This window comes from Emys orbicularis, chromosome 14, assembly GCF_028017835.1.
Source record: "Emys orbicularis isolate rEmyOrb1 chromosome 14, rEmyOrb1.hap1, whole genome shotgun sequence".
Taxonomy (NCBI): Eukaryota; Metazoa; Chordata; order Testudines; family Emydidae; genus Emys; species Emys orbicularis.
This window is the reverse complement of record NC_088696.1, coordinates 5,152,602-5,224,296: the sequence shown is the minus strand read 5'-3', so window position 1 is coordinate 5,224,296 and position 71,695 is coordinate 5,152,602. Positions and strand designations below refer to the sequence as shown.

General features: G+C 49.5%; 1 protein-coding gene across 1 annotated transcript; it reads left to right on the top strand.

The window, feature by feature from the left end:
* The first annotated feature begins 44,929 nt into the window (after positions 1-44,929).
* On the top strand, positions 44,930-58,057 carry ZNF469 (zinc finger protein 469). Its single transcript, XM_065416313.1, has one exon. It carries the CDS (start codon positions 44,930-44,932, stop codon positions 58,055-58,057), a length of 13,128 nt encoding a protein of 4,375 aa, XP_065272385.1.
* The last annotated feature ends 13,638 nt before the right edge of the window (positions 58,058-71,695 follow it).

Below are 71,695 nucleotides of genomic sequence, written 5' to 3'. Positions count from 1 at the left end.
GACTCCACCTAGCCGTGCCGGTTGTGTGCTGTGGGTTTGGCCATCTGTTGAGTTGATGAAATCACTTTAGAGGAGTTCCCCAAGGAACATGATATATTTAGGGAGTGAGCCAGCTAGAAATAGAAAGTTGTCTATGCACAGGGAAAGAGGATAAACCGGGCCTGCCTTTTAGCACCGACTGATCCACCCAGTTGGTCACTAGTCTCCTGATTTACCCTGCTCAAAGTGAGTGACATCTGCCCCCACACGGAGGAGCCAGTGTAATGGTGACAGACCCTGGTCGTCGACGGGCGGGATCAAACCAGGGACCTCTGGAGCTTAGTGCATGAGCCTCCAGTCTACTGCATGAACTACAAGCCAACTGGCTGTTAGCTAAGGCTGTAGAGCAGACTCATTAATCTCTCTCTCTCTCTCTCAGTGATCTGGGTGCCACTAGATGGGACAGAACACCACACCCAGGAGGTGTGTGGGTTACACCAGCACTAGGTCTAGGCAGCGCTGAGCCCCCATGAGGCAAATTTCATCCAGCGTCCTCAGGGTTTGGGCACACGGCCGTTCGGAGGTGTGGCACTAAGGTGGATACTGAGGGGATTCCAAATGCTTCTCCCCCTCCCCCTCATTGTGAGAAATGTAACCACTGGTGAGCTGTGCCATTGCAAGTCTGCTCGGCAGGGAGCATGGCAGGGTTTGTGAGGACCGTGTCAGGCATGAGCACTACCTGCATGATGCAGAATCCACCTCTGAACGGGCTCCTTCCCTACCACTAATCAGCAGGTATGTAGGAGGCCAGGCTGGTGGAGCCATCGCTTTGCAGATCCGCAGGCTGTTCCCCCACAAAGCTGGGGTGCAATGCAAAGGCTGCTCGGCCCTGTCATAGCAACCCGGAGCAGCTCCATTGCATCGGAGTGGCAGAATTCAACCTAGGTGTTGGTGTGTGCGGGGCCAGGATTAGGCCTGAGGTTCAGCATGTATCTGGGCTGTTTCAGGGGCTGTCTGCCTCCAGATTCAGGAACAAGAAGACCCAGCTGCGATCCTGTTAGATTCACGGCCGGTAGGTTTCCCTTGCAACATAAGAGATGGAAGTGCAGTGAAAACTCTAAATGAAAGCTTAGAATCTGCAGGAGTTGATGGGTAAGTCTGGCATAAAGCTGCTTCCTCTCTGCAGGTGAGTGGGCAAGTCGATTTCTCAAGCTCCGTATTTAGCAAAGAAGTAAAATGTGAGTGGAAGAAAAATCTCAGTCTTTGCAATCTGTGTCCTTAAAGCATAGACTAGATCTGCGGGAAGGAGACTGGAAGAAAAAGCTGTCGGATGCACCATCTACTGGATTTTGAGGGTATGGGCGAGGATTCAGGTCCGCTGAGACCTATGCAGACAAATACATGCTCAAAGGATAAACCAGGGCTTAAATCCTGCTCCTGTTGAAATCAGCAGGAGTTTTGCCATTGACTTGGGAGCATGATCAGTCACTAAGTCTGTTAGAAGAATTACACTGCCTGGGAATCTCCTGGCAGCGGAAGAAGCAGACATCCACAATGAACGCCGTGATGGGGAAGGAGGTGTGTCTGTTTATGGAGCACAAGGGGCTAGTGCCGTTCTGCTGTGGCATGAGGTACCATAACACCGCTGAATGGTGTAAGATCATTGGCACGGTGTGGCTTCTCTGCTCGCAGCTAGGGAGTCTGTCACCAAGTGCAATAAATCCTATGAACACAGAGGGAAGAAATCGCTCTGGAGTCTAATGCCATCCAGCCTATATTTAAAGAGACTCAAAAGCGGGTTTTCTAAATGACTTCTTTGCTCACTGCTGTTTAGCGAAATCCCTTGGATCCTTGGAAATGAACTGTCTTCTTACCCAACGGCATCTGGAGGGGCTCAGAAAATTTACCCCCATACTCCAGAGATAAATCCATGACAACCTTGTTATTATTCTTTCTTTATATTGCAGTAGCGGCCAGGATCGAGGTGTTGTATAAATACATAGAAAGATGCCCTGCAGAACTTCTAAGCTATTAAATTCTCTCTCACTACATAAAGGTGTTTTTTTTTAACCAAACCCCTTTAGCCTGGAAGTACTCCAGATACCAAACTCCCATTCAGATCCCAAAACCTCGGCGAATCAGTGCTGAGCTGAAAAATATTTAAGCCACAGTTCACCCTGGAAGGTGAGGGTGTAAATGGCCATAGCTTCGTTGCCGATTTTCCCCGGCTGAGGATGTGGCAGAAAGAGCCTTTCAAAGCACAGGGATCTCTGAAAAGCACCAGTTTTTTGCCGATACAGGTGTTCAGAAAGGCAATTTGTTCAGTTTGTCCAGCAGATGTTATTGGGCAGCTGCCACGCTTTCACCCCCTGAGATATTGATTACAAAGATGTTGAAAGCACGGGAGCAGACGTCGCTGGAGCAATATATATAATGTGGGTTTAAGGAATCTTGAGATAAATGCTACTTTTTATACTAAAAGGAGGACGTCTTGGAAGGCTCGGAGGGGAAGCTGAATCGCAACCTGTGTTTGAGTGGAAACGTGTCTAGGATGCAGAATGTTTTCCATAACCCAGGCTGGTTTGTGTGGGCTCACCTGGGCAGGAAGTTCTGGGGTAAAGTGATACCCCACAAAGCACAGGGATCCTTCTCCGACACCCCCTTTCCTAAATCTGATAGCTGCAGGCGATTGTTAATGAGATAAACATCCACTTTGCAGCAGCTCTTGTGTGCAGGCAACATGTGTGAAAATGATCAGTTGTGACATTTCGGCGGAAAGTGCAGGAAGCCTAATGGGCCGAATCCTGCTCGCAGTGCAAACCCAGAGTCACTGCACACTCTTCACAAGAGTTGCTCTTTGCCCCAGTGTCACTGGGAGCCGAATTTGCCCCTTTATGCTCTTCTTTAGCTTCCACTGAAACTTCGTGGTGTTTTGACACTTCCAGCTTTGTTCCCAGTGAGAATCACCAAACGCAGAGGTGCACACAGAACTAGTGCTCTGGAACAGCTACTAATGGTATGAACCAGGATCTAATGAGAGACCCCACTGTCAATCCTCTGAACTACCCAGGCCCCTAATCATTTCTTACTATACGTTCAGGACCTGATTTTCAAACACTAAGCTCCATTTCTCCAGGTGCAAGTAACTGACGCTGCAGTTTTGTGCCTCCATACACCAGCGTATACTCACCTATATATCTGCGGGCCTAATCCAGTGCACACTGAGTCCATAAGACTCCCAGTGACTCCAGTGAACATGGGATCAGGCACCAACCAGCAAATCATGGATTTAAACATCTAAGTGTCCTAATTTGTGGGTGCAAAAAGGCACCCATATATATTTTGCTCCTAATCTTGTATCCCCCAAAATAGAGGGTAGGTAAGGCCAGGCTGAAAACTTGGTTCTCAATAGCACCCTTTGGAACAACCCCAAGACAATGGGAGTTCAGGACATTTAGCCCGTTGTAGGGCTGGAAAATGTAGCAACACATTTTGCTTTTTATGGGAAATAATCTAAATCCCAGCCCTTGTTACTTCCCATCTCCCAGCAGTCTGAGGCATTGTGACATTTCTGAGTAAGTCCATCCACTGGAGTCAGAGATATGCCCAGGGGTAAACTTTGTGTATCATGTAACTGTTGGTGTCTCAGCAAGTAGACATGTCCTCATGGCTAATACTTGCAGTGACTGGCTCTACTGGGTCACTTGCCTCTCAAAGATGGTTGTGCCAAGTTTAAACATCATTGGATTTCCAGGTGAGGTAACAACCACATTGTTCTGTGAATTCATTGTCAGACTATGCAGGATTTAATGTGATCCTAAATTCATGCTGATTCAACAGTGCTAAACAGCTGGCCGATATAAACAGTTTCTGGTGTCCATCAGATTCGGGATTGTCTGAGATGCTTTCTTCTGGGAGGGAAAACAATCCAGCATCTGTGTTCATGCCCATTGCAAGTAGATGCTTTCCTTTTTCACAGCTCTGCCAATGCTACTGAATAATGATTTGCAGCGCCTCTGCTGTGGAATGGTTGGGTCTCCCCTAACCAGACATCACTGCTCATGCTGTGATTAGAGCTGGATGAAACCTCTGAATGAATGTTCTTCATTGAAAAACAGCCTTTCCCCCCAAAAAACAGAAATCTTCATGAGAAAATTTCACATTTTGGAAATTCTTTGTTTTTCTGACAAAACCTGAAAACACACAAAAAAGAACTTTTCCAGAGGTTTTGGGTTTTTTTTCTATCTTCCGCTGTCTCCTCCTTTTCAGCGGCAAAAGGGAAATGGGGGAGAAAAGGAGAGGAAAAGGCCCTGAAGGACAAACATTTTGAAAACTTTCCATAAAAACTTTGTGAATAAACCTAAACTTGATCCTTGTTTGAATCCTGTGGAATTAAAATTAGCAGCCTGAAGTCTTTGCAATTTCGGCATCAGCTCCAGCAGTGATTTGTGTGGCAAGGACAAATGTCCTCTTGGAACTTGTCAGAGACCACCAACCCCCGATTCCTTTTCAGGTCATCTCGGGTCGTCTCGTCATCTGAGATTCTAATAATTGGATGCATGTGCTTCTTCGGTGGAGTGGAAATCTTGGCAAGCCTGTGAGAAGTTAGTACTCCCCCAAGCATCAGTGTTCTTAGGGTGACGTCTGCACAAGGACCAACAGCCTTCTGGGATACTGAGTATGGAAGGTGCTGCAGAAAACCTCGTTCTGTTCTCTTGCGTCCTTACGGCCTTTCTGGACTAGGCAAAGCAGTTACATTTATTGTGAATGTGCTGTAGCTATGTCCTGACTAGGGAGGCATTGTAAGGGCTGGAGGCTGGCATAGGGGGCCGGTGATGCGTTACAGAGCATTTCACCTCTGAGTCACTGGTTCATAGTCAGCCTCCATAAGCATCAAGAATGACTGGGGGTGGGGGGTTGTTAAGTAGCCTGGGTTGTAGGTCTCTGTGGACAAATGTTCATCTTACCTTGCCTCTGGCGCTAATTGGCCTCCTTGCTGTCGGTCTTAGCAGAGATTTGAATGGCTTGTGGAGGCTGTCTCATGCTTAGATGAATGCCCTCCAGAAAGGGGCTGGAATATATTTGTATGGGGCCTGGGGAATCTTGTGCTGCTGCCCAGCATTGTGTCTGCGCTAAGGATAGAGGAGGTCAGTCTCCAGGGACATCAGTCCAACGCCGGAGGAGCTGAAGCTGTATAGAGACTGCTGCTTTCAGTGCTGGAGTTACCAGGCTCAATTCCCAGTGCTGGCCAACCTCAAGGCTGTCACATTGCACACAGTGTGGTGGCTGTTCTTGAGGAGAACGGGTTGGCTTCCAGATCCCTTTTGTTGGTGGGAGGCTGGCATTGTTTCCCTTCTTGATGCTGCCAGAGGCTGAACCTGGCCAGCTGACTAGCACGGAACTCCCTTCACGGAGATCGAGGAGCCCCTGCCAGTGCCAGCTTTTGCCCATCACGCAGGCCTGAGGCATTGCCACGAAGCCAACACGTGAGGGCAAGACACGGTCCATGCTGAAACGGCCGGCACTCTGCCCACCATGCTACTGTCCAGGGGATGCCCTTCCAAAGGGGACCAATTCATCACTAAAAGACAGTTCTTTGGTACACACACACACCATCCCCGGGGCAAATCTTTTGTTCCAAAGAGGAGGAGACTTCCAAGACCAGAGAGTTTCCATAACCACGCAGGCAGACGGCAGTCTCCAGTTGGAAGTAAATGAGGGCGATTGAATGTCGGCAGCCGTTACAGGCATTACAGCAGTATCCTTAGCTCGGAACTGATCTTACTCAATCGATTTATTTAGAAGCTCCTGTCCCTGCCTGAAGAAAAAGAACTTCCCAGTCCTCTCTTGGCTAGAGGAGATATTCTGGGAATATTTTAAGATGAGTAATGTTCTACTTGACCAGGGACAGTGATCTTTAACCCGGCACCTACATCCCAGCTGGGGTTCATTGTCCTGAGCAGTGCCGGAGCAGAGAGACATCACTGCATCCGAAATACTTTTCCCCCTCGCACAGCAGCAGCGAAAGGAAAATATTTTCATGATGCCTTTCTTCAGCCCCCTGAAATATCCCATTTTAATTTTTTTGGAACCGATGACAGAAAAGTACATAGGAGTGGGAAGGGGGTTTTTATCCCGTGGCATTTCTCTGGAGAAACGACCTCCTAACCAGACAGAGGCTGGGCTTGTCTCGTGGATGAATATTGGCATTATTCAATCACATTTACTCACGGAGGGGGCCTATTTTAAAAAAAAAATACAGGCATCCACTGAGTTTCCCTCACCTTGGGTTCATGGGGCCGAGTTGTCTTGTAACCTGCCATTGTTGGGAGACAGTGATCTTATGAAAGGCCTGGTCTATGCTTGGCCTGGCTGGGAGCTGGCAGCCCTCACGGTTTATGAAGTGTGTGTTCTTTCTGCGGTTGCCGTTGCTGCGAGAGATGTTTTCCTAGACACATCAGCCATCCATGCTTTCTGTCACTGAAGAATGAGGCGAGAAAGGTGAGCGGAATCCTTCCCCCAAAGAGTTTAGGAGGCCGGCCTAATTACTGCCTGTTGCGTTTGCTGGTGGAGGCATTGGCTGCCTTTCTGGTAACGACTGGGATTCGTGCGCTGGGAATCAGCTAAGGGGCAGGTGGGAGCCCTGGAGCGCTCTTCATGTGCCTTCCCTACTCCCCTGTGGCTTATTACAGGTCCGTCCCACTGTATCGTGATGGGCCAAAGTCATGGCAGTTGGGCATTTTCAGGGTTAATTTGCCATTAGCAAGTACAAAAGATACTCCCACTCCCACTCCCACTGACTTAATTCATCTCCATATATCTGCAGACAAAGGACGGGGGGGGGGGGGGGGGGGGGGGAGAGAGACTGTAAATGTCCAGCAGCCGTTACTAGGTGAGGTTCGTTTTCGTTCACCTCTTTGAAAGTGCTGGGCTATCACTTACTAATGCAGCCAGCGTTATGTTATGCATATACCTTAAATACACTGGCTTGCTGCCAGCCACCTCCGCGTTAGCCACACGATGTTCCGGTCTCGAACTTGACGATGGAGAGAGCAGTTTTCCCCTCCATAGTGTGTTTACCCCACTGTTTCTCCGGGGGGAGGGGGGGCGCCCCACCCCTTTGCGCAAACTAAAGCATTTGAGCCCGAACAGCACCCACCATAAAATCGAAGAGTCTCCAGAGTGTCCGTGGGAACAGGGAACAATTCACCAGGGTGGAGACTTTCCACAGCACGATTTCTGTCTTGGGGTCTTGTGACTGTGATGTGCCGGGTAAATTGTAGGCTTCCTGGAACGACGTTTTCTGTTCAGAGGCAGTGTTGTCTAGTGGATAGAGCATGGGACTGGCACTCAGATACCTGCCTTTGCCACTGACCTGCTGGGTGATCTTGGCCTGGTCCCTTCCTCTCTCCGTGACTTGTTTATTCCTGTCTTGTCTGCTGGGGAGGGATTGTCTCTTACTATGCGCATGTACACGCTTAGCTCAGTGAGGTACCGATCTCAGGGGCTCTAGATAACACCATACCATTAGTAGTGGAAGTACACAGTACAATAGTAACAGTCATTTACAGCAGGCATCGCTCTAACTAGAGATGGGCAAAAGGTTCTGCTGAGAAAAGCAAGAGGGGGCTGGCAGGCCCTCCCCTCCCCCCCCCCCCCCCCGAACAGTTTGTCTCATGGGATTTCTGGAACCGCCATACCTGCTCCTGGTTAGGCCAGAAATGCCGTGAGATCCACCTTCCCTGAGAGATTTAGGCACCAACTGTTGAAGGTGGGACAAGAAGCTGCAGGAGCCGCCTGTGAAAATGAAACGGGGTCGTTCTGAATCTGTAACGAGGTTTGTGTTGGGGGTCTGGCAAACGGGGGAAAGTTTGGGGCTGTCCTTATATGCTTCCAAGCGGGTTCCCTCGTTCCTTGTTTCTAACCTGCATGGTGCTGTCTCGATGCTTTTTCATTTGATCTGTTGTAATGAAGTGGATCAGGTGTTGAGGCTCAGCTAGCCCCTCCGGGATAGAATCAGAACTGCCCGCCAGTGTCTCATAGGCCTTGTACTGTTAACAGCTCATTCTTTAGTCAGGCAATTAAGGTCCAGGCTTTTGGGGTGGGTTTTAGCCTCAGTGTCACCGTGAAGTTCTGAGTGACCGTGCCCGGCAGTCCATTGACAATCACGAAGTCCTAGGTAGCCTCAGATGTGTTATAATGGAGTCAAACTTTGGTAATTTGGTAACTCGGCCTATTTATCACGTTTCTCCTGCGGAAAAGAAGTGTTTCTTGAGATACTCAGGAGAAACAAGGGCCCTGCTAGTGAGAACCCGCCATCTGGGACGTTTTCTTTAGGTTCTGCCTCCTGGCATGATGCCACAGCAGCTGTTATCAGCAGAAGTCTCCTTGTTTACACGCCATAACGTTGCTGGCAGGGTGTTCTCAGAGTGCCACCCTCCTCTCTGCGACTGACTCCACCACGCATTCTGCCACACCCTGGATTTGCAGCCCTTCCCAGACAGACGGAGGGCGGGGGGAATGTGCTGACTCAGGGGTCAGAGGTGATGGCTGGGAACAGTTCTGTGCTGGCCTAAAGCCAATTAGTACATGCTTTCGCTTAGTCGCTGTTTGAAGTTTTATGCATGTGCATGATCACGATTAGTGCCTTTAAACAAATTTAAATAAATAGTTCTCGGTGCTGAGCCGAGCCGTGTGCTTCACTCGGGGAGGTGTTGCTTCCCTTGTATATGGCTCTGGAGCTCCTGCACTGCTCTGTTCCTGCCTGGTAATCCCATTACCACAGAGAGATTGACTGACTGATTGGCAGAGCTTGGACAAAAGCAGGAAAGGGAGAGATGTTGGCTGAAACCCTTCCTGGCAGCGAGATCTAGTCGTTTCACTGGGACCGCGGGGGGACGCACCATTAGATGGCATGTTTAAAACTAATGTGGATAAAACACCAGTGAGTGCATGATAAGGAAACAATCCTACATCGACCGGGAGGGACTGGGTAAACCTCAGCCAGCCCATGAAGCACAGAGGGGGTTTTAAAAAAGCCGAGGTGAGTTAGAAACCCAACTTCCATTGAATTTCCCTGGGACGCCTAACCTCCTACAGTGCCGAGATTTTAACCATGTGATGCATTTCCATGTCAAACAGATGGAGAGCTTCACGTTTCACAGCTTTCTTAGGGCTGGGAGGAGGTGAAGGACCTGCTGCTACATACGAGGTTGGCCTAGCAGGGGTTCTTACGCTCAGGGAGATGGCCCAGAATTCCAAAGCATGGAGGAAATCCCATCATTATATGCTACACTTGGACAGAGCAATGGGCGGTTTGAAGAGTTGCCTTCCCACCCCACCACAGTCCGCTCTTGTCTTGCAGCATTGGCAGGAAACACCAGGGAGGAACTGCTTTGTGCTAGAGTGAAATGGAACGGTTGCCCAGTTGGCGTCAGTCAAGGTCAGTCCCAAGTCTGCACCATGAGGGAGTTTCCTCAGCCTAAATGAGCAAGTAGAGCTTAAAAACAAGGGCACAGATGACAGGTGCAAGGCAAGCTACCATTGCTGAGTGTTCACAGGGCCTGATTTGCTAGACAGATACTTGGAATCAGGGACGATGGTGATATAGGAGGCCTATGGGGTCATCTTGAGGTGCCCAGGCCAGTGCAAGATTGTTCCCTACTGCATATTGCTTAGTGTTTAGTCTGGTTTCAGATACTCAAGTGGTGGGGCTGGTACCATCAGGAAAGTCTGAGCTGCAGAGATTCCCATCCTGGGAATTAGCGATGGGTAAGGATTTTGGTTAAGCAGCTGGTCCATCCGCAGCCATGACAGGATTGTTTGCAACAGGACATTTTCTCTAGTGCTTTGTCCCACCTAATAGTAAACCCCTTCCTCTGCCATACACCCGTGGACGTGAGAATGAGTCTTTCCTACCCTTTCTCTCCTCTGTATTTCTGGGTAAGAGGTTCTCTGCCCTGACACTGTCCGGTCCCATTCAAGAAGATCCCCAAAGACCAGGGAAGCTTTTCTGCTGAAGCCGAATCTCCATAGGGAAGCCCAGAGTGAGGACTGGAAGCCACTGGCCAGTGTTTATATCCCCAGAGCTGTATGGAGTGGGCCTCAGAGCAGTTTTTTAAGAGAGGCTTCACCCTGAAATAAAATATATAGCCTTTGAGTTAGAAAGAGGAGAGACCTGCAAAGGCTTCTGGGAGGACACAGGGCTATACAAGCAGGCTCTGGGGATGGTTAGTGGATGCAGAGCTCCAGGACACAGACCGAAAAGCTGCCAAATCTCCAGTTTAGCAGAGAAACCTGAGGGCAGGCCAAACCCTGTCTCAGAGCTGCAGGGAGCCCTGCCTGACGGATCAGAGCAGGGAGCTGAAATTTAACAAATGCGAGGCCTGAGGTCTGCACTAGAACCTTTAGTGAGGCTGTGGCTGATGGCTTAGCACACTGAGTTCTTCCATTTCTGACCACAGCACTTCAGCGGCAAGTTTTCCGGACGGCGTGTTTCCATTGCATCATGACGCGCACGCGGGGTTAGGTTTGGATCCAAGTTAAATTCAGGCTATTTGTGGGAGGTTTAACTTTGCAGGAGGAGGGGATGGGGTCATGACAGAGGGAATGGGTGGCAGCCCTAAGAGAAACATGAGTAGTCCATACACAGCAGCCATTACCTAGGCACCACTTTGCAACACAACAAATCAGTGTGTTGACGCCCCCGGCAGAGAGCCAATTGGTGGCACGGCCCAAGGATCCAGCTCTGTCTGACGAGCAAACTGCCGTGGAACAGAAGCAAGCAGGGATGATAAAAGTCTGTGCCTTAACGAGATGTTATGGAGCCGGTCCTTGCTGCTAAGGGTTATTTCTTAACTCTCCCGCCTATGAAATGCCGTGAGAGGATGCTGTCTGTGTTATTTACCAAGGGAAATTTTTCTTCAAACAAAGGAGCCAATTCTTAGCCGGACTGCAGAAAGCCAAACCTGGTTGTTCTTTGAGTTGCCAGTGAGAAGCCCTGGGCCATAAGGAGGAGGTACTGCCTACTGCACTGCATCAGACGGAATTCCCTTTGTTCCAGGGCACGTTCGCCTCTTCGGATGATGAGGTTGCTGCAGATACAGGCTTCCCTTTTGACCCAGTGCTTCACACATACAATATCCCAACCGAATATTGTCCAAAATGATCACTAGCTCTTCCTGGTCTCCAGTACGCCTAGAAATTCTGCAAACCTGCCATGCCATTCTTGCACCTAGTTACCCCAAAGTTCAAGGCCACGCAACTGGCTGCATCTCATTCCCTTTGGAGTTGGAGATGGCATTGTAGGAAACGGGAGGCCTTGCTGTTGACAAGCGGCATTGACAGAACAATAGGGAAACATTTCAATACGTATATAAACTGGGGAAATAGGGAATGGGGTCCTATTTAAAAAAAACCTAATAGAGAACATCATTTTAAAGAAGGCGTAAATACACAGTAAATTAAGTGTCCAGACAGAAGCAGCTTTAAAAACCTCTCTCTGTAAGCTGTGAAAGTTGGCAAGAGTCCCCGTTTTCCAGCAATGACGTGTGTGGGTTGTTGTTTTTTGGGGGAGGAGGAAGGTTGTGAGTGTGTTGTTGTTTTTTTTATCAGAATGTCTGTGTTCCAGTTACAGGTCACTGAGAGTCTAGGCCATCTGGGAGAGCAGTGGGTCTCTCTCTTTTCTATCTCCTCTCCTCCAGCCATATGCTGGAGTCGTCCTGGCTCCTGCAGCAGGGGAAAGAGTTTTTATCTAAATACAGTGGGCTAGAAAAGAGACTAATACCTGCTTCGCCTGTTACTCTCTGCCCGACTCCAGGAGCAAAAAGCTGCTTTTCCCCCCCATAAACTCTGATAAATACTTTTGTGCCATTTTCTCAAATTACAATGTGTGCAATGACAGTTTCTTCTCCAGTGTTATCCTTGCACTAGAAACATCTAGGACTTTGCACGGGAACAGTGTAGGAATATGTACAGTGTATTTGAGTGTGTCCGTGTGTGTGTGTGTGTGTGTCCCAATCCACAGAAGATGTGAGACTCTCAAAGCTCCCAGTCACACAGCCTGGTTCTTTCGCTCAAGCTGTAGAGACGCATGCTCGCAGCTCTGCCGGTTCCTGGGTGTGTTGGCCAAGTTAGGAGCTGTCACACATAGATACAGTCGTTGAAGGTGGTGGAGTTATGCTGGTGTATGTTTCTAAGAGAAGAGTTGTACCCCATAATCTATATTGAACATACACAGGCTTATTGGTATCTATCACAGATCAAGGCTCCATTGTGCCGCGAGTTGTACAAATACATAGTAAGAGACAGTCCCTACCGCAAATTGTTTACAGTCTAAGCAGACAAGACAGATGGGGGGGGGAGAGGGGAGGGGCGCGTAGAAAACAGAGGGTAAGTGTCTTGCCCCGGGGGCACATAGGATATTAGTAGCAAAGCCTGGAATAGGAGTCGTGTCTTTAATTAAAGTCCAGCATGCTCTCCACTACTGTGTTTCTCGACCTTTTTGATAACAGGGACCAGATTGCTGCCTTCTTAAACTGTAGCGGGGAGATTTACAAGGACCAGTCGTTGAGAAACACTGCACTAGACCATACTGCCTCCCCACACTGTCTAATCTATTTTAATCTACCCTCTCGCAAAGGCACTCTTCCCCAAAGTATCTGGGCACTAGCAGTTAAACAGATACATGAATACAGTGACACTTGAATCTACTCAGCTTCCAAAGTAACTTACTTTCTTTCCCCTTTTAGGCCACTTTGAGCTATGCAGTTGGAATCACGGTGGCTCTTGAATGGAAGGGTTGAGATCTACCAATCTCCATCAGGCCTGACCCCTCTTTGGGTCTTGACAGGGATTCAGAGCGTACCCAGCGAAACCTGAATTAATGAGTCCTTGGTATAATGCAGTCAGTAGGGACCAAGGAACCCTTTTAAAATGCAGACTGCAGACCCGACAGCCAGCTGCTATGGATTACCACGTGCTTCCTCCTCCATTCATGGGCCACTGACATGGTACGGAGCTCTGCATTGCTGCTGTCTGGCCATACTAAGGACTAGTCTACTCTAGAAGCGCTACAGCAGTGCCGCATTGATGCTGTCGCGTTGCTAGTGCAGCTACTCTAAGCTGACAGGAGAGAGTTCTCCTGTCAACTTAATTACTCCAGCCCCTGTGAGCGGCGGGAGCTGGTGGCAGGAGAAGCTGTCCACCCCGGCACTTAGGTGAGTGTAACGGCACTCAGGGGAGTGACTTATTCACACCCCTAAGCGACATAAATTGTACCGACATAAGTGGTAGTGTGTACAAGGTGCACAAGGTAGTGTTTACAAGGTGCTCTCCCAGGCTCCTCAGGAAGTTTTAATTGTTTGTTTATTGGGAAGTGGCTTGGATCAGGAGTGTTAGGCGCAATCTGAAGCTTGTATGCACAGCACACAGCATCCCATAATCTCGCAGGCCCTACATGCCGATAGGCATAACAATAGCTAGCTCTTATGTCATGCTGTTCATCCATAGAGCGCGAAGCACTTTACAAAGGAGGTCAATATCATTATCCCTGGTTTACTGGTGGGGAAACTGAGGCACTGAGCGGCTGAAGTGACTTGCCTAGGATCACCCAGCAGGCCAGTGGCAGAGCTGGGATTAGAACACAGCTCTCCTGAGGTCCAGTCTAGGGCGCCTAATCCTCTGGGTCACGCTGCAGTCACTCACAGAGAAGGTGCGGCAAGGTACATCTAGCCACGTATCAGCCAGAGGCCAGACAAAGCTGCTTGTTCCAATAAGAAGTGGTGCACCTGAGTAATTAAAAACTGTCCTCCAATGTGACCTTTGTCCCCTACTCCACATCCTTGGCAGCGTTCTTCCAATTCCCCCCTTCTTCCTATCTTAGTCTGTGTTGTACAGTAACAGGCAGCAAAACGGTAGCTCTTTAAAAAGGCCCAGTGTAATCTAGAGATTAAAGCCGTGGATGAGGGGGTCAGGACTCTCGGGGTACATCTACACTGCAAAGAAAAGCCTGCGGCACGGAGCCTCAGAGCCCAGATCCATTGGAAAACTAGCAGTGTAGACGTTCCCTCTCGGACTGGAGCCTGGGCTCTGAAACCTGGCAAGGGGGGAGGGTCTATGTCTACACTGCTATTTTTAGCCCCACAGCCCAAGACCCATGAGCATGAGTCAGTTGACCCAGGCTCTGAGACTTGATACCGCGGGCTTTTCTTTGCAGTGTAGACGTACCCTTGGATTCAATTCCTGGCTCTTCCACTAACTTGCTGTGTAATTTGGTGCAAGCCCCTGTTACTCCTGGGTAACGTGGGGTAATAGGATCTATCTCACGGGGAAGAGGCACGGTTCCTAATTAGCATTTGTGCAACACATGGAGATCATCTGACAGCAGGTGCTGGGAAAGTGTAACCCCAGGGACTTTCACTCCTGGAGCTTTAAAATGGGCATTTTTAAGATTGAATCTGAGCAGCTTTCTCCAGCCTAGAGAGAACTGTTACAACTAAGGTACAAACCCTGAAGGGAAAGTCTTTTTGTAATGGAAACCCTACTGGACCCTTAATTATCGTGAGCCCTTCAGCTCAGCTTAGCACATACTCTGTCAGACTTTTGCACTTCTAATGTACCGAGCACCGTAGATATCTTCCTACTTTATATTCTGTGTTACGGGAGTAGGAGATCAGAAGGGAAAAATGATTTCCCCCAAAATAGCTCTTGCTGTCAGTGCCTGGGATAGCAATTCCCTTTAGATTGACAGAACTGAGAGCCCATTTGATCTGAACAGCTAGAAATTAAGGAAGAGGCTACCTCCTGAGAGAAGGAAAGGCACAAGATCCCGTTTGCAAGGGTATTTACACAGGTCATTGGCCCTCTCCCTTAGGAAGCACCTAGTGGCTCCCGTACAATCTTCTCCTTGCATTTCATCCCTTTATAACATTAAGTCTAAAGAGAGGACTCCATATTTAGACAGCTTTGGCTCCCTCTTCAGGAAGTCTGAATAAACAGCATCACACTCCATCTCTGCATTTATTTGTACCACCATCTGGATTTGGTGTTGGAACTTAATGAGTAGAAGGGAGCGGTTGTGAGGGAAACGTCAAGTGTATGTTTGCATAGTTGAAATCTGAATGGTATGTTCTGCAGGGGCCACTGGTTAGTTTTATCTCAGTCGTTCTACTATTATACTTAATCAGGAAGGATTTTTATTTTTTTTTAAATCTACTTTTCTTTTACATAGAACCAAATTATAATCACGTTTAATTGAAAAAAAACCTGATAATATTCTGAACCAAATTTCTGGGAGATTAATTAACAGTGCAATAAATCCCCAAAGGAAATGCTCATTAATCTTGCCTTTCAGAAGCAAATTTCAGCAGAGAGCTGATTTAAAACATTGCTAATAATTAGAGGAAAGTTGACAGCTGAACCCCCCACCGCACCCCAAATCTGGCAAAAGTCTTCTCCTATCAGATCCTGACTTAAACTAGTTCACGCTAAAATAAGTGTCTTTGTCGCTGGTGGTGGAAATCTTATGATCAGAGAGGGAGAAGATGCAAGGAGTCTTTGGCACGAACTGTGCAACTGGATCTGGAACAAGACAGGGGATCTCAGGCTTGTTTATTCCTGGGTGGCTCATCACTGGGGTCTGTGAGGGCCTAGGACAGCTCCCCTTTGGAGCAGGACTTTGGAACAAGCAAAGGAGAAACAACTGTCCCCCCAGATCAGGAGCCCTGCCTGGGCATGCTGGGGAAGGGCATTATAGGTGCGTGCTCGCAGCATGGTGCAGACTTCCAGCCCAGTCGGGTGCATTCCCTGTTGCTGCTAGTTCTGTACCAGGATACAGAATCTTACGGTGTTAATTAAAGATCCCTGCTGACCTAAGGCCCGATGGGAGTTATAAGTACTCATTGAGACCCACTGCTGCATTGCAAAGCACTGGTATTTCCACCCAACCCATGTCCATTCATCCTCTGGGCCTATGTTGCTCTAGACAGCCTCATCAGACAATCTGCAGAAAATCAGCTGCTTCCCTTTTTCGGGGCATCTGTCGATAGCGCATCCGTTACATGTGTCACTGGAGCAACCAGGACAGCTCTTTGTGTGTGGCTTGGGAAAGGGGCTTTGCTCTGCACTAGTCCATTGCCTGGTGATTGCAATGCAGCAGCTCTGCTTCCCAAGCTGATCCGGCCCCTGTGTCAGTCCAGAATCTTTGCATCCGTCATCTCCGCTTTCATGCTGGTCCAGCCGTCTCCCAGCATCAGAGTATCACAGGCTGGTTTGATTTAATGGACATTTTGCCGTTTAAACAACGATATTGGAACTGGAAATCGACAATTTTGCTGTCATCACAGCAGTCTGATCTATCTACCTACCTAGACTAAGACAGAGATATCCCTATCTCATAGAGCTGGAAGGTCATCGAGTCCAGCCCCCTGACTTCACTAGCAGGACCAAGTACTGATTTTGCCCCAGATCCCCAAGTGTCCCCCTCAAGGATTGAACTCACAACCCTGGGTTTAGTAGGCCAATGCTCAAACCACTGAGCTATCCCTCCCCTACCAATCCAGCCAGCTATCATTGTAGTACCTGGGCACCTTCCACTTAAAATCAATTTCAATAGCAAAATGTCTAGTGGACTTCATGGATCTCTGACACTTCTCCCTGTCTGGGGTCAAAATGCTGCTTGGGGGTGGGGTTTTTGCTTCTGCTTTGTCATTGCATTAATTGCTTCTATTTTGTTGTTGTTGGTAGAGGTTTCCGGGTAGAAGGGGCTGTCAGTGGAGGATGACACGCATTTTAACTGAGCTGCAGGGACCATCTGGACTGAGCATCCAAAGCACAGACTGATTTCTCTTACAGACTGGTTTATTGTGACCTAAGGAGGCTGGGATGAGCAAACTGCCCCCTGGTGCAGAAGGGCCACAGCCAGGGAGACCCATGTTTGCATCTTTTCTAACATGTCTCCAGCCTACATTGAAATGAAACTCCATTCAAAGCTTTGGACTGTCTGAATCGCAATGAGCCAATTAACTTCAGTGGGAGATACTGGCGTATCTATCCAAGGGCACAATTTGACCAAATTACTATGGAAAGAGTCTGATCTTTGTTACTCCAGCTCTTGATTTCAATGGACTTACTCTGGGTTTACATTTGGCGGGGGGGGGGGGGGGGGGGAGTGAGAGAAGAATTTGTCCCTTGGCATTTGTGTGTGGTTGGCACACTGTGGGCTAAACCATGCTACCTATTACGCTGGCGTAAATCAAGAATAACTCAACTGATTTCAATAGAGTTGCTTTGGGTTTATGCACCATAGTCTAAGTGAGAACAGTGTTTGCTCATGGGTCTTCATTTTTGTTTCCTATAGTGTGGTGTTTTAACCCAAACACACACTGCAATGTGTCCCCCAGATATCAACTACTAGGATGGACATGAGTGAAAAACATGGACAAATCATTTTACTGCCATTTTCCTTTGCTCTGATTTAGCATCTTTCCCTGGTCAGTAGGACCCTGCTCTTCATAGCCCAGTAGTGATCTCCTGCCTCTCCGTCTGATAGCAAACAAGCGCTTTGTCTTTGTGGCTGCGCAGGTGACCTGCATTAGGTTTCTCTGCTGGGGGCATCTGGGTTTTATCTCCTCTCTGCGTGGTGGTGATGTGGGATTTATTACTGTGGAAATGAGGCCAGGGCATTAGTGAGCCTGAAAGTAGACAAACATGCACAGTGGTGACATTGTCAGGGCAGCTTCAGGTTGAGCCAGGAGGGGGGGACGTGCCATGGGAAGTATGCTAGAGCCAAACGGTTTCATCAACAGGGAGAGGAGGAAATGCTGTCTGCGGGTGACGGGCAAAGGAAGGGAGAGCTGGGGGCAAAAATGGCGTGATCCTACCCGCCGACATCCAGTGCAGAGCAAAGCACAAAGACTAGAAGCAGCTCTGTGTTGGTTTTCATTGCTAATCAGTGAGGCTCCTGGAGCTGCTGTCTGTCACTGTGATTGTTGTAGAACGTTACCGATCCAGGTTTGCGATCAGCGTGAGAATCTCCCAGCAAGGTTCGGTTATTGTCCCTAGCAGCACCGCTGCTCTCCAAACTCCTCCAAAGCCAGCTCTGCCAGCCCCAACGCTGGCTTAGCCGGTCAGGCAGCATAAGGGTGATCTGACAGAGGCACAGAGCCAGCTACAAGACTTTCATGCCACTCTCCCCACCCCTGCTTCTGGTGTAGCAGGGAAAGGAGCCATGGCTGGGAGTCCATATGGCAGGCGGATCCTTGTCTCCGTTTCAGGCCTCCGTGCTGGGAGGACAGGCTCTGCACAAAGCAGCAGCAGGATCGGGGGAGGGCAAACGTGAGCACTAAACCATTGTGTGCTCCCAGCACAGCCCAGCCCAGAATAGGGTCTGTAGTAACTGGCTAAGCTACCCTCAGTCTCACGAACCAATTCTCCATTTCCTTTACTTCCTAAAGGCAAGATGATATTTCTGTGCTGGCCTGTGCTGGGGTGATGCAGGGCTTCACTGCCCCAGCAGGGTCATGGGGCAAAATGCTTTCTAAAGATGCCTATTGTACGCTGGAGATGCACCCACGGCCATCCGTTAGGACGGTGTAGCCTGCTTCTCTCTCATCTCCTGGCTAGTAAAAGCAGGGAGCTGGGCATGGCTGCCAAACAGGGCTTAAATTCAGCTGGAGCTGTCTGGAGCAGAGCGCTGGTAAATATTTTCAAATCCGCAGGAGTCCGTCTATCCCCAGCACTACCCACGAGGCTGAAGTCCCGACAGGGCCGGCTCCAGGGTTTTGGCCGCCCCAAGCAGCCAAAAAAAAAAAAAAAAAAAAGCCGCGATCGCAATCGCAATCTGCAGCGGCAATTCGGCGGGAGGTCCTTCGCTCCCAGGCGGAGTGAGGGACCGTCCGCCGAATAGCTGGACGTGCCGCCCCTCTCCGGAGCGGCCGCCCCAAGCACCTGCTTGACAAGCTGGTGCCTGGAGCCGGCCCTGAGTCCCGAGCCCCAAGGACTCCGGGAAATAGTGAGAATTTAAGCCCTTCTGCCAAGGCTTCTGACATTGCAGGGGGAGCCTGGGAAGTGGGGTAGGGGACATAGACTTAGTGAGGGCAAGGGACTGGTAAGGCCTGCAGTTGCGAAGCAGTGAGGAGATGGGCTAGTTAGCCAGGAAGGCAGCACTGGAGGGCAGAATCAAGGTCCAGTAGCCTTCCTGGCCAAAACCAAACCAGTTCTCTCTTGCAAGCCCAGTAACTCCAAGCGGTATTTTCCATAGTGCTCTTCTGTAGGCTGCGAACCTGCATGATGTTTCAGGTTTGCAATGCTTAATAGCATGACTAGAGAGAGGCCTGAAAAAAGGATTCAAGAGCTCTGGGAAATGTCCAGTAAGAGCAATGTTTTAATCTCTTCTTCTTATCATTATTTATTTATATTGCTGTAGTGTCATGCCCCATGGGTCTCAAACCCAGGTCTGCAGGGTGTATGGGACCAGCCACACTCCAACCCACCACCTGGGACCAATGAAGGCCACTCCCAGCGTGAGGCTCCACCCCTGATGTCTGATTGGCAGAGCCCCAGAGCAGCTGATAGGCCGACTGGTCCTACTTACGCCAGCAGCAGGCGCAGAAAGCTGACTGAACAACTGGGCCCTAGCCTGCTCTGAGCTGTGTGCCTCCTGCTCCAGGCATCTGACTTGTGGTTCTGGGCCACCAGTGTGTTTCCTGCCTCTGACCTCCTGCTATCCTGACCCAGCCTGACTCCTGCCTCATGACTGTGGGCTCTGGCGCTGACTGCTAGGTCTTGCTGCCCATGACCCAGCCATGATGCTAGGAGACCCAGTCATGGACCATAACCCCATTGTGCTTGGTGCTGTACAAACACAAAGAGCAAAGACAGTCCCTGCGTGGGACAGAGCTCACAATCCAAGACAAAGACAACCACTGGACATAGCCCGATGGCAGAGTACAAGGAAATGATGATCTGGCATGACAGGCTGTGGTCTCAGCAGGCCGCCCCCCAAGAGGCTCTGCAGATATTAGAGGTACCTAGGGGTGAACGTGCCTCCCTCCATTTTGAAATACCCCACATTTGACAATGGGTTGTGTTAACTGAGGCTTGGGTACCCCATTTTAAATGTGACAGTGCAATGGAGCTTTCACTTGGGGGGTCCGCATTCACTGCCTCCTACCTCTAGAACCAGGGGCGGCTCCAGGCACCAAGCGCGTGCCCGGGGCGCCAAGCCGCGGGGGGCGCCCTGCCGGTCGCCGTGAGGGCGGCAGTCAGGCTGCCTTCGGCGGCATGCCTGCGGGAGGTCCGCCGGTCGCGCGGCTTCGGCGGCAATTCAGTGGCGGGTACGCCGAAGGCGCGGGACCGGCGGACTTCCCGCAGGCATGCCGCTGAATCCGCGTTACCAGCGGACCGCCCGCAGGCATGCCACCGAAGGCTGCCTCACTGCCGTGCTTGGGGCGGCAAAATACATAGAGCCGCCCCTGTCTAGAACGATGCACCATCCAACAGAAATCAGCCGGGTCAATCTGCAAAGGTGTTCCCTACTCCCGAAGGCAAGGGGGGGCGGGTCCAGTTTGTTAAGGGAAGCTTGAGAAATGTGCTTGCTCGTTGCAAGCATCCTGTACATCCATGTCCCTACATGACCAGAACTTAAACTAGGACCAGAGAGGGAGGGAGGCAGCCTGGGACGGACCCAGACTCAGGCAGACAGAAGGAAGGAAATGTGATATTGGTCTGGGAAGCATTCCACTGGCTTTTTTTAGGCCAGGAGATAATCGGAGGGGCGCATGTGTCAAAACGAGACCGTGTCTCGGGAAAGCGGGACAGCAGCTGATATGGCGGCAACAACAACAACAACGAAATAACCCAGTGCCGTATTGAGCCCCTTGGCTATTTCAGCTACGGCCCCCTTCCCCCGCCTCCCTGTAGAGCGGAGCTGGGTTTGCTGTCATTAATAATACGGCAACACAAACAAATGACTTCACTTGGCATCGCTATCAAACTGTGGCTGCATCTCCTCCGTCGCCTCGACATCAGAAAATGTAACAGCCTGGGTGAGTGAGGAGTTCGCTGCTGACCCCTGACCCTGCAGTGACTCACTTGAGAGCTGTATTTAGGTCAGCTAGCGTGTGTTGTTTTCCCACCATGATATTAAAGGGAAAGGGAAGCTGCCTATGAAATCAAAGGGCTGAGTGCAGCTCCAGCCCTTACGTTAAAGGATCAACGGTTCCATCCTGCCCTGAAGTTTCATCCATTCACCCGGGATGTCCTTGCGATGATACTTAGGGGGTATATTACCACAATCTGCCCTTCAGGCTTGGATCATAATTAATTATTATTTGTATTAGCATAGTGCCTGTGAGCCCTGGTCGTGAACCCGGACCCTGTTGTGCCAGGTGCTGGACAAACACAGTCCCTGCCCTGCATCGCTTACAAGCTAAGTAGAGGAAGAGAGACAACAAAATGAATACAGCTAGACACAGCGGAGGAAACCACTAGAAGAGCTAATGTGATCTTGGGATGCATGAACGGGGGACTGGCGAGTAGCAGAGAGGTTATTTTACCTCTGTATTGGGCACTGGTGCGACCGCTGCTGGAACACTGCATCCATTTCCTACAATTCATGAAGGATGTTGATACATTGGAGAGGGTTCCGAGAAAAGTCATGAGGATAATAAAAGGATTGGAAAACCTGCCTTATCATGATAGACTCAAGGAGCTCGATCTATTTAGTTTAACACAGAGAAGGTGAAGGGGTGACTTGATTCCAGTGTATAAGTCTGTACAAGGGGGATAATATTGAATAACGGGCTCTTTAGTCTAGCAGAGGAAGGTCTAACACAGGGGTCAGCAACGTTCAGCACGCGGCTCGCCAGGGTAAGCACCCTAGCGGGCCAGGCCAGTTTATTTACCTGCTGACGCGGCAGGTTCGGCCGATCGTGGCCCCCACTGGCTGCGGTTCACTGTCCCGGGCCAATGGGGGCGGCGGGAAGCGGCGCGGGCGAGGGATGTGCTGGCCGCGGCTTCCCGCCGCCCCCATTGGCCCGGGACGGCGAACCGCGGCCAGTGGGGGCCGCGATCAGCCGAACCTGCCGCGTCAGCAGGTAAATAAACTGGCCCGGCCCGCTAGGGTGCTTACCCTGGCGAGCCGCATGGCAAACGTTGCCGACCCCTGGACTAACATGATCCGGTGGCTGGAAGTTGAAGGTAGACAAATTTAGACTGGAAATAAGGTGTAAATTTTTAACAATGAAAGTAATTAAGCATGGGAAGTATTTACCAAAGGTTGTGGTGGATTCTCCATCGCTGGCAATTTAATCAAGATGGGATGTTTTTCTAAAAGCTCGGCTCCAGGTATTATTTTGGGGCAGTTCTGTGGCCTGTGTTATACAGGAGGTCAGACTAGATGATCATGGTGGTCCCTTCTGGCCTGGGAATTTATGAAACAATGAGTCAGTATTGGTCAGTGTGACAAGCAGTGGTCTCAGCACGCCAGTTGCCTAACTGTTGTCAAATTGTTGTTTTTTGCCCACAGAGCCTAACTCAAACCCCATTGAAGGCAATGGGCTTCTTTCCCACTTATTTCAGTGGGGTTGGATCAGGCCCAGAGGTCACATAATGTTAAGAGGAAGCAACACCATAGTAATGATCTACAGAGACGTACATACATACACAGTCACTGTCTTCATAGAATCATAGGAGTGAGAGATGGGAAAGACCCATGTGGCTATCCAGTCTATCTCCCTGCTGGGGCACCATTGTTTCCCAGTGCACCTGGGACAGTGACAGACCCTGGTTGTCGGCGGGCGGGATTGAACCTGGGACCTCTGGAGCTAAATGCATGAGCCTCTACACATGAGCTAAAAGCACTTAACTAAGGCTGTAGAGCAGACTCATTAATCTCTCTCTAAGTGGTCTCGGTGCCACTAGATAGGACAGAGCACCACACCCAGGAGGTGTGTGGGTTACACACACACACCCGTTACACTTTCACTTCTACCACTGTCACACCCGGTCTATAAATAAAAATCCCAAGCAGCAGGGCATCCATCCCCTCATTTGGGAGACTTTTCCACACATTCCTACATCGCCCTATCAGGAATGAGTTCCTGATGTTCCTCATAAATATTCCCTTTCTTAATTTCATACCACGCCTCCTAATTTTCTCTCCTCCTTGTGCCATACCAAATAATTGCTCACCCTCATGGTGTCATGGTCCCTTCAAACATCTGTAGACAGGTGGCATGACCCACCTCCCCAAACCCAGCCAAATCCAACCATATGATTTCATAGAATCATAGACCCATAGGGTTAGAATAACCAAAGAATTATTTGCATGTATTTGCTTCCATGTCCAGAGTTTTGCAAGTGCAAAGAAACTAGAAGCCACTTTAGAAACTTTGGCCTGTTCCATTTAACTCCATTATGATAAAAAAAAAAAACTTCTCAGATGACACAGACCTGGATAGATTAGGAGACCTCACAGCATCAGCAATATTTAATGCCTCTCCAAAGCCCCAGTTCCCCAAAGCATTTTAGCATGTGCTTACGTCCATCTCGCTGCAGCAAAATGCTTAAGAATGTGTTTAAGTCTCATTGAAGTTATGGGACTCATAAAGCCATGAACCAAAAAAGCAAGTAGTCAATGGGACTTAAGCAGAGATGTTTACCGGAGGGTCAGTGGAAGAATCGTGTTCTGCAAGTGTCAGGCATGGAACCTGCTTCCAAGTATAAATTCTGGGAGTTATTTTTAAGACATTCATAGAAATACATAAAATGCCTTTGTTCCTGCCAAACAATAGCATCCTTGTGTGATGCAGCAACCCGGTGAAAACTCTAGCAGGGTGGAGGGGGTTAGAATTCCTGGCTTTGCCCTGTAATATGAAGTAGGCAGTTCTTGGTTTGCCTTCGGCACTTGGAAAAATACTTCTCTTGCTGGAGTGTGAGTGAGAGAGAGAGTTTAAAATGGTGGCTCCTGGAAACAGAGGACGCTGCTTATTATCCTCTACTATTGACACTGAGGGTCGCTCAGCAGCAAACGTGTCTAATTAGCCTGAATGAAGATCTGGTTCCACACTGCTTTCTAATTGCAGGTCACAGCAGCTGCTGCTGGTTGAGCTCGCTGCACCCACAGCCAGTAGAGGCAGGTCAGGCGGGCTGTGAGGGGCACACACGATCTACCTCAAAAGCTGGAGTGTTTCATTGCTAATCGAATTGCCTCAGAGCTGCCTGCAGGCATGTATGGCTTTAAACGGCAGGGCCCTAAAACTGGCTTCGGGTATGGAAATATGAGACATTATCTGTAATATTCATGGCTCCACATAATGAGCCAATCTTTGTCTTTCAGTCAGGGAAACCTAGACAGCTTAGCTGAGGGAGTGGAGTCTAGTAGTTAGAGCAGGAGACTGGGCGCCAGGACTCCTGGGTTTTAGCCTCAGCTCTGGGGAGAAGGGCACCTGGGATCTGGGGATTGTGGGCAAGTCATGTCACATCTCTGTACATTGCTTCACCCACGTATCGATGGGGATATTGATGCATCCCAAACAGGCGGGAAGGTTAGGAAGCCTATGTCATTATTGTGTGTAGAGCACTTTGAGACCCTCACAAGAAATGGGGTCAGACCATCCTCATAGTTATCACCAAAGCAGACTTGCCATCAGGAAGCCAGGAGATGAAGCTTCCTCTTTAATCCTATAATCATTGGAGATTGTAATTAAGGAGTTAATTTTTTTTTTTTTTTACAGTGCTGCAGTGGAAAACGTACATCCCGGTTCTATACTGAGCTGCTTGTATATCGCTCTTGCGAACGGCGCTGACTCAGTGGCAAGTCTGCTGCTTTGCGAACCCCAGGGGTTCCTCTGTCCCTCTCTGCCTGTTCTTTGTCCTTTGTAAACCATCGTTTTCATTAGGAAGCCTGCTCACTGCCTTCTTGCCCCGTGTTCCTTTTATCTCCGTTCTGTTAAATGATCTCAAATATGCGATATGATAAAGACAAACAAACACCCGTTCAATTTAGTTCGCCCTAATGCCAGACTCTACTTTTACCAAAGTAATTAAGATTAATGCAGTTGATAATTTGGGAAGCATTCTTAAATGTACCCTTCTGGCAGCATCTAACATATAATTTTACCTTAGAAGATTTATCGGAACACTCAGGTAACAGATAGTTCCTTAGCAAACAGGAGCATTTAGAAGCAAAATGAAAGATTAATATTTCTTAAATAAGTGTCAAAATAAGTCATTCTTTATTACAATCCCACAAAGATGCTGCTGTCAATCCCAGGCCCTCTGATTCATGTAGGAGATTAAAACCACTGCAGGCTGGGGAGGAGGGGGTTAGATGCCATTTTTGTACAATTTTAATTATTTAATGCAGTTGAAAAGGTGCCAGATCAACAGCCCTGAAAGTGAAGTCTTCTGTTTATGCACTATGAAATGGACCGCAACCAGATCCTGGACCTGAACAACCCCAAACTTCAGGAGTGTTTGAAATCTGAATTCAGAATCAAATCCAGCCTCTCTCTTTATAATGGGACATCCCTGGATATGTCACTTCCCCAGCTCTGGGATGGGCCTAAATTCTGCAGCATGTCCCATCTCTGATCCACCGGACACAGGAAGAAGCAGCACAAGTTTCCCACATTCTCTCCTGCTGATGGGCATTAGCTCCTGGTCAGTCAGTTTCCATGGCTCATTCCATCCATTCATCTAGGTCCCTTTTTGGCCCCCATCACTAGAATATCTGAGCACCTCCCGCGAGTAAAAACCAGCAGCACTATTCCTCTCTCCCTTCCCTGCTGACAAGAAGCAGGCTTGGTCCTTTCATTTTGTTTTTCTATTGGGGCAAATATGCAAGAACACCCGTCAGGGCACTGCCCGCAGGAAAGCCTGGGTGTGGAGGTGGGTTTCATTCCCAGGATCTGCAGCAAAGAGCACTGGCCGTGATGATGGCTGTTGTGATATTGGCTTGTGTCCCACTAGCAAGTGAGACCCTCCCCCAAAATTGTCTTCCCTCCATTACTGCGTTGTTCCTATTCTGTGCAGTCCAGTCTGCCTCCTTTCATGAGCACCACATCTCTTCTAAATGTGATATTCATCCACATGAATGTGTACTGGGGACTAAACAAAATGTAGTGCCTCTGGAACGAGGAGATGCAATTGATGGCCACGTGCAGAACTCCATACTCCAAGCCATGGACCGAGTCGTCCATCCCCAGTGTGACTGCCATTGACTTCAAGGGAATTGGTATGAAGTTGACCTCTTCCACCTTGGCCAGTTAAAGTTAGTTCTCATTTGTTTTGTGCCAGTCCATCCCAATGGTTCCTGGCCCGGCATATGCCCACTCAGCAGATTTCAAATGTATTTCTGATTGCTACCACGGGCAAGAAAGAATCTAAAAACCTCCCTCATCTTACGTATCAGCCAGATGGGCTATTTGACTCTGAGCTGTCCCAAAAGTAAATTATGGAAATTGTAGGATTTGCCTTCCCAAGTCACCTTGAGCAGTGCAATCATTTTAAAGTGGACATCTGGATGGGTAACTTTTAGAGTTGGTGGGAGCCACATTCCATATCTTCCTCCCGTGTCCAACCTAACCGACAACCTCCCTCTCATTCCGTGAAAATCATGGCTTGTCCTAGAAAGTACAGCTAAAGCCACAATCTGGGCTCATTCTACCAGGCAGGTACCTCTCTCACGAAGATCGCACGAGCTGGACTGAGGAGCAAAGCTCAGAATGTTTGGATGATTATCCAAATAGGACTGATCACCCAAAAGTGCAAATTTGGATTCCAAACATGTTATAAGCTAGGACCATCACTAGCAAGAAGTGACCAACCGTCACTAGCAAGAATCCCCTGGGAACAGCCCTTCTGCTCCCAGGAGTGGTCGGAAGCAGCCCAAGCAAAAAACCAAACAAACCATGAAACGCCTGTTTCAGACCTCCTCAAATGGTTCTGTTCACACTTTAGGAGTGAGGCTCGGCTCCGTTGGTGTTGTGTACAGCCAGTGAGCCACCCATCCCTAGTGCCGGTCCAAAGCAGCCATGTTATTTCTATCCCTTCCCAGCGAGAGACGGGGTCCAATTATAAGGCCTTTATCATTTATTTTCTCCTTCCCAGATGATTCCCACAATGTACAATTGCTTACTAGTTCCCAGCCAGAGCTCAGCACTGCCTGGCTTAGAGAACCTGTCTTGCTTTCTCAACGCAATCCGTTTTGGGTACATTACCAGACTGGGGTGCATGTCCCGCCCCCACCGGTGGTAATTTGGAAACTGTGGTAGTCACAGTCTATATCTACCTGGGGCTCTGAAGTGTTTCTCCCCCGTCCATTGCACAGGGAGGCAGCGGTAGTGGGAGAGGGTAGTTTTGAAATATACTACCCAGGAGAAGCCCTTTGCTTCTCTGCCTGGAGGCAGGAGAAAGGAATTATCAAAGCTCTAACGCTATGCTTGTTTTTGTTGGGCCCAGACTGGGCTTTCTCTGAACTCCACTTTCCAAAGGGTGACGCAGAGGCCAGATGCTCCCATTCTGCTTTTTATTTATTTGACCAGGAAATGGGTTAATGTCAGAAAGGGATTAAGAAATGTTTCTGGTTTGACCATGCGATTATTAAAATTCTGGGGAAAACAAATGCCTGTTAACTCTTTGCAGGAGAAATTTAGAGCTAGAGAAGTTCCTCGGTCTCTCGGGAATGATTTTATAAAACCACCTTGCCTTTTGAATGGCGGCTTTCTTCCCAACTAATTCCAAGGGGCTTTGCAAGCTAGTGTACACTGGAATTGCTTCATCCACCACTGAAATGCAGCCAGTTCTGGGGTGGTATGTGGTGGCTGTTTAACAGCACGCAACAATGCTACTTTCCCATGCAAGACAAGAAATGAAGAATAAGCCTGTACTGAATTGAAATTAAAAAGGAATGTCAGTAGCTAAACTGGAATTACCCAAATGGGGATTTAGCCAGGACACCACAGTTAACACCTCCACTCCTTTGAAACATACCATTGGATATTTACTGGGGATCATGGTTTCCTGTCTCATCTAAAGACAGCATCTGTAGCAGTGCAGTGCCTGTTGGCACTGAACCAGGTATTGACTTTGTACTGTCTTTGGAAGTAGACTGCTACCTGTTGAATCACTAACTTCCTTCAGCAGCCTGGGTTCTTCTTTATGGTCAAGACTTCCATCCAAATACTGGCCAGACCTGCTTAGCTTCTGAGGTCTGGTAAGATCACAGCATGAGAGAGTCTGGCTGCAAGATGACAACAGTATCTCCTCCACCATGCAAGGAGGATGGGACTGGATGATCCAGAAGAGGCCTCTTCCAACCCAATTTTTTCTATGGGTCTCTGAATGACAGGAGCCCAGCTGGTGGAGGTCTTGTAATTCAGGGGTCTACCCAGCCTTCAAGTGGTGGTTGTAGTCTAATTTCTGTCCACAGTTAACAGTGGAACTCAGTACTGACCGTACAGATGGGCCAGTCCCCTGTTGTTGGAGTTCCCACTGTTTTCAGTATAAAGAATTTAGAAATAAAGGCCTGAGGGGTTGTTCTGAGGACTAAAGTTCTTCATTGCCCTGTGGGAGATTTGAATTCCATGATCAGCCCTGTTGTCCAGCCCCCACGGCAGCGGTGGTGGCTAGAATGTCACTGCAGAAGGGCCCCATGAAGGAAAACACACCTGGGAGAGAAGGAGAAATGCTTGAGATGTGGGGCTCAAAAAGGATCTTGCTAATGCCATGCAGTAGATGTAAAGAGTGTCTGCACAGCTGGGCTCTGATCTCCCCACGAAGTACGCGTGTGTGTTTGTGTCAGCTCCAGCTGCGCATGTCCACCAAGAGCTGAACCACCTGCCCTGTGACACACTAAACTCACCAGCTAATGGAGGGCTGGCCTGGCTCAGGGAAATGCTTGAGCTCCAGCCGCTGGAGGACATGGGCCTGGTCAGAGCTGGATTGAAAACTGCTGGGTTGAAAATCCTCTTTGAAATCAGCATATTGCAGGAGTCGATCAGGAATATGGATCACCCATGGCGGGGGGAGGGGGCGAGGCTAGAAACAAGACGTAGTTGGTGTTTTATTTGAAAAAATAGCAAAACACAAGAAGGGAAACCTTCTCCCTTGTGTTGATCAAAGTCAACATGCAGCTTTTGGAGTTAAAGTTCTCCCCATCACACTACATTGTCTTTGTATCTCTCTTTTTCTCTTTCCATCCCCGTAGGCACCCCTATAGCTGTCTATCCCCATACACACCCCTCTGTACCTCCATCTATCCCCATACACACCACTCTTCTGTCTACCTTTTCATCCCCATATACACCACCCCTCTGTCCGTCTATCAAGCGCCACCTACCAAAATAACAGTAACAATTTCTATCACTTTTTTCCTTCCCCGCCTGTAGGAGAAACTGCTTGATTGATTTTCACAGGTTTGGTTTTTTGCTCGTGTGACTGGAGGTGGGGTGTTGGTTGTTTGCAGAAGTTTCCGAGGGGAAACTCAGCTGAAGAAGTGAGTTTAGTGGACTTCAGCTGGCACACAGGGTGGGTGCATGGCTGGCGGGACAATGCTGGATGGATTCTAGTCTGGGGCGCAAACTAAGCTTCTTTCTCCCCAATCCAGCAGCAGCAGGGAGTTCTGGGAAGGCAGCAAATTTAGCGCCCTGAGATGGGGCTTCTCCTGACCCTCTCTGGAGTGGCGTCAATGGACTCAGGAGGAAGTCACACATCCTGCCCTCCTTGTCTCCGAGGTGAAACTAACATGGGGCCTACAAGAGGGGGAAAGGGAAACTGAGGCTGCAGGCAGCTCTGATCTGGAGCTGGAATGTGGCTGGCTTTGGTTAACCCAGGTTGCTGAGAAGGCAGAATAACCCAGGGCAAGGTACTGGGCTGGGGGGGGCTCTTTTGGGGCTCTTCCTAACCCCAGGAAGGAGATGATTGTGGAGAGTTTCTTAGCTTTTATGGGACCTCTGAAGTCGGGACCCATTCGTCGCACACTGTAAGATCTTGAATCCTGGAAAGGGAACTCTGGAGCCCACAGGTCAGCCTGCCCTACACCCATGTGTTGCTGTGCCACAGAAATGAGCAAACGGGTCTGTAAGAAGTTTCCTTCAGGGGCCAGGGGCTCCTTAGCACACCTACAGCAGATTGGCTGCTGCCATGGGAAAGATATGGTTTGGGCTGCTCTCCTCCCATCTAATTTTTAAGCCTTTATTCCATCTTGAACCTCACTTTTTCCTACTGAGTCTCCCTCTGGCTCATCTATTTCCAACCTCTTGGCAGCGATGCACCGGTTTTTAATCCCTCGGGCCCTGAGACGATCACATTAGTCTCATAAAGAAAGAGAAGCTGTATTTTGATCTCAGTACCAGGAGTGAAAACCTGGAGCAGCTCAACAGAGTTACTCCAGATTTACGCCAATGCAGCTGAGATCAGAATCTGGCCTGTGGGATTTCTGCAACACTGCCATCAACAGCATGGAAGCAGAGAATGAGAAACAGGACTCCTGGGTCCTATTCCTGCTTCTACCACTGAGATGTGGAGCAAGCCCCTTTGCTTACCTGTGCCTCAGTTTCCCCACCTTTGGAACGGGGATCATGCTCCATGCCTATGGTGCCTCCGAGAGTGTTGCAGGGATGAATTAGTTAACACTTGCCCAGTGCTTTGAGAATATGCTTTGTCAGTGCTGAGTACTGTTGTTGTTTGGCAAAGGTCCAGCTAAAGCCACAAAACTGACAAGCCGAGTGGAAGGGCTTTTAAGTTTTTGCAGCTGGTGACTTGCTGGCAGCTCCTGGGAAAGTCCAGTGTCTCTGGCCCACTACCCGGAGCTTGCACTTGAAACCGGCTCACTTGAGTCATTCAAAGGCGGTGGTGCAGGCTGTCTGTACATTAGTCCCGTGGGAGCCCCACTCTCTGCACGTCCAGCAGCACGGCGTACCTCGCCGCGGACGGAGAGCACTCCCTACACGTCAAAGCCCGGCTCAGACGCCTGGAGGCTGTGATCCACCATGCCGGCCGCCAAGCCAAACACACATTCTTGACATATTTTTCACTTTCTTTTCAGCCAAGAAATTCACATTTCATGGGAGGTTAAACTGAGCCCCGGCAGTAGCTGAGCGACGGCAAGTTTCCAAGGTATGGCCAGCTGACAAGGGGGGATTTGGGGCTAGCTCTGCAATCCAGACATTCTGCTCTTTATCCTCCGACAGGAGGCAGTGATGCCTCTCCTCCCCGCTCCCTCCGTGTGCTGGTTCCATGATGCCCCAGCAAACAGACCCCCCCCCCAGCACACTGCCTGCCCTCCCCTGCTGTTGATCTTTGGTGCCACTTTAAGTGGAGTCGTACGGGCTCAGGAGTTTCACACTAAGCTGCAGCCTAGCAAGAAGAGACGGAAACTTTGCACAGTCCTGGCTTTGAGAAAGGGCCAGTTGACAAGAGGAAGTGATTTTTCACAGCCCCAGCCAAAGACTTGGCTTCAGAGACTTCTATTTAACCTGCCGGAGTATCATTTAAATCTTTAAGCCACTGGTTAAAGAGCCTTCTGTATATTCACGGTAGACAAAATAGAAGTGTTTTCATCACCACCCTTCTTTCTCACGGAGCTCGTTTAAAACTAATAAACAAGGCTGGGGGGGGGGGTGGAGTGGGGTGAGTCCGGAGGCTGCTTTTCTAACTGTAGCCCAATTCTTCCTGCACTACAGGGCTGGGCTCTCGTGTATACCCCTCTCCCATCTCCGGAGGGGTACTAGTGGTGGGTGCCACTTCCCTGCATGCAGAGGCAAGCGCTCTGGGGCCTGCTGACAAACCATACGGCTTAGCTCGTATTTTCGGCATTTCTCTTGCCCTCATCAGTAAATAGGATTTCCCTGAAAAAAACCACGGGAACTTTTTTTTTCATCCACTCCCTCTGTATATTCCTCATCTTGAGCAATCGTGTGTTTTGTGGCTGGAGTTACCAAAAATGATCAGGTCATCCCCGGTGGCTTGGGCAGTTCTACACGCTCCGATAAGGGTAATTGAACTCAGGATGATTGTGTGTATTAGGTAGCATCTAGAGGCCCTGACCCAGATCAGGGCCCCAGTGCATCGGGCACTGTCCAGACCCCCAAGTGAGATCAGGGCCCCATTGTGCAGGGAGCTGCATAGACTCCAACCAAAATCAAGTCCCCATGGTGTTGGGAGTTATATGTATATATAGTGATAACAGCCCCTGCCTTGAAGAACTTATGGGCTAAATAAACAAAACAAACAAAAGACAGGAGAAAGGAAATATTATTATCCCCGTTTTACAGCTGGAGAACCGAGTCACAGAGCGATTCAAATGAGGGCATTGCACAAGGTCAAGGGAGTCTGTGACTAAGCCAAAAATTGAATCTAGGTCTCCTGAGTCCCAGCCCAGTGACTTAACCACAACACCATTCATCAGACTTAAGTTCTCTTCGGCAGAAAGGGAGGAATTTTTTCCTCTACATGTACGTATAATATGGCACAATTGGCCGGGGCAGTATGATGGGAACAAGGTGGGAAACTGTCCAAAATTGCAAAAGAAAAACCACAACATGCTTCTTTTTCGGGAAAAATATGTCTCCTCCCCCGAGCCCCTCCACCTTCGCTTCAGAAGCTGTCTGAATATGTTTGCACAACCGTTTGTGACATCACAATCATTTCCACCACAACCAGCTGTGGTGCACCTGGAAGATCCTGATTCTGGGCAGCGAATGAGCAGCCGGCAGAATTCTCGACTGGGACTGAATATAGCTGCATTTTAACACCTGATCACCTGTTGCCCAGAGGGTGCATTGGCAGAAGCAGGAATGGCCTAATTGGTCTTTGTCTATCCCTAGGTAGTAGGATCTTGTGATCCAGCAGTGGAGAGCCTGCTTTCATGCACGTGGGAATAAAGAATGAGGGAGAGAGAGAGAGGAAAAATGTATGAAAACCCAGCAGAATGGTTTCCAAAATCAGAATGAGCCAAATTCTGAGGCGATGTGTAGGCCGGTTTGTTGGACTCAGGGCATGTCTGCACGGCAATAAAACACCCACAGCTGGCCCAGCTCAGCTGATTCATGCTGAAGGCTTATAAAATTGCAGTGTAGACATTTGAGCTTGGGCTGGAGCCGAAGCCCAAATGAGACCCGACACGGGAGGAGGGTCCCAGAGCCCAGGGTGCAGCCCCCAAACGTCTACTTTGCTCGTTTTAGCCTCACAGCCTGGGCCAGCTGACCCAGGCCAGCCATAGGTGTTTGATTGCAGTGTAGAAATGCCCTTATACTAGCTTAGACCTGCTTCCAGCTGGGCGCTCAACATGTGCAGGAGTTTGAACTTACACGCTGAAATGCTGCCTGGAGGTGTAAGTGAAAGTAGGGGATGGCCCTGCCTTGCCCCTCCTCCCCTGCCGGCATTGCTTTTCTTGCTGCATTGCTCTCCGTAGGCCCCTGGGTTTGCGAGCGACATGAGCTCAGACGCGGCAGGCCCAGTTCGTAAGTTGCACATTGGTAAGGGGGTGTGAGTCCCAGTGAATCTATGCGGTCTGTGCTGGTATTACCTGTGGGCTGGAAGAAGGGGTCCCTGAGACTCCACTCCGAACTTGGCCAAACGCATCAGTGTTTGCCATTAGAAATTGGCAGAAGCTCCTTAAAGTCACCCCATGTAACAGAGCTCCCCGAAAAGAGGCTTTCATCTCAGAAGTGAGACAAAGCTGCGAGCATCTCCAGTAAACAAAGGGATCCTACTTCCCTGCCTCTAACACCCAGACCAATGGCACAAGCCACCCAGGAAGTGGGGCCAGACCTGTCTCCATGCGTGTGTGGAGTATTGAATGGAACCCCATGCGGAGTGTGAGCTGCGGGTCCCCTGCGGGACTGACCCACAGAAGATATGAGTTGTTAAAGCGCCTAAGCAGAGAGTGACGGCTCTTTAGTTCAAGCTGTAGCAGCTCACGCACTTAGCTCCAGAGGTCCCCAGTGGTGGTCATCTTGTGTTCGCCAAGGGGCTGATAACACGGCCCTTGCGTTTCCGAGCACTCCTCCGAGCCATGCCATGCAAGGCACACAAGGAAATGCTCACCAGTGTGGGGCCTGCACACTTCCAAGGGGAGAGAGGCATGGGGCAGGGCGACCAGGTGCTGAGACACTCTGGTGATAAGCACAGCATAAATACACTGATGGCAGGATGGGCCAGCAGGGCTATAGCTGGGAGTAGTGGGATCAAGCTGAGCTCCAGAAACGTTAGGCTGGGCAATATGGTCAAATGCAGTTTCATTCGGTGTAGCTCCCTTCAGCCAAGCTGCAGCCCAAAAGCCACTTCCTAGGGAGAGAGACAGTGTTAGAGCAAAACAAGGGTAGCAAAGGGAGAGGAGCGTTTCTGAGGTGCAGGCAAAGGAGGAGAGAGGCAGTGAAAGATGAGAGTCTGTGAGGCAGAAAAATACAGGGAGGCTGCCCAGGCAGCAGGAGCTGCGCAGGAGAACGGCTCTCACCAGCACTATCCAGCCTGTTTTCAAATGTAACTCATTTTTTAAATGTAAACATCCCCCACTTCCCACCCCACACACACACCTGCACAGCTGGGAACTAAAGCTCAGCCTTTGTCTACACTCCAGCGGCATAACTGCCATGTAGCACTGTAGTGTAGACGCTTTCTACATCAACGCAAGGGGGTTTTTCATCAATGTAATAAATCCACCTCCTTGAGGTGGGTAGCTCGGATGATGGAAGAATTCTTCCATCAACCTAGCAGAGCTTACATTGGGGTTAGGTCAACCTAGGTCACACAGGGCATGAAATTTATCACAACCCTGAGCTATATAGCTAGGTTGCCCTAAGTTTTAGGTGTAGACCAGGTCTTAGAAACAATCCGCTTGTGGTAGTCACCTGAGAAGCAAGAAATGAAATTGACTATAAACAAGACGTGAAACAGACCAGCCCAGTCCCAGCTGAGCGAAATGTAAAAGAGCAAACAGCCAGCATAGGTGGTTATAAGCATATTCTTAGAAAATCTTCCCATTTCCATTTCATTCTCTGTTTTCAGTAACACAGGAGGTAATTTTTTTTTCAAGCTGGTTTTTGTCTTGTATCACCAGACACTACAGTACTGAGTGCGAACAGTTGCTTAGAGAGTGTCCCTTTAAAACAAAACACACAACTTTTTCAAATGTCCGATCAGTAAAATGTTGGACTGACCTATTCCTAAACCGTGTCCTGCTGTGCTCATCGGTCTGTTGCCACCATGCAAACAAATCCACCAGCTGCATGTGCAAGGAGAGCTAGTTGCATAAACTGGCCATTTTCATCCAAAATGGCCCCCCCAGCAAGTGCCCCCCCAGGGAGCAGACTGCATGTGTTATGTGCTGGGGCCTTCCTGGGCATACGAGACTTCAGCCTCTGGAGGCTCCAATCTCTAGCATCTAGATTAGCTTTTAAAATAAAATCCAAAGTGATTGCAGGACTGGCTAGAGCACGCTAACGCTTGTTAATATCATGGTAGTGTCTAGAGGTTCCAGTGAGATCCAGGACCCAGTGTGCTGGGTGCTGTACGGACACATAGGAAGATACGGTCACTTCCCTTAAGAGCTTGCCATCTAAATCAGTGGTTCTCAGCCTTTCCAAGCTATTGTACCCCTGAAGCCTGAGCCCCGCCAGCTGGGGCTGAAGCATGTAACTTAGCTTCGCCAGGCCCCCTGTGGCACGGGGCCCCCGGCAATTGCCCTGCTTGCCCCCCCTAATTCTGGCCCTGCACTTGTGACCCCCCCCTAAACCTGCCCCAGGACCCCCTGGGGATTCACAACCCCCAGGTTGACAAACACTGATCTAGATGAGTTGACATACCCCCTGGAAGACCTCTGTGTCCCCCTAGACCTAACTAGACAAGACAGGCAAAGTATGTATTATTATTCTTCTATTGTACAGATGGGAAACTGAGGCACAGAAAGACCTAAGTGACTTGCCCAAGGTCCTACAGGAAGATTGAGCTAGAAATTAAATCCAGCTTTCTTGGGTCCAACTCCAGCCCCTTACCCACAAGTCTATCCTCCTCCTGCGAGGGGGCAGCATCTCCTCTGAGGTCCCTTGCAAGCACACTGTTTCCAGGGTAGCCTTGAGCACATCGTTTTTGTGGGTTTTTTCCTTTATTAATAGGACAGTTCCACACGCCACTGGCTTTGTTTATTTTTAAACTGCTGGACCTTTGAGCCAGGCTGCCCGGGCAGGAAGTTTGGCAGTTATTTATACTGGCTCCCAGCAATAATGCAACAGTTAATTCAGGCCCCCGCAATGCAAATGTTGCAGTTTTTAGGAGACACAAGTGAGCCTTTCCTTCAAAAATGGCTCCTTTATGTGGCTCACTGAGCATGACTGTGATAATGTAACTAGCTCTGGCCCTGGTTCTTTTCTCTTGGCAAGGAGCCTGGGCAAATTTAAACAGCAGTAAACAGGCTTTACGGCCGGGGCTTCAGTCAGCATAAGTGGCGCATTGTTGTGAATGTGGAATCCATGCATGCCGAAGGGCTGTGTGTTAACTTTGGCTAGTTCGGCAGGGGCAGGAGAGATAGGGCTCTGGCCGTATCAGTCTGGGATTCATTTTGCTTAGCGGAGTGTGAAACCACAGAGGAACTGTAGAATGGCAGTGTCTATTGGCAGCACCTGGATTGATAGGCAGGTAGATAAACAGATGGATCATAGAGCCACACAGTCGAGAGTGAGGAGCAACCCATCGCTGCAGGCCTTGGTGAAGCCTCCCCCAGCCGCGTGGTCGACTGATTCTCTCGTCCTTGGCGAAGCAAGTCACTGTCTCGTGTCTGATTGCTCGGCTGCCCTTTGAAGCAGTCTCAATAGGGCTGCTGCTTTGCACCCCTATGGCACCTTCTGTCCTAGTTGCTCAAAGTGCCTCTGAAAAGAATTGCACATGTGACCACGAGTGCACCCCGGGCGCTCTGTCAGCAGGCACAGCTCTCAATGGGGGTCAAAAAGGATCTGGCCCTACAACCCTGTCTCCTTGGTATCAGCCCCTAACAAGGCTTCTGAGGCCATCCAACATTCCCAGGGAAGACTGGGCATGATCTTAGGTTTCTTCCTCTTAGCAGGATTGTTCTCTAATGCGACGAGCTGGAGAAGATGTTGTGGGGTGTTTCCCCCTCCCCACGAGTCCTATGCACACCTGCAGGTGGCAGGGCTAGGCTGAGCAGGGATTGGGCTTGCAGATTTTTGTCCTCAAATGCATTTGGGGAGGTAAAAGTGCTGCTGCAGATTCACATACATCCCCAGGTGGTAAATATCCTGGGAAGATTCCTGGCCTCAACTGCTCTTACACTTGGATTCTGAGCCACATGTGGGATCTTGGCGACAGGGGGCTTGAATTCTAGAGGACAAGCTCTGCTCCTCTTAGGGGCAGCCCGGATGTATTCAGGGCAGGATTTGGTCACAGGACAGCAGGAGTACTGAGGGCAGGGGCAGCTCCAGGCACCAGCGCACCAAGCGTGTGCCTGGGGCGGCAAGCCGCGGGGGGCGACCTGCTGGTCGCTGGGGGGGCGGCAGTCAGGGAGCCTTCGGCGGCATGCCTGCGGGAGGTCCGCTGGTCCCGCGGCTTCGGCGGTAATTCGGCGGCGGGTACGCCGAAGCCGCAGGACTGGCGGACCTCCCGCAGGCATGCTGCCGAATCCGCGTTACCAGCGGACCTCCCGCAGGCACGTCGCCGAAAGCCGCCTGCCTGCCATGCTTGGGGCGGCAAAATACATAGAGCCGCCCCTGACTGAGGGACAGACCCGGTTTGTGCTGAAAGGTGTTGGGCGCTGGCGATCATAGAAGATTAAGGTTGGAAGAGACCTCAGGAGGTCAGCTAGTCCAACCCCCTGCTCAAAGCAGGACCAACCCCTGTGAGGGAGGTGCCTACCCTGCAATCACAGGGGTCACTGCAGCCTGTGTGGACGTACCCGAACTAGCTTTGACTGAGGCAGTTCACTAAAAATAGCAGTGAGGCCCCAGCAGCACAGGCTAGCTGTCCCAGTGCAAACCCACCCGACCCTCTGCTGCCAGCCTGTTCCATTGCTTCTAGCGCTGCAGCGTCACTGCTGTTTTGTGCCAGCAGCTGTGTGTGCAAAACCTCTTCCTCTTCCTTTGTGGAAGAGTCCCTGTCGAACTGAATAGGGATAAAACCATTAGAGTGTTATAGAAATGACTCCAAAACCCGATCAACATTGAAATTCCCTCCAGGAGGTTGTTTTGACCCACAGAACAAATAGAATTCTGTCCTAGGATTATGTATCATTCATAGATTTTAAGAGCGGAAGGGACCACTCTGATCAACTAGGCTGACCTCGTGCAGAACATAGGCCGTAGAACTTCACCCAGCGATTCTTGTATCGAGCCCATAATTTGTGGTTGAGTTTGGAGTATATCCTATAGAAAGACATCCAATCTCCATTTAAAATCTTCACGTGATGGAGTGGGTGTAACTGTTCCGAGGGTTAATTACCCTCACTATTAAAATGTGCACCCTTATCTTCAGGTTGTTTCCATTAAACTAACTACTATGGTCTAAAGGTGCTGCAGAAGTTCTCATTTTCTGTTCAGATCTCTTCCATACAGGATTGTCTAGTTAGTGCCATATAGGGGAAAGCTACATGATTCAGTGGCGTATAGGAATCCTGTTAAGTCAAATCAAAAGATTTTAAACATCTAATCTCCTCACCAATGTTACAATTAATATCTTGGGTTATTAAACATGAAAGAATGTTAATCAGCTACTTTACTTTTCAGTAATTTTTGGTTTCTTTTTGCTCCCTTGGCCGTGACTGTAAACTGATCAATTCCACTACCGCCCTCCTCCCACCCTCAGCCAGTTTCTCGTCAGTTTCCCTTTAGCAATTCCATGCACTATTCCAATGCTGCAATGTTCGGAAAGACTGCAGAGGAATGTTTATTTTTAAAAACATTGCTTTCAGTGGGATTTAAAAAGAAAGAATTGGAAAGAAATGTGTTGAAATGACTGTGCACATTTGTTTTTACAACACTTAAATTTGGGGCCCAATTGAGCTGACAGTTTCCTTTTTAAAAAATCGTGTTTGATTCTTGTTTCATGTTTAGTGGCTTGAAATTCTGATTGTGTGTCATCCGGTGAATTCTTTACTCATTTTTGCGGATCTCATTTACTCAGCTAAAGGGTAGGAGGTGGCCCTAAAACCTTAAAAACTCTACTGGGAAATTGGCCCTTCATGACGGCGAAAAAAGATGACAGAGGAGAGAGATTGCTACCAAAGTCAAATCCTGGTTTCAGATACCTGGGCAAGGAGCAAGCTATGACATATAAGCACGTAGCCTTGCCAGACACCTGTCTTATATGCAGTCATGCTGTCCCCAAGTCTGAAGGATAGGCAGCAGAATAAAAGGGCCTGGAAGAGTCAAGAAAACCTGGAAACCCAGAGTAACTCATAATGAAATGTTTACCAAGTTAAACTCAAATCAGAAGACATTCCTAGAACCATCACAAGGCTGCCATAGAGACAGAAGCCCTCTTCTGGCGAGTTCGTGTAATTGCATGTAGACATGAAAGATGCTGATGTGAACCTCTACATGTTGCCAGTTGGCTAGTTGGTTGGTTGATTGGCTGGTGTTTCTGGGAAAAAGTTTGAGTCCCATGTCACGCCCCTTCCACTGCAAACACACACTTGAAATGTAGTTGGATTCATTCTGGGCTCCCTTTCCAAGAGACTGTTTGGGAGGCCGGGTGAATCAAATCTGTGAGGGCGAGGGAGGCGGGATCATTGATCGCAGGCTAAAGGAAACAAATGGAAACCCTTCAAAAAATATAAAAGGGGTAAAACTGCAACCCTCAGTTCAAAGCCTTTGGGAATCCAAAGTAGCCTAATTAGCTAGTCTCCCTGGCAAATATAACGGGCCTTGCCACTCAGAAGCGATCAGTGATCTTTATTATTATATATTATTTAGACAGTACTAGGCTCTTTCTAGGCCCATCTAAAGATGCAGTCCCTGCTGCACTGAGTGTACAATCTGCAGGAGAAAGGAGTGAAGACTGCCCCTGGCCCATATCACAAACGCTCGCTGCCTTGTGCTTCACTCGCTGCCTGACCAAGGCCAGATCTACGCTACAAGCTTCAGCCAACATAGCTTGTCAGCCAGGGGTGTGATGAGGTGTCGTCCGGAGTGACGTAGCTGTGCCGGCAGACTCCCCTTGTGCAGATGCAGTGGGTTCGTGGCGGGTGGCTTTACAATCCAGGTCCCACCAATCTAGCTGTGTCCTCACGAGAGGTGCTTTGCCAGTATAATGAGAGCCCCGTGTTTTTTGCAAATCCAAAATAACTCGAAATAAAACTCAAAAGAACGCATAAAATAATATAAAATGAGACACTCACCCCACCGTGGCATCTGGTGCTGCTCCTGTCCCACGGGGCTGGGCCCATCTCCCCATTCTGGCTTTGCGACCTGGTGCACAGAGCCACAGCGCCGCTCACTCAGATATGTCCTGGGAGAGGGGTGACCCTGTGCACCAGGTCTCAACACCCAGCATGGGGAGCTGGCCCCAGGTGCATGGGACAGGAGCTACTGCTGTGGGGTGAGTGCAGGGTGGGCTCACCCCCAGGGGCAGGATAAAATGAAGTAACAAAATTCCCCCATCCCCCAGTGGAAAAATATAAAAAATAAAGAGAATGTCATGGGACTGTAAGTATAGTATGCAGGTAAAGCACTCCTAGTATAGACATAGCCTGAGGCTCTTCATGCCCCCGAGTGACATGGAGAAGTCTGTAGTGTAGACCTGGCCTTCAGAGAGTCTTGGTGCTGGTTTTTCAGTTCAGTGGGTGTTTTGCTTTGTTTTGGGTTTTTTGCCTTCCTCTGGCATCAGGAATTGGCGACTGCTAGGGACAGGATACTGGCCTTGCTGGTCCAAAGCTCTGATCTGGCTTGGCAAATCCTCTATTCCAAAATGGATCTGGCTCTAATTAGGTGCTTGTCCCTTTGCAACAATCTCATACCTGGTCCTTGCTAGGAGAGCAAAGGGCTACCCTGCTTCAGCCATCTCCATCAGACTGAAGATGTTGTATCTTTGCTCAGCACATATCATAACTTCATGGCCTTTGTCCCCTGAGCATGGTGAGATGTCCTCCGTGCCATCTGCGGTGGCCCCAGACACATGTTTCCTGGTTGTGGGATTGTTTTTTATCTGCCACATTATCCAAATATCTCTGACCACATCTTCTGGTGATACTCATGCTGGCTGTGCTTGTGACAGACAGTAACGTCGCATTGTGGTTTCCTAGGCCTGGAGGACATAACTTTATTTAGCTACCTAGTTCTCATAAATATATATCCTGTATTTGTCTGTCCGGGTGTTGCCCAAATTTTCAAACCCACATGCACCCTCTTTAGAAGACTTAGGCCAAGATTCCCAGGATCCTCCCTATGGGGTAAAAAGGTGTGTTTGACAACTGAGTTGAGTGAAGCTTAAAGCTCTTTATCTAAGTGAATTACCAGTTCACTTGAGGCGGTAAACACCTTTGTAAAGGTGTGTGTGGACACTGCCCAAGTGTTGGTTTTTTTAAACCATGTTACGCTAATTGCACTGAGCTAAATTGATTGGAAATGCACCTTTTTTACCCATGGAGCAAGTGATTCTGCCAGTCGCAGCAGTGTAAATGCAGAATTTCAGGCTTGATTCCCTCCCACCTTGGACTTCGTGCATCCAAGCACAGAGCGTGGAACAGGCCACCAATCACAATCCTCCGCTCACCATGCCACACCCACTCCTGACAGGTGTAACCAAAGACACAAGGTGTGAAGCAGGGGAGTTGCTCTGGATTTACATGGGGCTAACTCAGGCTACATGGCTTGTATTATTCAATCAGTTTCAGAGGTTCAATCTTGCTGATTCAGAACCTCCTTTCCTAATCGAAGCGCTCATGGGTGGGGGGAGCCACTGCAGCAACTGAATTCCTTCTGCACTGAATGTGCGGGGATTCCCAACTTTTGGGATGACTGTTTATGGATACATCTCGATAGCGAGCAGAGACCCACGGCAGTGAATCTCAAAGCCTAGGTCTACAGGCGTATTTGGGGCAGCTAGCCCCTCCCACCACTCGTGCCACCATGGCTATCCTGCTATTTTTAGCATGCTAGTTCAGCCAGAGCTAGCACGGGTATGTCTCTGGGAGCTGGAAATTACAAGCTCCAGTGCAGACATGCCTTAAGTTGAGCTTTAGGACTGGCCTGCGCCTGCAAGTCATGAGGGGCATTTGTGCCCCATCCCCCGTCCCCAGCTACATCGGGCACAGAGGGCTGATCCAGTGGATTTTAGAGTGTAAGCTCTTTGGGGCAGGAACTTTTCATTACACGTTTATACGGTGTCCAGCCCAAAGGGGTCCTGTCTGGCTGTGGTCGCTAGGCACTACCGCAGCATCAACGTGTTATCAGAAGAGTGAATAAAGCCCTGACGTAAAGCACTCCAGAAATCTGCCGCCCAGTGAGTCACCGAAAGCAGCCTTTGGACTCAGGAAGGAATTATCGAGACCATAATTTGCCTGCGACGGTAATCGACACCCCCAGAGCCTTGCTAACCTCTCTTGCTTTCCTAGAGATTTCTCCAGCTCATCTGCTGGAGCAGAGCCCTGGGCATGTTGGTCATTGTGACACGGAACGTTTCATCCTAGATGCTTATTTTGACTTGACCAGCGATAAGAGATTTTTTCTCCCTTGTAACATTGCGTACCAGCCTCCCTAGCTCTCCTAAGCTAAGCAAGGTCAGAGCTGGCCAGGGCCTGCATGGGAGAGCGCCGTGGTAAAGCTTCGAGTGCGTTTCGCTCTGAGTCAGTCCTGAACTCAGCGTCCCAGCGTGCTGCTAGGGGACACTGCGCTGCTGGCGGGATCATTTGTCCTACGAGACGTTAATTAAAAATCCCGGGGTGCTTTTTGCAAGAGCAGGGGTGATAAAGGCTGGCCAAATTTCAACTGTCTCATTTCCGCCTGCAGCTTCAATGGGTTACAGCATTCTGTCCTTCATGGCCTATGCTGTTAAGTGTTGCTGTGTGCTGTTGACCTATTGTGTTCTACCCCACAAGTGGCTGCATTTCATAGACTGACAGACTTTAAGTCCAGAAGGGACCCTCATGATCCGCTAGTCTAGCGTTTCTCGACCTTTTTGACTGACTTGCTGCCTTCCTAAACTGTGTCAGGGACCGGCACCAGTCCACGGACCGGTTGTTGAGAACCGTGGCACAGAGGGCTGATCCAGTGGATTTTAGAGTGTAAGCTCTTTGGGGCAGGAACTTTTCATTACACTGATTTAGTCCATGGTGGGTGAAATGATTTTGGTATAAAGCACAACATACAGTTGGTAAAGTGTTGTCAAGAGGATGCTTTAGAAGAAATGGCCCTGTAATGTAGTGCATCCTGTTATCAGTAAATGGTTCTCACCTTAGCAGAAGCCAGAAAACATGGTCATTCAGTGGGGTTCTTAGGTTAATTTTTTTGAAATGATCCCTCCCAGCTCCGTTATGGTATGTATCACTGTGCTTGGACAGCTGAACTAAAGAGCTGAGACGGGGGGAGCAGCGTGGGCAGCGGGTATCAGAGGCCAGGGGAGGCTAAGCCTTCCCAAACAGCCAGCCTGCCAAAAGGGTGCCCGGGCCATGGCCTCACCCGCGCTCCGCCCCGAGGCCCTGCCCTCAGTCCGCCTCTTCCCATCCCTGCTCCGCCCGCATGGGGTGAAGAGATGTGCATGACTAGGCAGGTGGGGGGCCTCGGGGAGGAGGTGAAGACGCGTGAGTGGCGGGCGGGGGGGTCTCGGGGGAAGAGGCATGAGAAGCGGGCGGGGGGGGCCTCGGGGGAGGGGGCCAGGCGGGGACAGGCCTCGGGGTGGGGCCACAGTCCAGGCACACCCAGCCTCCCCAAATGGAGGAGAGGTGGCTCCCCCAGCAATATGATCACTGCCCTTGGGGAAACCCAAAGCTCCTGTCTCAAAGGCTGGGGTAGCGCAGGAGCTGCAGTTGTGGGAAGCGGGGGGGAGTCAAAGGGAGAGCTGGAGAGCAGGGGGTGGGACGGGCATAGGGAAAGGTGGGCTCTCTGTTTCCAGGACATCGCTCAAAGGAATGCCAAAGTGCAGAGCCTGCCCCTGCCCGTCAAGGCCAGTAATCCATAGGTGGAGCTCTTCTGTCATCTTTTTCCGCTTACGTTGCTAATAAGCCCAGGAAATAGCTTCCAAGGGAAGAAAAGATGCCTCCCTTAGCGTGCGTTGCCAAAAAGGCTGATAACGTCCTCTGCAAAGCTGGATGTTTGGGGGGCTTTTGCAATCGGGGAGAGAAGCCTGTCAGAGGAATTTCTCTGAAATCCTGCGTGAGGTTCTTCCCCAAGCCGATGTTCTGATCACTCTGCTCCCAGGTGGCCACAGGTATAGGAGCCAAACTGCTTTTTTCTGCCGTAGAAATGTCATCCATCTCCGGTTAGCTAGAAGTCAGGCTGGCCAAAAACTTCCCTGGAAAGATACGGGTGAAATACACTCCCCGAGGGGCCTGATCCATCCCGCCTGGCTCCTTGTGCCATCATTCACATCTGTGCAGGGGGCAGGGGTCAAACACTGACAAATCAGGATAGTAGCATTCAACACTCACTCTGTGCCCAGGCGTGGCTGACTCCACAGGGCGCGGGAATGGAGAATCCAGCCCCCATCTGAGCTGTGGCTTCCCCTTGCTCCGTGCTATTAGACATGCCCATGTCCGTTGTCCTCCTTAGACTCATTGGGGTTTTTCTCTATTGTAGGTCCCATCTGGAAGCATGAGGCGAATCCCAGGTGCTCTTTACCAGCAAGACCTGCCCAGTAACCAGGATAGATGTGGGAGTGGCGTACCCCTGCCTATTTAACCAAGCCTCATCCTAGCCACCTACCAGCGAGAGACCATGCTTGTGAAGGAAGGATCTAATCCCACAGATGTAAGAGAAACGAGTGCCTTCTAGCCCTGCCCCTCGGTATCATGACAGGAGAGACCCAGCATGTTTATGCCGTCAGTGATACTGAGTCCAGCTCCAAAGATCAAGACAAAGACTTTGCCTTTGAACGTTTCAGTGGGAAAGGTGGGGAGGAGTTTAACGGTAACTCCCTGGACACCTCAGAGCTGTGCTTGCACAAAGGGACCGAGAGCGGGTCCCACTTTCCCAACGTCAAGGACAAAGAGCCCCACAGCCAACGGGAAGCTGTGATCAGGCCGCAGCAAGCGGGCAAGATCGACTTCAAGTCCCTCCACAACAAGCCCAAGTTTTCCAGCGATGGCTCGTGGGGCAGCATCAAGGGGAGCCCGCAGTCTCCCACGGGGAAGAGCCGAGTGAGGGATAAGAACAGGCGGTCTGGGAAAGGGGAGCGCAGTCACCACCAGCTCTACAGGCTCAGCATTAGCAACTCTCGGTCCAACCCCACCATTGGCATCGCCTACCCCCAGCAGAAGGTCACCCCACCCAAGAAGCCAGAAGTCAGCCGAGGACCCAGCTCAGGAAGCTACCGATTCCACGTGCCCAGCATCCCCGAGAGGGAGGCGGAGCTCGAGCAAGAGGACCTGAGCTTCAACCAGTGCTTCCCGGAGGTCTCCTCCAGCCTTACCTCCGGCAACTATACCTCACACACGCCAGCCGCCGCACGCCAGAACCACAGCGGGAAAGGACAGCCGTCGGCTGGCCTCCCCCACAAAAGCCCTGGCACTAACGGGCAGTTACACTATTTAGAGTTCCAGGCAAATGGGAATAAGTCTTGGCCTTCACCGGACAAAAACTTCCCGGGTGCTAGCTATGGTATCTCTGCTCCGAAACCATGCCCCTTCCCCGAGAGTGGCAAAGCCAGCACGCACTGTCTGGGCTCCTTGCCATTTCAATACCCCTTCCAGCCGCTGCATGATGTAGCAAAGGATCCTTTCCGTAATGACACTACCAGCCAAGATTATATGGATGTTTCACTGGCAACTAACCAGGTGATTCATGGTGCTTTCGGCTTTCATTCTTCCTCCAGGGACTGGCAAGAGGAGGCTCTGAGCAACGGCTCCTATGAAACCGTAGCCCCAGACGGCAGGACATATGGCCTGTCTTCTCAGCCAGCTCAGTTCCTACATTCCTTGGCCCCAGGGGTCCAGCAGCAGTCCCCTCTGCCTTGCTACAAAGGAAGGAACCAGCATTCCAGTGAGCTCAATGGTGCTCTCTCTTCTTCTGGTGCTATTGACCAAACTCCAAGCACTTTCCAAGAAAACCAATCCGTTTTCCCACCTAGTTTACATGCGACTAGTATGCCAAAGCCAGTGAGTAAGGGGCAGCCTTCACTGAAAGACAATGGACCTAGTCAAAGGATACTGACCCAAGGTAGCTCTCTTCGAAGGAATATGCCACAGAACTCTCTCCCCCAAGTGCACTTTCAGAACAAAGTTTATTGCGGTTCCCCGGCGAGCGGCGTAAGCTCAGGATCGGTGCCTTTTGAGAAAAGCATGCCCAGTACACCTCAAGCCCACCCCCGGCTCTTGCAAGCCTGGGATGGAGCCAGTAAGGCGTTCTCTCCCGTGGACCAGACTTCAGCACCTTATTCAAACCCTGTTGGAAGTCAGTTCTCATTCGAGTGCCAGTCCAGTCCTGAGCAGAGGCAGCACGTGCAGAAAAACTCCAGGATGCCTTGGCAGCAAATACATCTCACCTCCGCAGTGCCCAGCCAGAACAGGATAGAACTATCCAGACAGCTCCCCAGCCAGAAATTCCCATTCCCCCTGGGCACCTCGCAATGGCCAGGGGGCAGCAGTCTGCAGAAAGGCACCTCCAGGTATCACAGCCAGAAGCTCCTGGCAGGGGAGGGTCTCGTGGTGCAAAGGAGGGACCCCACCCGGCAGAGCTGCGGCTCAACGAACGCTTTCTCCTTTGAAGGTGGGAAGGACACCGGATCTCCCACATGCGACTCCAGGAGCAAACCCCTCTTCTTCGGCATGAACCAAACGGTGCCACCAGCCACCTCCAGGAGCTCTCCCAATCCGACGTTGTCTCTGCCGCCGTCAGCCTTGGTGGCAGCTTCACCATGCGAGTCTCCGCTCCCGTCACCTGTCCCCAACCCCACCTGCAGCAGCACGTGTTCTTCTCTCTCGCCTATGTCCAGCAGCCCGGTCAACCACAGCTTCGAAGACAGCCAGCTGTCTGCAACACTTACCCCGGCACCCTTCTTTCACCATCCCTGCCACCCCTCGGACATCCTGAACTCCAGCTCACTCCACTACCACCCGCCAGACTCCATCAAGCCCTTCCACTTCCCCCTGGACGCCCCAAAGGACGAGCACCTTCTCAAATGCCTCCCGGAGACCCAGTTCCACAAGCCAGATGTCGACATGGCCAAGGGCTGCCTGGATGCCTTCGAGGGGGAGCCGCCTCCCCCGCCTTACTCCTCCCATCACCTGCTGGCAAACTCGCTGAGCAGTGCAAGCCTGGACCAGCTGGACGTGCTGCTGACCTGCAAGCAGTGTGACCAGAACTACAGCAACCTCTCCTCCTTCCTGGAGCACCGCCAGTTCTGCGGCTCGCACGCGGCTTTCCAGGGCGAGATGAGAGACGCTCCCAGGGGGGCCGAGGCCAGGAAGCAGCTCCCCCCAGAGTCCACGAAACACTCCCAAGCCAGGCCAGGGCCATCGCTTTCTCCTGACACCCATTCGCACCTGCTCGCGTTAAACAAGCCTGTCAATTTCCTGTTAGACGGGGAAGGCAGAGGGGAGGCAAAGGAGGACCCGCTGAAAGGCCATATATTTCATGGGCTAACCACAAATTCCTTGCCACTTACTGCTTCCGACTTAGAAATCGATGATGCCAAGCTGGATAGTCTGATCACGGAAGCACTGAATGGGCTGGAGTATCAGTCCGATAACCCCGAGATTGACAGTAGCTTCATAGATGTGTTTGCTGATGAGGAACTCACGTCGGTGAAGGGCCCGGGCAGCGGGGTGCCGCACAAGGTGAAGGACGGCCCAGCCTCGGAGAACAAACTGAAGCACGCGGGGAAGGACGAGAAGCCAGCGAGTCAGTCGAAAGCCCTCTGTTACTATGAAGAGGATCATCCCAGCAGAGAGCAGGCTCAGAGCAGCGCGTCGGGGACACAGCATGTTCCTAAGAGGAGACTGGCAGGCAAGTTCACAGACCGAGGGAACAAAAGGCTGGAGAAATCCAGTGTCAAGGAGCTGGCTCAGGGCAAGGCTGCAAATCGGGTGACGACTGATAAAGCACAGCCTGACAAGAATACCAAGCTGAAGACGGGGAGGAAGGGTGATGGCGGCTCTGTTGCTCCAGTGACTATGACCAAACCTGACTCTGATAAAAACCAGCCCAGAAGCCTTAGTGAGGATGCTTATCTGAAGAGTGAAATCAGGCCAAGTGGTACCACCCCAGGGCCTGTCAATAAGAACCCCAAGCTGCTGCAGTTCTCAATGAAGGACGTGAAAAAGCGGAAGCCGAGGAGTGGCACGTGGAGCAAGGAGCTCATTCATAAAATCGTGCAGCAGAAAAACAAGCTGCACAAGCTGCATGCGAAGAGCGATAAGAACACGCCGGTCTCCAGAGCCACCGAGAGGCTGCTGCCGGCAGCCCAGGACAGTAAATTCGGTGAGTACGAGTACATGTCGGATTCAGATGACGAAGGGGTGGCGTATGCCAAGCTGCACGGCAGAAAGAAGCTGGGGTCCACGTTGAACGGGCGGACCAAGCACAGCTTTAGCAAGAGGCGCTCAGGGAGAGGTGAGAGGGCCAAAGAGAAAGAGCCAACCTGGACCTATAGCCCGCAGAGAGATGGTCAGGAGCACAGGCGGGCCCCAAGCAATGAAGCAATAAAGAAAGATGGCGTTGCAGCCAGAATCCGAAGGCGAAGCAGCCGATCGTCCACCGGCAGCAATCATAGCACTAGCCTGTCCAGTGAAACCGGCGCTAGCCCCCCAAGCACTGAAAGGGCCGACTCTGACAATGAGAAGGAAAGCGTCCAGAACAGAAGATACCCAGATAGTTCTAAGCACCTCACACCACTTCCAAGGAACCCGCTGAACCTTCTTGATAAAGAGACTCTAAAGACGAGCAATAAAACCAAAGCAGGCTTTTCCAGAGGGACAAGGAGGTTTGGCTCAGCCAAATTTTTGCTGACTGGCTCCACGACACGTCACAGCGATAGGTCACACATTTCTCCGGCAGGTTGTATGAACGAGGAAAGCTCACCAGAAAGCAAAGAAAAACAACATCACAGCAGAGACGCCTTCAATAAGAGTCCCATCAGACTTTACTGTGAGGAGGATGCAGAAGAGCAGAAAGGAGCCACTAGCCATGCAGGTGAGATAGCGAGACCTAAGCCAGATGCTCAAGATTCCACTGATTTGACAATGACCAGTCAGAGGCATCGGTTTGCTGCTTATAATGAGGACACCCTCACTTACCATACAGAAGAGTTAATTCCTCCCTCTCACGTTGGTACTGATGCCAGCCCTGGACAGGTGAGCGCTACCTATTCGCCTGCTGGAATCAAGTACTTAAAGGAACATGGACTTTGTGATGACCATAAAGATTATGCTGCTCCAGTCGGCTGTTACAATGGGGATCCTGTTGGAATGATGCTAGCCATCAAAGGACCCGATACCTATGTGAGCACTGACGACACACTTTATGACCACAAAGACCTATCCAGTCGCTATGATCCTAACCTTTTCTCAAAGCCTCCAGCCGTGGGGGCCTCACACATTGACGATATGTACTTATGCCAGGATGACATTAGCACCAGTTCATTTGAGCAGAAGCACTCTGATTTCACCCCCTTTGCCTCAGAAAATCAGCAGACCAAAGTGTCTTCCCCTCTTGGCTTTGACTCCTCTTCAATATTCGGAGAACTTCCCGTAGCTGAGTTTGATACTCCATTATACGACAGCGTCGCCACAAGTAAGGACAATTATGTCCCATTTGGATGCAATCCACCCAGCAAAACGATGCCGTTTGAGCAGCAGTATCCTCCGTTTCTTCAAGAGAAGGACTGGGGTCTAATGGAGGAAGTGTCTCCAATTTTGTCGGAAGACATTGGTCAGTTTCATACCCTTTCGGTGGAAAAGCCATTAGCTAAGAAATTCCCAGATGAGGGAGCCATAACGCACAATCAAATGTCTTTACCTTTGTCAGACAGGATTGGAGATTATAATGTAGCTTTTATGAACAATATATCAGATGATGAACTGGAGATCAAGCGATTAGTTACAGAACTGGAAAGTCAGCTGCAAACCAGCAAATTAAATAATGAGGCATCCGACGTCCATCAGAAATCTGAGCAACACATCGGCACACAGCTGAGAAAAGCAACTGACCAGTTTTCACCTATACACATGGATCAAGAGACAGGGAATGAAAAGGGTTTGTTCTTGACAGATGCCCTTGGGAATACAAACCTTCTTTCCACAAAAGTCTGTGTGGGCCAAAGTTTAGTGAATGAGAAGCCTACAGTTCCCAACATAGATGGCAACTATAAGAACCACCAGGATTCTTGGCCCTGCCCAGCAGAGTTTAATTCTTTAGAATCAAGCATGTGTACACCAGCTGCTGAAGATTCAATCTCTGTAGATCATTTCTGTTCCAAAGAGGCCTGCGATAAGTTCCCGGAAGCTCTGAAGGATGCTGAAACTTCCAAGGAAAGTGACTCCAGAGAGATGGAGAATGAACCTTCCCAGGTTATCCCTGATTCATGCATGCCAGACAAATTAGAGGCTCCAATCTACACAAACCATATGATAAAAAGCCCTGCCATTGTTACTGATACCTTGTTCCCTAAAACTCTAGAGGCAGCTGAACTAAATAAACACGATATTTTTCCATCCCTGCCAAGTAAACACGGAGCTGACGGGTTTTCTGAGCCAGGGAAAATGGATAAAACCTTTGACGATCCTCCAGAGCTGGAATCTTTCAGCAGCCACGTTTCAAATCTGAAATCTGAATTTGGGTTTCAGGAAGATCGGGTCCCCACCTTGGATCTCGCTTTGTCTTCTCATGCCAAAAATGACATGGACTCAGAAGAAAGAACTTTAGACAAAGCCGAGTCACCCAAAGTGCACTTTGAAGGTGATGACAATGGACCTGTTTTATTGGAAGAGACCGAAGAAAGTAAGGATCCTGCAGTCTACCAAACCCCAGGGCCCTTTGACAAGGCTAGCAACCGGAAAGCATTATTATTCGATATACTGAGTGTGTCCAAAGAGACTGATTGTGGTACAGAAAAGGTGCTAGCCTCCCAAGAAACTACAGCAAACCCATTACAGCAGCTCCAGCTGTTTGTTGCCCGGACAGTCAAGAATAATGAAGAAGAGCTGATGATGCCATGCTTCCCAATACTGCTCTCTGCCAACCACCAACCTTCAAATGCCAATATCCAGTCTGAGCAGGAAGAGGAAGGCGAGAATTCAGCATGTGTTCATGCATGTGTAGAGGGGAACGAGCCCATGGGAGGAGAAGCAGAGAGCACGGCTACCACATCAGAAGCAACTGGAGTTTTTCCAGAGGCAGGTGAACAGCTGGAATCGTTCAACGAAACAGACCCCTACACTGCAGAGCAATCCACATTTGCAAACCACAAGCTGCACAATGATGTAACAGAGCTGCAGCACTTAGCGGATGAATGTTCCGAGCCGAGTGACATTAATATCTGTGCAGATGGCGTATCACAAGAGCATAATAACCTCTCACCATGCAGCAGCGCAACGGTAACCCCATTGCTAGGGCAGGTAAAGAAAGCTGATCAGATTGTGGAGGAGCAGGAGCAAGATAAAAACAAAGCAACCTTGGCATTTAAAAACCACAGACAATCCTATTTAAGCCATAGTTTGTTTGAGAAAGAAACATTAGGCAATGCACTGACAGAGACACTAAAAGTAAGCGCTGCTGAATGTAATGCTTGGTCTGAGGGAGCTAGTCATCAAATGCAGTTGTCATGCACCATAAAAACCAAATGCATAGGGTCAACCAATAATCAGGTGGGACATGAAACACAGCTTCCTTGCAGTGCGTCTTTGGGTCCTGCTAGCTCTTTGAATCCTTCTGAAGATCTTCACCAGGAATATAATTTGTTGCATGAAACTAACATCTATTCAGTAAATGCTCAGCTTCCTGAAGATGGCAGTGGAAAGAAAAAGCAGGCCCTTGACACTTGTCACTCCAAAGAGGACTCTCTGGCCAGTTTGCCTTTGCAAACTAGCTTTTCTCACCACCAATATTTGCAGAACAGTAATAATGAAAATGTAGAGTTCTCGGACTTCAGTGTGCAGCTCTCGGAAGAGGATAGTTACACTGCCCCTGTGCTTAACACAGAGACTCAGTCAAGTTCATTTATTGTAAAAAGGTTCAACTCTGACTCAGAGAAAAATCTAGTTTGCTGTTCCACGCAAAATCCTTTAGAGCAAGGAAAATGGAAAGACACACGTGTCTTTCAACCCACTCTTCAGCAATGCAACACCACTGCTCCCGCACCTTTGGATGCTATTGGAAACATTCGTCATTGTCTTGCTGAAGACATTCTAAATAATTTTGGGCAATCTGAAAAAGAAGGACCAGCAGAACCTCATGTTCCACAATGCCCCGGTGAGCTGGCAGTTTCTGGTTTGGAGATCGAAAGCCCCCAGAAATTGCAAATGAACGACTGTATTCTTCCCTGCATGCCACCTTTGGATCAAAATGACATTCATGATGGGCTGCCAGAAAGCACTTGTGCTGAGCTGTTATGCCCTCTTTATAAAGGAAGCAAGACATGCACTGTCACAGACATGATTATTAATTCTCCGTCAATGCCTCTGCAGGGCATCCATGCTTGTCAGCCCACACCAGAAACCAAAGATTACTCAACGCAGCCCACTAATCTTTCGCCAGTTGGAGAAAGAGACGGAGAGGTAAACTTAAATCAAGAAAAGGAGCTTAAAAAGTGCCATTATAATGGAAATAAACATCAAAATGAGCCAGAGGCCGCGTGCAATAGCTTTGTCATTCAACAGATCCCAACTGTTGTAAGTACTGCCTTTGAAAGGACAGCAGATTCTGGCCCTGTTGATCAAGAGGTCCACCAGTTTACAGAGGTGCCGGAGATGAGACCTAGTGACCCCTCCAAAAATGTGGATAATAGAGAAAATAATTCAAAAGGAGATGACTCGGAAAGCCATGGGGCTGAGAGTACTGGAGGAGACAGCAGTTGTATGTTAAATAACATGGAGCAAGAAGAGGCGAGTGGCATGTTTAAAAATATCCCAAATGCATCCAGAAACGGGCATCTGAAAGAAAAGAAAGAAAATGGCCTCCAAGTCACTTGTGATATTTGTTCAGCATCTTTTAGATCCAAACCAGGATTGACCAGACACAAAGCTGTAAAGCATCGGACGAAAAATGACGGCACACTGCTGCCGAGCAAAACTTCAAAGTTCAGTTTGAATCTGCTGGAGAAAACATCTAAAATGTCCAAGAAAGTCTCTAGGAAAAGCATAAAGGCCACTGCCAAAGAGAGAATGAATAACACACAAATGCCAACCAGCACTGTTGGACATGTCTCCAAGAAAACATGTGCAGGTCAAGAGAAGGAGCCCAATGCACAAATGCAAGAAGTAGTTAGTAGAGTGCTCAGTGACCTCAGTGTCATATCGCTTGAAGTGTGCCATGAACGTCATCACACAGATATTCTGAGTAAAGAAACAAAGACAAAATCTCATAGCTCAGATACAGGGGGATTGGATGAATCAGTGACAGAAAAACCTGGTCCTAGAAAGCAACCAAATAAACGGGGAAAAGGCAGAAGAAGCCAAAGCAAAGATCCTGGGGGGTTAAATAGAAATTTAGAGAAGAAACTAAGTAGAAAAGCAAGAAGGAAAGTAAAGATGTTTCCCAATGAAAGTGAAGTCAATGGATTGTCCGACCTGGAGAAGAATGCTGTTGATGGTCCTTCCAATGTTGTTTCCAGTAGAATCAACTCCAGTCTGTCAAATGTGATTGAAGACTTAGCTGAGCCAGGCAGCTGCATCTCAGCAGAGGAACAAGACAGGCCATGCTCGCCCCAGCAGTCTCACACAGCAAAACGGTCACCTTGCATAGTTAAGCATGCAGATGAAGTGGGTGATTGGGTCGTCTCTTCCATGGAGACAGACAGACAGGAGTCACTAAAGGTCCCCGTGAGCTGTCAAAAGCAGATGGAAGATCCAAGTCAAGAAGAAAAGGCACAGGCCAAAGAGAAATGGGCAAGTGGGTTCATGAAGCAAGTGGAGAAGGGGTTGAGCAAGGTATGCAAAGAACAGCACGATGATGGTGTTGGCACAAATGTGAAAGAACGTGAGAATTCCTTGGGAGAGAGCAATCATGGGAATCATAGTAATGCCTTCGGGCATCCCTTGAGTCCTTCCAGACCAGATCTGTCGTTAGAAACCTGTGAATCTGAAACGGACAACAAGGATCCCATTAAAGGCATGTTGGAAAATGCTTCTGATGACAGCCCTTGTTCGGCAGAGTCAAAGCCCTGGCAAAAGGGAGAGTTGCTACAGAGAAAAGAGTCCTGCACTGGTGATGCAACTGAGCCAGACCTGCAGGGTTTATTTGACGATGACGTCACATTTGCACAGCTGTTTCCAAGGGACAACCAGTTCACCCGGAGGAAGTGCACGCGCGTGTATGGGAAACGAACCAAGAAACCCAAACCTGTCACTGATGCAAATGTCGGGCCAGTGGGTGCCATAGACTTCTTTCCCATCCGGCTGGCTTCAGACCTCAGTGAAACCAGCTCTTTCTGTGTCACCAGGGATGATCCTTGTGAATATGAAACCATCTCCATTGACGATGCCTTGATGCTAAACATGTGTCACAGCAGTAAGCCAAAGGGGTGTGATGCCAGCTCCAACGCTTCCACAAATATTGCACTGCAGCCAGATTATGAGAAAAACAGCCAAAGGAAGGAGGTCATTGACCTGGAGGATGATAACATGTTAACCTTCCTCTGCCAAAACAACCAGATGGAAAACATTCCGAACTTGAACATTTGGGGAAGTCTTGAAAAGGAGGCAGAAAATCTTCCTGCTGATGAAATACTGTTCAAGTCCCCTACGGAGCTTGAAAATGAACATTCAATAGCAGAAACTAGCCCAGAACCCCCAGAGCTGGAAGAGGGACCCTTCAACTGCAAGATCAATGAGGACCAAGGCTCACCTGAGTTTCATACGATAGACATTGAGATGTTGAGTGCAAAGTTCAAGATGCAGGACATGTGCTTTTTCAGCCCTTGCAAAGATAATCCTGGCCATTTGGATGAAAGCATGGTGTGTTTCAAGCAGAAGCCAAGCCAGCATAGCAAACACAGCAAAAATAAGCTAGAAGATGGGAAGCCAGGCAAAAATCGCAACGATATGAACATCAAGACTAAGGATAAACAATACAAATGCAAAGTGTGTTTCCAGTGGTTTCTCACCTTAGGGGAACTGGACTTTCACAAACTCACCCATAACCCTTCCCCTCCACCTACCTGCTATATGTGTGTCCAGCGCAAATTCAGCTCAAGGGAGCAATTGAGGGACCATTTAAAAGAGAAGCATGCAAAAAACAAAGCTGGCCTGTGGGCTTGCGGGATGTGCCTGAAGGAGATTTCTGATGTCTGGATGTACAACGAGCATCTCAGAGAGCATGCCACGCAGTTCGCTCGGAAAGGTCAGGCTCAGAAATCAGCGATGGGTCTGCCCACCTGCTTCAGCGAGGACAACGCTGCGGTCACCCACTTCCTGAACACCATCATGTATCGGAAACCAAGCAAGTCATCCAAGCTGGTGGATTCCGCCAGCAAACACCTTGCCAGCAAAGAGAACAAGAGCCTAAAAGAGCCACCCCCCAACCAAGAGGCAAAGGTAACTAAAGACGCCTTGGAAAGCAGTGTCAGAATTAAACCAGCTTCCTCCGCCTCCAGCTCTTCCAAAGGGTCTGCCAGTCCATCTCCAGACAATATGCCAAAAGGTGAAAGCACTCAAAAAGCTGTCCCCATGCATCCGGACTGCAAGGATCCTTCCAGAGATTGCCATCACTGTGGAAAACAATTTCCCAAGCCCTTCAAGCTCCAGCGCCACTTAGTGGTGCACAGCTTACAGAAGATTTACTTGTGCCACAAGTGCCCAATGTTCTATCCGGAAACCAAAGAGCTTCGAAGCCACCTGAGTCAAGATCATGGGATAGCAGAGGAGCCGGAGATCAAGCACACCACGCTGTATGCGTGTGAGCTCTGCGCGGACGTCATGCATGTCATCAAAAAGTCGTTCATATGCAGCATGTGCAACTACACCTTCTCTAAGAAAGAACAGTACGACAGGCACATGGAGAAGCACCTGGCGGGAAGCAACAAGACTTTCAAATTCAGAGGGGTCATGAGGCCTGGCATCTCCTCCAAGGATGGCAATGAGAAAATCAAAGAGGAAAACTATCCAAGGGAGGACATGCCACCACGCAAGAAAAGGAAGCTCACACACCATGGCAGCTTGGATCCACACAACCCACCGATGCACCTTGACCATAGTAATGATCTACAGCTAGCTGATGTGCCTTTACCATCTCCTAGTGAGTCCTGCCCTGAAACAGGTGATGACCCTGGAGCAACTTTGCCCCAAACCTCTGTGAAAACAGAAGACCTCGTGGGTGACTTCAAAGACCTCCTGGCTGAAATGGAAAAATCTCAGTTCGATACCCTCCCGCCGCCCCCTTGCCTGTCTCCTTCTCTGCCCCAGGCTGTCGTGAGTAATCCAGAGCTCGGTTACACCACGATGCTTTCCATTGAAGAACTAGACAAAGGAGCCTTTGATGGGAAGCCTCTTCCTTTCTTGGACTCTTCTGAATTTCGTATGGACCTTTCTAATTTAGCTCATAACCAGGCAACGGATGGAAAGCTATCTCCACCTCATCTCACTGAGAAACATGGGCATGCAGATGGCCAAGAAAAACCAACCACGGGCAATCAAAGAGAACATGTGGTGGGGATATTGGACAATCCCAGTTCACGAGAAGAGCCTGTCGACGAGATCCCTTGCCTCAAACTAGCTAAGAAAATCCCAGAAATTTCTGCACCAAAAGTAGACGCTCCACTGGCCAAGGACGCTCATAAAACATTGTGGAGCAGCCCGAATGTAGATGATGCTCCTAGGGAAATTGCATCCAAGTCCAATTATTCAGAGTCCGCCTACCCCTCTCTGCCTCTGAAGGTCAAGACAGCATCACCTGTTCTAAACAGGGCTGCCAAAGATTCAGCCCCTCAGAAGAAAACCGCAGGCAGTCAAGTGAGTGGCGAAGCTGCCTCCGCTGCAACTGGTAATGTGGGCAGCACAGAGGAGATCCAGAAACCCTGCTCACTAAAAGAAAAAGCCATGCCTGAGACAGGTGTCTGTGTCAAAGACGGCAATGCCAGTGCCAGCGTCAGAGAAATAGGATGCAATCAAAACAAACTCTCAAGTCAACTCAAAGCTGAGGGAGTGGCCAACCCTGTGAAACATGGCCACTCGGATCCAGGTAAATACTTGGATAAGCCGGCTCTGAACGGGCCTGGCAAGCTGCACCCAAAGAAGCGAAAAGAGCACAAGTCTTCGAATCACAAAGGCAGCTCAGCGTCTAGGGAGAACATTGAGGGAGATGGGAAGAAGAAGAAAGCCCGAACACCGGGCCCTGGGAGGAGCGACGGGGCTGGAGAGCTCAAAAGAGCCGAATGGACTAACAACGAGGCTTCTGCCCTTTCCCCCGGGAAGAGGGAAATACACTGCAACAAACTGATCCCCAAGCCCAGAATGTCAGGAGTTGGCAACCAGCTGAAAAAGATGGCGCTGGACACCTACAATCAGAAGAAGGTGACTAACCGTCATTCCAATGGAGACCTGAAACGTAAGAAGGACATCCTGGGGAAAACCTTTCACCATCTCCTATCCAAAGGCCCTGCCACATCCCTACACAGCTCTTTAAACAGGCACAGAGCTGTCCAAGGTGCTAAATCTGCTGACTCTCACAATTACAGGACAGCCGAATCCCAGAACAATCTCCTAAGCCAACTGTTTGGACAGAAATTAACGAGCTTTAAAATTCCTTTAAGAAGAGATACTTCAGAGTAATTTATGAAAGTGACTTATGGTGATCCTCAGCTGCTTTCATGGGGTTTGCAAGGGAAAAATTATCAAAGCATTAAATTCGTTTGTGTAGCGTGATTTTTCTGTCTAGTTTAAATGAACTTGCACTGCAGTCTCTGTGAAATAGTTTGCTTTGTGTCTACTAATCTACTTTAATTCACCTGATTTATCATGCAAATGCTAGAACTTTGATGTTGCTGATGATTTTCATGAACTGAAATTGTAATCGCTTTGGGCAGACTGAATCGTCAAGAGCAATTGCTTTATTGCAGAAGTGCTGAGGTTATAAGGATACTTGCAAATCTCAGACCCTTTTGAGACTGCTTCTGTGTTATCTTTGTACAAAGTACTTGAAGAGATGAACTTCATTCCATAGACGTCTTATTCAGAAGGTGCAGTACACTGTAGAAAGCAATTTTTTTTTAAGATTTTGCACAAATAATCCTGTACAATTCATTAAATTGGGAACTGGCCTACGACATGATAAATTCAAAAAAAAATTAAATTAAGAATCAAGTGCCACATATTTTGACAGCCATTCCTAAGAATTTTTTTCTATGTTGCCAAGAAAAAAATGAACTAGCTTGCTTGCTGCGTGGGCCTATTATAGTGTTTCAAACATTGATGCCATTATTTGACCACTGTAGATTATGTAAATGCATGAAAAATGAGAATAACGCTAGCGAACTGCACCTTGACATTTGTGACAAACTTTTTTTGTTTCACCGATAAAACTGTGCCAAATTACCAGACCAGAATAGTACTGTCCAAGTGACCATAACGGTATAACTTCTAAACTATCTTACTGTATTGACTTAGTAGCTATATAGGTATCCGCTTTTTACTATGCAGTTACTGGTGCTATTTTTATTTTGTAATGTGAATACAGACTTCCTTGATTTAAAAATAAAAGGGAACAGATAGGAAGTAGCAGTGACCTGTAAAAGAAATCAAAGCAGGAAAATAAAACTTTTTATAACATCCTGTATGCTGGTACTCCACAGTGTTAAAAAGGTTATGTCATGTTATCGAGCAGGTATACAACTGAACTTTGAACCAGAAAGAAATCTCAGGTGCAAATGAGGACATGGAAGATACTTAAATACTATTGAAATACTCCCAAGTCAAGGAGGTGAAGTAATGCACTGATGTGATATGAACAAATAGAGTACTTTGCGTCTGTCCTGCAAAAAAAAAATTTTTTTTTAGTTTTAAAAGGGAAAAAAGAGGCTTTATCCTGTTAATATGTATCTTTACTGTCCTTTGTATTGTATAAAAAACTATTGTAGGTAATTTACCTTGGGTGCAATGTGTTATGTCAAAAGTTTTTATTTTGATATTTTGTCAGAGAGGAAAAAGAGCAAGAAATGCCTTTTTATTATGTCGTATGTGTGCTATTAAAGTGCCTCTTTAATATTGTTAAATAAAGTATGAGATGAAAATATGGGGTGGTACTGTAAAAATCATACCTAATTAATCTTTTCAAATATATTCCAATATTTTCACAGAAACTCCCAGACTCCATGGAATTTGTCAGATGTTTTTCTTTCTTCTTCTTTCCCGCACTGCATACACACATCCACGCCCCCATTTTGCTGGGAGTTTGCAGCCAGAGACTGTTTATTACTGTGTGTGTGTGTGCGCACATGTACAGGTACACACACAATAGGATCTGGTGTGGTCTTATAACCACTCAAATAATAATAAATAATAACTTGCTAGGTTAGATGACTTCTATCCATCTAAGGTGGCCCCATTACCACAGTATCTGTCCTCACAGCACCCCTTTGTGGTAAGGTAGTGCCATTAGCCCCCTTTAAAAGATGGTGAAACTAAGGCCTAGAGAGATGAGTGACTTGTCGAAGAACACAGGGCATTGTAGGGTGGAGCACGGAATTGAACCTGCATCTCTCAGGCTCCAAGCCCCTAACTACTAGGCCATCATTCCTCTAGTTGCTGGATGGGAGTTTTTAAATAACACTTATCTCACCTATTGTGCTTGTCATCCAGACCTCTCAAAGCACTTTACCCAGAAATGGTAAGTTCAGTTCTCCTCCTGCTGCATATAGGGAAACAAAGGGGCCAAGGCTTATCCAAGGTCATATCCTGTAGGTCAGTGCCAGAGCCGGGACTAGGAGCCAGGCCGCTTAGTGCACTGTCCGCCGGGCCGTGCTGCCTGGTCCATAACGGCACCGTCGCTGCCAGGATTCAAGATGAGGTTTGATAAGATGTACTGGGAAGCGAGCAGCGAGACTGTGAAGGCGGCCGACCCACAGAGGCCTTTCTGGCTTGTGAGGAGACGACCGTCGTCACTGAGAGTGATTACTGATTGGCTGAAGATGAGTTGGGATTGGGTTAAAGAGCTATAAAATTTGCCCCAACTTTAAAAGAGTCAGTGTAGCGTGGGAGCTTGACTTGACCAGAGGCCTGTGTGATGCACTCCGGGCAAGAAGCCTAGCTCCGAGAGAGGTGGCTGTAGATTTCAAAGATGGAGGTCAGTTGGGAAGCTCGCCTTAGACAAAAGCCTGCTCCAGTGATTTGGTGTAACCTGGGACGTTAACATAGGCAAAGGTTTGCTGGGAAAGCTCGGTTTTAGGCAGAGCCCACTACCAGCCTGAGAAGATTTCCTTTCATTGGATAAAGGCTTATTCTACTTCTGGGGGTTTTGCTTTAGCTGGCAATTATATTATCGTCAACTGATTATCTAAATTATTGCCGTTTTTATGGGACCTAAAATTAAAAGAAAGTCTATTTTGTCCTATGTTTTTAATGCTCCTGAGTCTTTTTTCTGCTTCCTTCACCTTCACTGTACCTGAATCTACAGCCCACCGTTTACATGCACGAAATCACTGTGTGACATGGCCCCATGTATCTATGTAGGTTTATGTGCCCCCCCATTCATGACCATGGTATCCCTGAGTTCAGTAACTAGAACTGTGATGTAGTGGCCATAGGAACTGCTACACCAGAACACCAATGGGTCATCTAGTTTGATATCTTATTTCTAGCAATGGCAGATGCTTCAGGAAAAATCCCCCATAATGTACCTGTGTCTGAAATACCAGAAGGGGCACAAGAGAATTTCTGCCTGACCCATAGCTTATGCCCTGAAACATGAAGATTTTGACTGCCCTTGTCATTTTCGCAGGTGGCCAAACCGGTTTAGATCAGATAAGTGAGGACAGCTTTTGTCTCATTATTTTTTCACTTTCACACTCCACTGCACTTTTAGTAGGATCAAGAATCTGACCTGCAGCAAGACGCGAATACATCCCCACAGGTCACCCAGCTGCACTGGCGGAAGTAGGCGCTTGGAATCTTGTGAAACCACGTGATCATCCCCGGCCAGTTTTGCAGACCCAGTAAGTTAGACTAAGCAGCATCTAAACGTCTGCGTGCTTCTCTCAAACTAAAATGACCCTTCTGAGGTTCACCCCTCGCTAGTCGTTGCATCCTAGCGGGTATCATTGCACTGGCCCCCCCTCCAGCCGTATCTCAGCCTGGTCACCCAGAACGAAGTGCTAGAAGCCCTGAGAGGTAATGGAGCTGCAGCAGAGCCATGACGGCTAGCAGAGACCCACTCTGTCTGCTCCTAACAGAAGGGATCAGTCCCGCCTGCCGAGAAGTGGCCCTGTTTGAGAAACACACCCGATCCTCTAAAGCCAATGCTGGGTGCAGAAAAGCTCTCCCACTATTGCCCAGTGTCAGACCTCCCATTCCTAGGCAAAGTCATTGAGAAAGGTGTGACAACAATGTGTGACCGCTACCAGCATCCTGGATGCCTCCCAATCAGGCTTCAGCCCAGGTCAGCTTTCGTAGTTCCAAGACAGCCTCCTCATGGCCATGGATGGAGGCCACAACTCAATGCTCATCCTACTTGACTTTCGGCCACGGTGTACTGCTGCCCGGCTTACGTGATGTAGCTGAAGTACTACACTGGCTTGAGTCATTCCGTCATGACCCAAAATGTGGTGATGGGCAACTGCTTTTCACCCTTGACGTCCTTTATCTGCAGCGTGCAATGGAGCGTTATGGTTGCCTCCAGTTGCTTCCATAGCCACATAAGATCACTGGACATCTTGCTACTCTCCATGGACTCTTCTTCCAGCAGTGCACCTATTTCACCCAGCTGAGTGTCTCTTCTGCCATGGATGCAACCAACACCATCACAAGGAAGTCACAATGCCCAAAGGAGAAAGCTACCTGGATAAAAAGCAGCTGGCTTAAAGGCAACCCAGGCAAGACCAAAATCATGGGAAACTTTGTGTAATGGGAAATTTGGAATAATTGGCCAGGTCATTGTCCTCGCCTTCCCTCGAGGATGCCTGCGCCCCCTTTGTTTAAGTGGTGCAAAGCCCCAGCGTCCTGCTTCGGTCAGCACTTAGCTTAAATGGTCAAATATCCTTCCACCTCCCGCTGGCTAGGGATTGTCTGCCCTTCCTCCGGGATGGGGATATGGCCACAATGATCCAGGCACTCATCACCTCTGGACCAGGTTAGTGTAACTCGCTGTATCTGGGGCTGGCGGGGTGCAGCAAAGCAGAGGCTACCACTTGCACAGAATGTCGCTGCCAGCCTCCTTATTGGGGCACGCTGCTGTGAGCCCATCACCCCTGCGCTCCGATGCTGCCGCCGGCACCCAGCCCACTGCCACAGCCCGTCTGTCCTCATCTTCAAAGTCTGGAGCGGGTCAGGACACAGCCACCGCAGGGATCACCTCTCCAGCCATGAGCCTGTAGAACAAACCTGTTCTGGAGCCGTGCAGCTCCCCAAGCTCGGGCTAGGGGTGCGAGACAAATCATTGGTGGGTGAGCAGGGTCTGCCTATGGGTTGAGCATTTCCACCCCAGCCAAATGAATAAAGGAGAGGGAAAGACAAGACAGAGACGTGTCTGTCCCAGACAGAGCCTCTCTACCAGGAAGAGGAAAAGAGCAGAAGATTCCTTAAGTCCAGTAGGGACCTCATGGAGCAGCCTTAATTTGCCTGGTAATGAATTCTATAGAAAATCCTCCCCTAGACAGTATGGAGATGAATCAGCTATGTAGCTGATCCCAGGGCTGGAATAGCAAGGGCTGCAGGCCAAGATTGAGGGGCACCTGCAGAGCGGAGAAAGGAGGGGGCCAGTTCCGGAGTGGCAGAGGGGACTGTTGGTCGGGAAGGAGATGAACTGGCAGTGCTGGGTGGGTGACTGCAATAGTGAACAGTAGAGGGGAGAGGAGGTTACAGGTCATGGTTGGACTGAAATAGCAGCGGTGGCTGAAGGTCAGAAGGATTAAGTAAGTGACTTGTCCCAGATCACGCAGCAAGTCAATGGAAGAGCAAGGAGCGTTACCCAGGTCTCCTGACTTCCAGCTGTCTTGCTCTGACATTGTACCATGCCTCTCCTGATATTGCAGAGCCATGAGCCCCATGTGTTGAGCACTGTGACCCCCCCACAACTCCAGGGAACAGGCTGCGAGTGGAATTCAAGGACATGCCATCATGTTGATGTTTCCCACACTTGGGGGTATCACTGGGAGCTGTCCAAGTAACATGAGATATGGTAGCTGCCAGACAGGTAGTTCACATCAGTTAACGTAGAGCCTAGACAGTATTTGGTCCTGCCATGCGGGCAGGGGACTGGACTCGATGACCTCTCGAGGTCCCTTCCAGTCCTAGAATCTATGAATCTATGAAACGTTCAGCCCATCAGCCCAATCCCCAACACGAATGGGAGTTGCCAGCATTTTTTCTAAAATGGGAAGGGAGCCTCATAGCAACATTGGTTCCTGAGCAGACTGGGACAGTGTCTGGTTGATGGCTTTACACACTGTTCATATAGGTGTGTTCCCCAGAGCCCAAAGAATAGGGCTTATGATGCATGAAGTCTGAAGTTTTCAAAGCTGCCTCCTGGATTTAGATGCGCAGATCCCATTGAAACTGATAATGCAGTGAACAGTCACAGGTGTACTGGTGCATGATCAGATCAGCAAATGATCACATCTCCCCAGAGACACTTAGAGCAACCAGCTGCTGCCAGGCCAGTTTGCACAACGAGGGGTTGGGAGGAGAAAGGGCGTTGAGAGAACCTACTGCCGCAAATGCAGAAACGAATAGATGTGGAACAAAACCAGATCTCTGACTCTGGGCTTCAGATCTCTGTCAGGGCCAAATCAAAGCCTGCATGTGAACACCACCAAGCTTGGGGGGCTCAATCCATATGGAAAGAGCCAACGTGCCTCATGTGTGCTAGCTTATCAGGTATGTAAGTTACATATATGTGTATGGAATGATCATACATGAGATCATACATAGTCATGTATGATTCATACCAGTCCAATATATAACAACAATGTTACTTAGATGGCAGTTAGAGATATATTGTCTATGGCAGGGTTGGCAACGTTTGGCACGCGGCTCGCCAGGGTAAGCACCCTGGCGGGCCGGGCCAGTTTATTTACCTGCTGACGTGGCAGATTCGGCCGATCGCGGCCCCCACTTGCCGCGGTTCGCCGTCCCAGGCCAATGGGGGTGGTGGGAAGCCGCAGCCAGCACATCCCTCGGCCCGCGCCGCTTCCCGCCGCCCCCATTGGCCCGGGACGGCGAACCGCGGCCAGTGGGGGCCGCGATCGGCCGAACCTGCCGCGTCAGCAGGTAAATAAACTGGCCCGGCCCACTAGGGTGCTTAACCTGGCGAGCCGCGTGCCGAACGTTGCCGACCCCTGGTCTATGGTTACTTAACATTAGGTTTTGGACCACTGGGTCATATTACCACCAGGTTCCGGAGAACTGGCCCATATCTGAGCCTCAGGTTTGGGATGGCTGGTCCTTCTACTAACACCAAGCTGGGGAATCCTGACCTGTACTCTTGTGCAGGGCTGGCCAGAGGTGGCCTTTAAACTTCATCAGTAGGACATCGCAGGGGAGTTTGGCACTATTTCCCTGCTTGTGCAGCACGCCCTCGCTGATGACTCGGACACTGACTACAAATGAATGAATTTGGCAAATTAACAAGCAGGTCAACAAAAACAACACAAAGAGCCAGGGCCATGCACCTTAGAACCCCTTTGTTCATATCATTTGGTCAAGTGCACTTTAGTCTGAATGTCTGATGATGTCATCGTGGTCTATTGTGGAAATGTAATGAAACCTGAGTCACAGGAGACCTCACTGCACTGTCTGCTGGGAGGTGGGAGATTCTCCAATTCTGGATGTCTTAAAATCTAGTCTGGAGCCTTTCTGGAAGATACACTTCAGGCAAACTCAAGTTACTGGGTTCAATGCAGGGGTAACGGGATAAAATTCTCTGGCTTCTGTTATACAGGAGATCAGACTAGATAATCCCACGAGCTGATTTGGCTTTAAAATCTCTGAACCGTTTGCAAAGAGCCCCCCAATGTGTTTGCATAGTTTATGAGGTTTAGCGATATGCAGATCAACAAGATGCTACTGCATTTCAGAGCTTGGAAGGTAATGAAGTGAAACGATGCTGGTGTCTTGTCCGCGAGGGAGAGGGACGCATCTGGCACAATTTGGTCAGTATCAGTTTGTCCTCAAGGTGACCTCTGCCTGCACAGCAGTGAGGTCTGAAGGTAGGAGGCTAGCACAAAGCGTGAGCATATTATATTCTTTAATTACTGTTGCAATCATAACATTTAAACGCTGTCAATGAGAGATAGCTCATAACCGCAGGCTAGAATCCCTGCCACTTGGGCCTTGTAACTAAAACTGCAGGATTAATTTGATTAATTGATAGAATTATTTTCCAAACTACTCTTTTGTTTATGGAGGCTTAAAATGCTTGCCGCCTGCACCCTCCTGGTGTGTTGCAGAGTGGAGATAAAGCCGGCTGAAAATAATTAGTATGGCTTAATTTAAGGGAAAAATAACCTCAGAAGAATTTTGCAGAAAATTTAGAGCAGCACGTTTTAGTTGGTTTTGGCAGGAAATATTATAGAGTTGGAAATGGGACTTTTATGCTTTGTCTCGACTATATTTCACCACCGGAGAGAGGAATATTTACAAACCCACCGGAGAGAGGAATATTTCATTCCTGTTTGCTCTTGCATTTTTCTTCCTCCTCCAGATTCTTTATGGCAGTGCCTCAAAAACAGCTCGGCGGAAAGCAACAGGTTTAGCTGCAGGGCACGGAAGCGTCAGGGTTTGATGCTGTTGGTCAGTCGTTCTGATTGTCTCCAAGGGGACATTTTGTTCAGCCTCCCTAAAGCCACCCTGACTTACGCTAGGTGGTACCTTACTCTCTGGGGAGCAATGTGCAGAGCGAGGCGGTACCCAGCCTCACTAAGGGCTGCAGAGTCTGGTTCTGCATGTAGCTGGCCTAAATAACCATGGGCCGTTGTTACTGTTACCCTTGTCCTTCCTTCCATAGTCTGCCCCACCTCAAATCTTTTACTGGGGGTCGGAGGGCAGGAGTTCTTCCTTCCTGGATCTCTTAGGACTGGGGGGTCTTCGGAGCAAAAATATCATCCATCCCTGAGCCGTCGTCTTCAGACAGCTGCTGCCCCGGTTGGCTCTGCCCCCGATGATGATGTAGGTATTGCGCTGGGCAGGACTTCTACCTACGACCAGAAGGGGAAAGGACAGGATGAGTCAAGGCCTCCTAAATGCCCACAAGTCACTTTTTCTTTTTAACGAGACCAAGACTGGCCAGTAGCTCCCCGTGACACTGGTTCCGCTCGAGGGGATGAGGCGGCTGGCTTGGTGCCATCTGTCCTCACTCATTCTGGCCTTAAACAAAGCATCTCTTCCCTAGCAGAGTGGGAATGATTCGGCACATTAGACAGCTCAGCGGCAAGTCAACAACAGTCTCGCCCGCATGGGCCCACCCTCCCTAGCGCTCTCAAAAGCACATCAGTGCCGCGGGAAGACGCCGCAGGCCGGGAGCTGCAGAAAAGGGGCTGGTGTGCAGCCCGGCCAGCTCTTGTTCTGGTTTAGAAACAGCCTTAGGCTTGTAGCGTTTGCTACAGGGGAACCCACCTCCCAGGACAAAATAATTAAAAGGGCCTCTAAGAAGTCAGTTAAGGCCAACCTGCACTTAACTGATTTCAGTGGAATTGCATGTGTCTTAATGTACTGGCACTGGCCCCCGTCCTACCTGGGCAGAAGAGCTGTCTATGCTATAAGACTGGCGTCTGCCTCTGGGCGGGGAGGGATGGGGCGTGTCACATGGCCCTCCGGTGACTGCCCCACAGCAAGGATGAGTGATCTAGGCCCCGATTTTCAAAGGCATTGAGGTGTTGCTGCAGTCAGCGTTGCAATGCCTAAGTGATTTAGGAGCCTAAACCTCAGTTTCGAAAGGGTTTGGGGTGCTTAGGAGCCAACGTCTCATTGACAGTGGATGGGATGAAATGGCTTCTGAAAATGATTTAGGCTCCTAAATCAGTTGGGCGTTGCACGCTGACCGCCGCAACGCTTAAACGCTTTAAAAACCTGGACCCTGGCAGCACGACCCAGGAACAGGGAGCTCCTTTAGTGCCAGTAGCAGGTGCCTGCGGGTTTTGGAGCTAAAGGCCCAGCGCTCTAGTCCTGTCCGCTCAGTGTCGGTGTGTGACTGATCTGGTACTAATTGTACCTGTCATCTGCAGCACAGGATTTCATTGCAGAGTATAACTGAGAGCAAAACTGTGCCCACTGAGTCTGGATCTGGACCACTAGTAACTGCCATTCAGGATAGCATTAGCAGCGTGGGAATCTGATCTATCTGCCTCCTCCCTTCCATAGCTCTGACCCCTGCCATGCCCCAGGGACAGCAAACCGCTTATGCTCAGGTAGGTTTTGGTTCTGTGACTTGGCTTTTGGGCAAGAGACAAGGAAGTATTTACAGATGGGGAGATACCTGATTTCCCACTTTCCCTTTTGCAGGCAAAATGTGTCATTTTTGTCTCCTCTGAGCCGTGCAACCTGAGCGCCCCTCACATTTCAGCTCAGAAAATGGCTTGTGCATAATAAGAAGCGCGGCAGGACCCCTGCGGGAGCGGGAGAGCCTCACAGCTCGGCGCTCTTGCCTGGGAAAAAGAAACCCCCCTGTCCATCAGTCAGACTCAGCTCCCTGAAGCCCTTGAGTTTGCTGAGACCTGCATTATCACCGAGCAGCTCTGGCGCGTTTGACACTTGGAAGATTGCAGGCCTCCACCAACGTAATTCCAATGAGAAAGGAAAAGCTGGTTTGCTTTTTGCAGCGAAAGATTAACTCTAGCTGCGCAGCGGCTACCCGGGGAGAAGAGAGACTTGTGTCGGGGAAGGCAAGGGGAGAGGCTGTGTGTGGGAAGAGACACTATAGGTGTAATTGGGAGGTCAGATGAGGTTCTGTAACTAGGGGCAGAGGGGCAGATCCTCAGCTGGTGTCAATTGATGGAGCTCCATTGACTCTTACGCTGCTGGGGATCTGGTCCATTGACTACAACGGGAGCTGCGCCGATTCATACCCGCTGGGGCTCTGCCCCCCAACTCCACTGGTGCTCTCCTGATTGACACCAGTGGAGCATCCAGCCCAGGATTTTGCATGCTGTATTGTTTTGGAAGTTGGGTTCAATCAAAAGCCAGGTGAGACAACGCGCCAGCAGACATGCCAAACCTGCGGGAAAAAATGCAGAAATTTGGCTTGTTTTTGGCTTAATTAGCTTGTGAGTTGCTTGTTGGCTAGTTTTTGGCTTGTGGCTTGTTGTAGCTTGTTCCTTCTTTTTTTTTATCAGCTCCCGGCAAGCAGGGGCAAGGGGGGGAGAGAGCCAGGGGTGCACAGCGGGCCCACCCCAGTCCCAGACTGCAGGCTGGGGGGATCTAGTCACACAGAGTGTTGGGGTTCTTAGGGATTGGCTTGTTTTGGCCTTGTTTTGAAATGGGATTAGCTTGATTTTTGGCTTACTGTGAAAGTCGGGGGGCTTATTTACCGTGTGAATGCTGGCAACCGTGCGCGCCAGTACTATGGGGGAAGGGGCTGTGCTGCATTGTTCTCTTAGTGGGTTATTCCCACTTTGGAAACTTTATGAATTTGCACTTGAAGCCTTTCCTTGCCATCCTCCTGTCTGGGGAGGTCGGTGGGGGTGCCACCCTCTCCGGGCCCTACAGGGCCAGGGATTCAGGCTGATTCTCCTAAGACTGAGCAAAGCCCAGGTCTGTCTGGAGAAGCCCTGTACCTCCACATTGCCACAACCCCTCCCTGGCCCCTCTAGTCCCGAGGGAGCCAGGCAGCCATGATCTTCCCTAAATACCAGTGCTACTGAAACCCTCCTCAGGGGGGAATTGCAGTGCGGAGGGGTGGGGATGCTTGCCCAGTCAGCGCTAACTTGAGTTGGGATTTCCCCTGGCACTGGTGAGGACTCACGGCTGTAGATAACATCTGAGCCTCAAGCCCTGTGCAGGGCTGATCACTGCAGGGCACACGCAGAGGCAGAGGATGGCATGTAGCCAGCATTCTCAGTGCCCCTGGGCTGAGATCCATCTCTCTTGCAGGGCATATGAACCCCTCTCTTCTTTTCCTTTTTAGAAGACAAAGGGAAACGAATGCTGTCAGATGTTATGTTCATTGCACAGAGAACTCAGGAAAGCAGCTGGAAAAGTTTTATGCCTGAGCAAATTATGCACCGCAATTAATTGAATCGACCAATGCAGCCCGCTTTTCTGTCCACAACCTGATTGTGATCTTTACAGGGGGTTGTTGCTGTTCACAACCGTTGTGCCAAATATTTCACACAAGTGAACACTGGCTTCTGGTTCAGTTGTGAACTGGTCGGTGTTCATTCGCACTGTGCGATTGGTCACCCATGGCAGGCGACGTTGCATATCTGTTGTTCGATTCATTTGACCTAAGCTCAGGGGATGAAAACAAACAGGGAGGGCCCTTTTCCTGTTCACACGTCATCGGCGAACGTTCGGAATGGGCGACAGAGCTACTGCGCAGAGCCAAAAAATCCAGTACTTCCCACAGCAGCTGTTTGCTCCAACAGTGCACACAGAATTCAGCTGACCTGGCTTCTAAGCCACATGCCTAACTCTTCTAGCTTTAGGGCTTTAAGCTTCTCCATGATGCGTTGGGTATGACCAGAGGTACCATGGGCATGAAGCTGCCATCAAAGGCTAAAGGGTTGGGGGTTTTTTAGGAGACTAAATATATTCTAGAGTTAAAAATGGGCCATCATTCCAAATTAGTCATGGTTAATCTATCTCCCATTCCCCCTACACACACAAAGAAAATCGGAGCTGGCCATCGCTGGTCATTTACAGCTGGCCTAAGCGATGTGAGTGAGCACCCGTAACTCTCATTAGCATCAATGCAAATCATCAACCCTCCACACCTCTGACTATCCTGCCAAGAGAGACGTAGTGCCTGGACTTGAATAGCATCATCTGACTCTCGGAATGAGCCTGTCTCTTCCATCTCTAGCATCTACAGTATGACTCTATGATCATAGTCATAAATCACCTCCAAGACAAAAGGCATGCAGCCGCCCATTCTGTACGGCTCAGGCTGTGGAGCTAAACGTCAGTAACAGCAAACTACACACGCGTGTGCACACACACACTCACATACACACATATAGATTCTAAGGCCAGAAGGCACCACTGTGATCATTGAGTCTGCTCCCCCTCCCCCGCTTGTATAGCTCGGGCCATGGAACTGTTCCAAAATAATTCCCGGAGCAGATCTTTTAGAAAAACATCCCATCTTGATTTAAAAACCGTCAGTGCTGGAGAATCCACCACGACCCTTGGTAAATTGTTCCAGTGATTAATTACGCTCGTACGCTTAGGGGAACACGTCTCACCTCATTGCTGCTAATGCATCTTCATTTAACGTACAGGGAGATGTCACTGAGGTTGCACCAGGAGAGGAGGAGGTTGTTTGCAAGGATTGCAAGAGAAGGGGGGAAGTTGAAGGGCAGAATATGAGAGCGAGCGCGAGTTGCCTTTGGTGATCACAGCATTTAGAAGCGAAGGGACAATCTGCTGTAGGGCAGAAATGCCTGCAGATCCCTCCGGGAATCAATTAGCGGAAGGCAGCTCCCAGGGAACCCCATTGCTGCACATTGGTGCTACAGAGCATCTCAGGAAGAAATAGTGAGATAAAGAGGAAAACGTGAACGCTGTGGCACTCCCCGTGGATGCTGGTTGTAGCCCCTCCTTAGCCATACCACCTCTGGCTGTGATCTCAGCCGGTCGCGCATCAGGTCTGGTCAGGTCAGTAGCTGGATTGGAGACGACAAAGGAAACCTCCGTGTTGCGGGAAGTGGTGTCACTTTGGCCTCTGAGCCAGTAGTGAACTCCTGCCCCCGAAGATCGTCAGGAGACGCTGCACTGGTGGGCTCGCCAGCTTTTGCAGATGGCAATAACCTGAGAACTTTGAATGTGGTCATTAAAGAAACCCCTGGGACTTTCCCCCCAGAGTTTGAGCTGTTACCCCCGTTTCCTGGTCAAATTCCAGTGGGGTAACAGGCTGCCAACCTAGATGTCAGTGTCGTTTATTCCAGATTTACGCAGGGGTAAATGAAAGCAGAACCTAGCTTTCCACGTAGAAGAGCCGAAAAGCAGCGTAAGTATTCCCTAGGGCTGGCAGGCTGGTATTACGGAGGGCTTGCCGAAGCACCATTTTTGTACTGACTTCGTTGAAACAGCGTTATCCTCCAGTGC

Excerpts from the sequence above, each read along its gene's own strand:
- ZNF469 (XM_065416313.1), top strand. The coding sequence starts at position 44,930 with ATGACAGGAGAGACCCAGCATGTTTATGCCGTCAGTGATACTGAGTCC.